Source organism: Bufo gargarizans, chromosome 6 (assembly GCF_014858855.1).
Source record: "Bufo gargarizans isolate SCDJY-AF-19 chromosome 6, ASM1485885v1, whole genome shotgun sequence".
Taxonomy (NCBI): domain Eukaryota; kingdom Metazoa; phylum Chordata; class Amphibia; order Anura; family Bufonidae; genus Bufo; species Bufo gargarizans.
Window position 1 is genome coordinate 167431149 of NC_058085.1, and position 72089 is coordinate 167503237.

The window sequence follows — 72089 nt, forward strand, 5'->3', positions numbered from 1 at the left end:
CATTTATTAAAGTTTTACACAATGATTTCATTTTTGAAACAAAAATAAAATAATGTTTTAGTGTCTCAATAGTCTGAGAGCCATTGTTTTTTTCAGTTTTTTGGGCGCTTGTCCTATGTAGGGGCTCATTTTTTGCGGGATGAGGTGACGGTTAGATTGGTACTATTTTTGGGGGCATATGCCTTTTTGATCGCTTGGTGTTGCACTTTTAGTGATGTAAGTTGACAAAAATGGCTTTTTTATACACAGTTTTTATTTTTTATGGTGTGGTTATCGGATGGTGTGGATCATGTGATATATTTATTTATAGAGCCGTTCGTTACGGACGTGGCGATACCTAATATGTGCGGTTTTTCTTTTTTTTCAATTTTCTATTAGAAAATCAGGGGAACGGGGCATGTTTTTTTTTTTGTTTACTTGAAACGTTATTTTTTTATTCAAAACACTTCTTTTTTACTTATTTTTTTTTTAACTTTATTTCTGTCCCACTATTTTAGGGGTCTGATCCCCTCTGCAATGCATTACAATACATCTGTATTGTAATGCATTGCCTGTTAGTGTATGACAGCGAGTCATAGACTAACAGGTTGCCTGAGGCTGGATCTCCTCGGCTCCCGTAGAAGGCAGTTCCTGATGCCGTGCAAGGCATTGGGCAGCCTCTGCACGGCATCTGGCTGCCTTGTCACGCATCTGGTCCCCGCCACAGCAGCGCGGGGACTCGATGCGTTCACTCACCTGCCGCAAACAACTTCTATGTTGCATAGAAGGGGTTAATCCGCCGGCATCGCTGTAAACAGCGATGCCGGCGGATACAGCAGGGGCCCGGCAACCAGGGACTGCCGGACCCCTGCAGTGATCGGGCGCACACCGCTCCAGTGCCCGCCCATCATTCCGCCGTGCATGGACGGCGGAATGCATTCTGGCAATGCATCCCCCGCCGTACATGTACGGCGTTCTGCGCTAAGGGGTTAATAGGGTTGATCATGCTGACAGACGCTCTTTAAGAATATACTATACACTGAGAATATATGTAATGCCTGTTGATGTTTTCTCCTGTGGTCCGTGAGAAGGTTCTCTGTGAAGACTGCGGAAATTGAAGATTGATTGTGTCTGAATTAAAAAGAAAACAAGACATAAATATTCCAGCAGTTGTTGGACTCTTTAATACATACTGTCTATCAGGATGGACCCCGTGTCTCAATCTAGTATCAAACAACGAGTGACCCCGATGTCCATAAAAAATGGACTCAGCCCAATGGAGATTCTTAAAGGGTTGCAAAAAGAAGTATAAAAAGTATTCCCAAATCGTGCACTGAGACCCTATTTAGCATAAAACAGCAATTTGGGTAATAAAAGAATCAAGCATACTTTTATTTTTTATTCACATAGCCGTATCAGGGCTCGTCTTTTGGAGAACAAGATGTACTTTCCAATGGCGCCATTTATAGTTGCATACAATGTGAATGGGAAGCGGAAACAAATTTAAAATGGGGTGGAATTATAAAAAAAATAAACAATTCTGCAACAGTTTTATATTCTTTTTTTTTTTTTTTAACACCGTTTCCTATGCATAAAAACCGACCTATTATTTTTATTCTTGGTCATCGCGTTTACATTAGTCCCAGGTGCCTGCAGTTTAAAACAGAAGGCACCTGGCAGATATCGCGCCCGCTCTGCTCATGCGGTTTTTGTTACAGAAGCGCACAGAAATCCGTACAGAAATTTGTGCTGACTTTCTGCACCTTACCCTACACCTGTGTACCGGCACCCTAAGGCTTGGAGGGGAGTATGCAAATTAACTCATACCAGACCAACCAACTATCTGAATAAAAATTGCCCTTTTTGGGAGGGTTTTTTCGATATTTATATGACTGTGCCTGTAGTAATAGAGCAAGATTTGCATTTAAGGGTTCAATCCAAAAAAGCTGGTTTCACAAGCTAAGGCCTCATGCACACGACCGTGCCGTTTTTTTGCGATCCGCAAACCTAAAGCCGCAATGCATATGAAGAACCTCACTGACAGGCAACTACATGAGATGAGTTTAATGACGCCAAGAATTTTCACATTTTAAGGCTTCATTCACACAGTCAGTGTTTGGTCAGTGATTTCCATCAGTGATTGTGAGCCAAAACCAGGAGTGGATCCTACACAGACATAAGGTAGAGGGGAAAGATCTGCACCTGTTCTGTGTTTTGGACCCGCACTTGGTTTTGGCTCAAAATCACTGATGAAAATCACTGACCAAACACTGACTGTGCGAATAAGGCCCTAATGCAATCATCTGCAGTGTCTGCCATTCTTTAAACTTCACCACAAGTGTTGTAGACCTGACCAAAAAGTCCTATTTTCCCTAGACACATAATAAACCGTTCAAATTTAGGGAAAACGCTAAACATCTTTTCCTGTTTTATTGTATTTATTGTAGCTTGCTAAAAACACACCAGTTTTATATGGAGATATCCCGCACCTGAATATAACAGTTAGATATATCTCAGTATCTTACCCCAGAAATCCCACCGTGAGCAGTGGACGTAAAAGCAGCTCCTCCGGGTGTCTCCGAAATTCATCACTAACCATAAAATCAGTTTCATCTGCCAAGGAGCCAACTGATGTTTGGCTTACCATCACTGATGGAAATCACAGAACAAACACTGATGTGTGAATGAGGCCTAACACTGCGCAGTATCACAGTGGTGAAGAGAAATGAGAGCTGGTGGCCGCCCCGTGATATATAAATGCCCCAATAACAATAAGATCTCTTTCACACGTCCGTGATGACATCTGTGACAAGCTGATCAGTCTTTCATCCGTGAAAATGTCTGTGAAGGATCCGTGTGTCCGTTTTTTGCCCTCCAGGTGTCATCCGTATTCCATATACTCTGCTAGGCTGAAAATGAAGTTTCAATCACAGCTCCTACCAATGGTCAGTGAATATCACTGAGAGAACGAAGTGGTTTTCACAGACCCGTAGACTCCAATGGGCTGGTTTGGTTTTGGGCGGTTTTAGGTAACAAGCTGCATCTGAGGAGCCTCCTATTTACTTCACCACAGTGGAGAGGTCATGTTAGAATACCACAGCACCTGCCACAGGAGCAAAGTAGTAGCTGTCGCTCCGAAATTATGGCTCAAATTCTTTGTCTTCCCTACCATCCCAGTATTTTGAAGCAATGTACCCACCTTTCAAAATCCTTGCCCTTTAAAAAACAGGGAGGATGGCGCATGCACGCCAGGCGGGCGTCCCCTTCCTCCTTCTACAGATGGTGAAGCTCCAGGTCTCCAGACACATCAAACATTGCTCTGCAAATGGCCGTTTGTCCTTCTGTTATGGAACCTTCATCTGTGGGTCCTTTATGTCATAGACTTATGCATCTATGACATCAGCAGCACAGTTGCCATAGTTACTACAGGGGCTTATTATTGATACCCACCTCATGCACTTTAACTGTGAAGTCAGCCACAGTGGTCCCAAGTATTAACCCTTTCTTGACTGACTGGAGACTACAATATACTTGTCACTAGAAAGGCCCCTAATCACTATGGCATTTAAAAGCTGCCCTAAGGCCTCATGCACGCGACCGTTGTGTGCATCCGTGGCCGTTGTGCCGTCTTCCGTTTTTTTTCCCGGACCCATTGACTTTCAATGGGTCCGTGGAAAAATCGGAAAATGCACCGTTTTGCAGCCGAGACCATGATCCGTGTATCCTGTCCGTCAAAAAAATATGACCTGTCTTATTTTTTTGACGGACAACGGTTCCCGGACCCATTCAAGTCAATGGGTCTGTGAAAGAACACGGATGCACACAAGATTGGCTTCCGTGTCCGTAGGCTACTTTCATACAGACGGATCCGAAGATCCGTCTGCATAAAAGCTTTTTCAGAGCTGAGTTTTCACTTCGTGAAAACTCAGATCCAACAGTATATTCTAACACACAGGCGTTCCCATTGTGATGGGGACGCTTCTAGTTAGAATATACAACGAACTGTGTACATGACTGCCCCCTGCTGCCTGGCAGCACCTTATCTCTTTTTTTTTTTTTTTTTTTTTTTTTATATTTTTATTGAAATTTTTCAATATAACAAAGGGTAACAGGGAGTACCAAGGTGAATGCTCGCAGGCAACATCAGAGTACAATCAATATTCAGAGTGACATCAGATCAGTTAGACAGTACAGTATATCAACTGGATGGGTATACATGACCACAGTGAGGATTAAGACTATCCAGTTACAAATGGTAAGAGGGTTGCAAAGAATGCGAAGTCAGACAATCAAAGAGACAATAACCTCAGTTACCAGAATATTTCGTTCATTCTTATGCCGAGGACTGATAGTCAGAACATGGAGTGCATTGAGAGGATGCTAAGAAGGGTTGCTCGTGCCCACCAAAGATTAGACACCAGCAGTGCTCTGAGATTTAGGGGCTCTATAATCAGACCATTTGTTCCATTTTTTGAGGAACTTTATGTGTGTACGGGTCTCCCAAGCAGAGAGTTCCTCAAATCTGTGAATCTGGTCGATCTTTTGGATCCACTGATCCACAGGGGGAGTTGTCGATTGTAGCCAGAATTTAGGAAGTTGGAGACGGGCTGCTAGTATCATTTGTGTAAATACAAATGGCTGTTTGGGGGTCTCCTTTCCCTGGGAAAAGGAAAGAAGTGCAATTTGAGGGGAAGGCTGAATTGAGGAACCACAGACCTTGTTGGCAATTGAGAACACCTCGCACCACCATTTATGTATGAGCGGGCACGTCCACCAGATGTGGAAGAAAGATCCCTTTCCCCCCTGACACCTCCAGCAGGCATCCGACATGGACGCAGTGTATTTTGCTGTCCTATCCGGTGTGTTGTACCACCTAGTTAGAATTTTGTACCCGTTTTCTTGGATCCTGACACATCGGGAAACTTTGTGTGGGGATTCTAACAATTTAGGCAGGGACGTATAGGGAATTGTGATGTTTAAGTCTGATTCCCATTGCCTGATAAAGGATGGCTTAGCTATCATGGGAGGTAGGCGGAGCTTACCGTATACCCGTGAGATAATCTTTCTGGGTAGTGCTTGTGAGGAAATCAAAGCCTCCAGCCAAGTTAGAGGGCGGAATAGGTCGCCCACTGCGATGTGCTGCTTAAGGTATGCTCTGAGATATGCTATCGAGAGAAAGTCTCTTGGATGAGGGTTTAGCAGGACGTTGGTATCCTCCAAGTCCATCCATAAACCATCAGGTAGGGCGAAGGATATTATTGGAGTTGAGGAAGAGGTCAATTCTTGGGAAGTTGAGCCTCTTAAGGAGGTGGGAGCTGTATTGATGATATCAGCTATGGACAGTAAAGGCGAAGGGAATGGGATCGCGCAATGTGTGGATGATAACCATTGCCATGCCTCCAAAGTGGCCCTAACAATCGGATAGTGTGACATGCGACCAGGGAAGACCGTTTTATGTCCCAAAATGAGTGCCCTAGGCGGACTATTTAATATGCCCAATTCCATCTGGACCACTGCGGAGACAGGGGAGGGGCCCAACCAAGCAATCGCGTGCGAGAGAAGTATAGCCTTCCCGTACAGCTCTGGGTTTGGAAGGCCTATACCCCCTGCATGTCTAGGTTTGGTAAGAAGGGCAAACGAGAGCCTCGCTTTTTTCCCACTCCAAATAAACGATCTGAATTTTTTCATAAGCTCTTCATAGTAGCATTTAGGGACAGGGATGGGAAGAACCTGCTGCAGGTAAGTCAGCCTAGGGAGGATTAAAGAGGAAAGAAGGTTTTTCCGGCCAAACCAAGAAAGCGTAGGGTTTGTACGGGCTAGATTATCGATTGATTCGATGAGCAGCTTTTTCAAGGGAGTATAGTTTAATGAAAAGAGGTCATTTATATCGGGGCTAATCCTAACCCCCAAAAAACGTGATGTTAGGAGAGGACCAATTAAATGGGAAGTCGGCCATCAACCGACGTTTAACTGTCTGTGAAATCCCAGAGCAAAGGGCTAGTGTTTTGCTAGAATTAATTTTGAAATCTGATATAGCACTGTATGCATTAAGGTGAGTTTGAATTCGCGGAAGGGATATTTTTGGGTTAGTCATCATCATAAGCACATCATCAGCAAAGGCAGCGACCTTTTGTTCCTTGCCCCCGACTCTTAAACCCACAACCTCTCCATCTAGTCTTATAGTTGCTAGCAGTGGCTCAAGAGCCAGTATAAATAAGAGGGGTGAAAGTGGGCAACCTTGGCGGGTCCCATTTCCAATAGTGAAGGGAGCGGACATGCTTCCGTTAACTAGGACTGAGGCAGTTGCACATTCGTACATCGAAAATGTTGCTTTGACGAAAGGATAAGGCAAACCAAAGCTTGACAAGACTTGCTTTAGATATGACCAGTTCACCCTATCGAATGCTTTCTCAGCATCCGTGCTGAGTAAAAGCAGAGGGGAAGATATCTGTTTAGCATGACAGAGAGTATTAATCACTCTGGCGGTATTATCTTTGCCTTCTCTGTTTCGCACAAAGCCCACCTGGTCCTCGTGAACAAGTTGAGGAAGCAGTAATGCCAATCTATTTGCTAGCATTTTGGCCAATAATTTGAGATCTACATTTAGGAGGGAAATGGGCCTATAGCTGGGGCATAATTTGGCGTCTTTCCCTTCTTTAGGGATTAGAGTGATTTGGGCTGCCGTCATATCTCTTGAGAGGGGGATACCCTTCAGGGACTGATTACAGACTTTGAGGAGATGGGGGAGCAGCAGCTCTTGAAAAGTTTTATAATATGCCAGTGGGAGTTCATCAGGGCCCGGACTTTTCCCAGTCGGCATTTGATGTATTGCTGTTTTGAGCTCGCTTAGTGAGAAGGGGGCTTCTAAGCTCAGTTTTTGGCTTACGGAGATGTTAGGTAGTTTGGCGGCTACTAGAAATGATGATGTGAGTGAGGCACGAACTTTGGGGTCTATTGTTGAGGGGAGGTTGTAAAGATCCCTATAAAAGGAGCGGAATTGGGCTGCAATTTGGTTGACCGAAAATATTGGGGTCCCATCGTCTGCGGAGAGCTGATGGACGTAATTAGCCGATCTTCGCCCCTTAACCCTGTTCATCACAAACTTGGTGGCCCTGTCGCCGTGTGCGAAGAATTTATGTTGGGCACTCATGTAGTATTTGGCCGCTCTAGACGCTAGCAAGGTTTTAAGTTTGGCCCTATATTCTGATAACTCTTGGAATTTGGTACTCGAAGGGGAATTTTTGTGCTGAGATTCAAGTCGCCGAATATTTCCTAGTGTGTCGTCAATCTCTCTTTCCCTCCTTTTTTTGTGATATGTGCCTATGTTAATGAAATGTCCCCTGATCACAGGTTTGTGGGCATCCCACACGGTATTAACTGATAGTTCAGAGCTTTCATTTAGGGAGAAATATTCAGCCAAATGTTTGGAGATTTGTTCAACTGAATCCTTGTAGCCCAATAGGGACTCGTTTAATCGCCAGTTAAAACACTTAGGCGTTTCGTTAGGGGCCACAACCTTAACATAAACTGGGGAATGATCTGACACATGTATTGAGCCAATACACGGCTCCCTGCACAGGTGGATGTGCTCTTTAGAAATGAACAGATAATCCAATCTGTGGTAGGTGCCATGCGTTGGGGAATAGAAAGTGAAATCTATGGCATCTGGGTTGTGAGATCGCCACACATCCACCAAGTGTAGATCCCAGAAGACATTGTGAATATGTTTGAGAGATTTCTCAGAGTGAACTGATTTGTGCGTGGAGATGTCCAGCCGCGGAAACAGTGCCACGTTTAGATCACCTCCGGCTATCACCACCCCCTCTTGAAAGGATTCTATTACAGGGAAGATGTCGGAGTACCAGCGGGAGTGGCCAGAATTTGGGGCGTAAATGTTGATAAAAGTATATATTTGTGGCCCTATAGTACCTTTAAGCAAAATAAACCTACCCTCTGGGTCTAATGTTTGGCTAATAAATTTAAAGGGGATTCTCCTTTGAAACCCAATGCTAACTCCACAAGAAGCAGAGGAGCTGCTTCCACAGTGATACCAATTGAAATAGTGGGAGAACCGCATGTCAGGATAGTGGTTGAAGCGGAAATGCGTCTCTTGTAGAAACAACACTCCAGCCCCCGCCTTCCTCAGAATGGCAAAGATTTGACTCCGTTTTGAGGGGGAGTGGAAACCTTTGACATTGTAGGAAGCAACCGATAAATCAGCCATTTGTTGTGGTGTGTGTTGATTTACCTTGCGGCTGATGCTGCTTTAACTGGGAGATAATGTCAGGTTTGTGATGATCAGTTGTTCTGTACATCAAAGAAGTTGAGTAAGGGAGGCATTCACTCCATAACGGTGAAGTAGGCGGACACCTTGGATTAAAAGAGGGAGAAGAGAAAGGAAAAGGGAAGGGAAAAAAGGGGAACATAACATAAACGTTTAAACAGACTGTAAGTAAAAGAACATACAGCATAGGATGCACTATCATCCTAATCAAGGGGGTTATTTGGTCAGTAGACCGTCAATGAGAATGTATAACGCCTAGAACAAGGTTATGCTATGGCGAAAATGGAAATACTCAATAGGCAATAAGGCAGGCTATATATGCAGGAACAAAATTAGCAAAGGAAGTCTCGGGATCTAGTATAACATTATAATGTGTCCTTCAGCTATTGTCGTAGCCTAAACCTATAAACAGACAGGCATGTAGGACCATCTATTGATCCTGAGAGAGACTTCTTGGGGTGAGTTGGAGACTTCTTTTCTTGGAGCGAGAGGACTTCGGAGTACGCGGCGCCTCAAAGGGAGTCACTTTGGGTATATCCGGCAATGTGCATAGATCTTGAAAAAGTTCCCAATTTTCTATCGGCAGAGGAGGTATTTTCATAAGATCATAGGCGACTGTGAGATCAGTAAAGGAGGCAATATTAACTCTTTTGCCCTCATAGGCAAAAGATAGGCCAAAAGGGTAGGACCACCTATACAGAACTTTTTTTGACCGAAGCCAATCTGTTAAAGGCTTGAGGGACCTGCGTTTCTTCAATGTTGAAGGGGCTAAGTCCTGATATATGTCAATCTTGGACTCCTCAAACAGGAGGTCAGGGTGATTGCGTGCAGCATCCAATATAGCCGTTTTAACTTGGAAGTTGAGGAACTTACAGATTATGTCCCTAGGTGGGTCAGCTGGTTTGGGCTTGGGCCTCAGGGCTCTATGAGCTCGTTCTATGATCACTTCTTGTGGAAAGTTAGGGCCCAGCAGTAACCTGCAAATTGCAAGTATGGAAGCTGCGATGTCAGTTGTGGGGACTGACTCGGGGACACCCCTGAATCTCAGGTTATTTCGGCGCCCCCGATTTTCTTGATCTTCTAATGAATTATGGAGGTCATTCAGGTATACTGCGCACCGACGGAGGGAGTCCGACACCGCAGTCTGGTGGTTTAAGATCTCTGCCTCATGCAGCTCCAGGCTTTCCACCCGGTCTCCTATCTGCCTCACCTCGTGTCTGCACGCCGACAGCTCTGCAAGGATTGGTTCCATTACTCTGTTCAGAGCAGTGTCCAGGTATTTCCTCGTGATCGGGAGTTCTGCTCTGGGTTGCGGGTCCTCTGCATCGCTGTCTTCATCCGCTTGTGCTGGCGCGCGCTTTGGAGGGAGAAGAGAAAGGAAAAGGGAAGGGAAAAAAGGGGAACATAACATAAACGTTTAAACAGACTGTAAGTAAAAGAACATACAGCATAGGATGCACTATCATCCTAATCAAGGGGGTTATTTGGTCAGTAGACCGTCAATGAGAACGTATAACGCCTAGAACAAGGTTATGCTATGGCGAAAATGGAAATACTCAATAGGCAATAAGGCAGGCTATATATGCAGGAACAAAATTAGCAAAGGAAGTCTCGGGATCTAGTATAACATTATAATGTGTCCTTCAGCTATTGTCGTAGCCTAAACCTATAAACAGACAGGCATGTAGGACCATCTATTGATCCTGAGAGAGACTTCTTGGGGTGAGTTGGAGACTTCTTTTCTTGGAGCGAGAGGACTTCGGAGTACGCGGCGCCTCAAAGGGAGTCACTTTGGGTATATCCGGCAATGTGCATAGATCTTGAAAAAGTTCCCAATTTTCTATCGGCAGAGGAGGTATTTTCATAAGATCATAGGCGACTGTGAGATCAGTAAAGGAGGCAATATTAACTCTTTTGCCCTCATAGGCAAAAGATAGGCCAAAAGGGTAGGACCACCTATACAGAACTTTTTTTGACCGAAGCCAATCTGTTAAAGGCTTGAGGGACCTGCGTTTCTTCAATGTTGAAGGGGCTAAGTCCTGATATATGTCAATCTTGGACTCCTCAAACAGGAGGTCAGGGTGATTGCGTGCAGCATCCAATATAGCCGTTTTAACTTGGAAGTTGAGGAACTTACAGATTATGTCCCTAGGTGGGTCAGCTGGTTTGGGCTTGGGCCTCAGGGCTCTATGAGCTCGTTCTATGATCACTTCTTGTGGAAAGTTAGGGCCCAGCAGTAACCTGCAAATTGCAAGTATGGAAGCTGCGATGTCAGTTGTGGGGACTGACTCGGGGACACCCCTGAATCTCAGGTTATTTCGGCGCCCCCGATTTTCTTGATCTTCTAATGAATTATGGAGGTCATTCAGGTATACTGCGCACCGACGGAGGGAGTCCGACACCGCAGTCTGGTGGTTTAAGATCTCTGCCTCATGCAGCTCCAGGCTTTCCACCCGGTCTCCTATCTGCCTCACCTCGTGTCTGCACGCCGACAGCTCTGCAAGGATTGGTTCCATTACTCTGTTCAGAGCAGTGTCCAGGTATTTCCTCGTGATCGGGAGTTCTGCTCTGGGTTGCGGGTCCTCTGCATCGCTGTCTTCATCCGCTTGTGCTGGCGCGCGCTTCGGAGCCTTTGCCTGTGGTGACGGCGCCATCTTAGGTTCTCTTGCAGCCACCGTTGAGGCGGCTTTTTTCAGAAACTTCTCCATGTCTCCGCTTGCAATTTGATTTTTGGAAGGAGCAGGAGTGTCTCCATGTCTGGCGTTACCGATTTTTACCATTTTCGCCGCTGTTAGCTTGTGTCGGCTGGCGTTAGGGACGATTCTCTTTACAGAGCCGAGAGCTATGCGTCCATTCTCATCCGGCGCAAGCTCCGCCCCCGCACCTTATCTCTTACAGGGGGCTGTGATCCGTACAATTAACCCCTCAGGTGCTGCACCTGAAGGGGTTAATTGTGCGTATCATAGCCCCCTGTAAGAGATCCGGGGCTGCCAGGCAGCAGGGGGCAGACCCCCCTCCCTCCCCAGTTTAAATTTCATTGGTGGCCAGTGCGGCCCCCCTCCCTCTATTGTAATAATAACATTGGTGGCACAGTGTGCGGCCCCCCGCCCCCCCTTTCTCCCTCTATTGTATTAATACATTGGTGGCAGTGTGTGGCCTCCCCGGGCCCCCCTTCCCTCCCTCTATTGCATCAATAACATTGGTGGCAGTGTGCCGCCTCCCCTTTCCCCCCCCCCCTGATCATTGGTGGCAGCGGAGTTCCAATCGGAATTCCAGTTTAATCGCTGGGGCTCCGATCGGTAACCATGGCAACCAGGACGCTACTGCCGTCCTGGTTTCTTATGGTTACTTAGCAATAGTAGAAGCATTATACTTACCTGCTGGCTGCTGCGATGTCTGTGTCCGGCCGGGAGCTCCTCCTACTGGTAAGTGACAGCAATGCGCCGCACAGACCTGTCACTTACCAGTAGGAGGAGCTCCCGGCCGGACACAGACATCGCAGCAGCCAGCAGGTAAGTATGATGCTTCTACTATTGCTAAGTAACCATGGCATCCAGGACTGCAGCAGCGTCCTGGTTGCCATGGTTACCGATCGGAGCCCCAGCGATTAAACTGGGATTCCGATCGGAACTCCGCTGTCACCAATGATCGGGGGGGGGAGGGGAGGCAGCACACTGCCACCAATGTTATTGATGCAATAGAGGGAGGGAGGGGGGGCCGGAGGAGGCCGCACACTGACACCAATGTTATTAATGCAATAGAGTGAGGGAGGGGGGCCGGGGGAGGCTGCACACTGCCACCAATGTTAATAATGCAATAGAGGGAGGGAGGGGGGTCGGGGGAGGCTGCACACTGCCACCAATGTTAATAATGCAATAGAGGGAGGGAGGGGGGCCGGGGAAGGCCGCACACTGCCACCAATGTTAATAATGCAATAGAGGGAGGGAGGGGGGCCGGGGGAGGCCGCACACTGCCACCAATGTTAATAATGCAATAGAGGGAGGGAGGGGGGCCGGGGGAGGCTGCACACTGCCACCAATGTTGATAATGCAATAGAGGGTGGGGGGGGGGGCCGCACTGGCCACCAATGATATTCAAATTGGGGAGGGGGGGGTCTGCCCCCTGCTGCCTGGCAGCCCCTGATCTCTTACAGGGGGCTATGATACGCACAATTAACCCCTTCAGGTGCGGCACCTGAGGGGTTAATTGTGCTGATCACGGCCCCCTGTAAGATATCGGGTGCTGCCAGGCAGCAGGGGCAGTCATGTACACAGTTTGTAGTATATTCTAACTAGAAGCGTCCCCATCACCATGGGAACGCCTCTGTGTTAGAATATACTGTCGGATATGAGTTTTCATGATGTAACTCATATCCGACAGTATATTCTAACATAGAGGCGTTCCCATGGTGATGGGGACGCTTCAAGTTCAAATATACCATCGGATTGGAGAAAACTCAGATCCGATGGTATTAAAGAGACTCCAGACTTTACATTGAAAGTCAATGGGGACGGATCCGTTTGCAATTGCACCATATTGTGTCACCGTCAAACGGATCCGTCCCCATTGACTTGCATTGTAATTCAGAACGGATCCGTTTGGCTCCGCATGGCCAGGCGGACACCAAAACGACTTTTTTTTCATGTCCGTGGATCCTCCAAAAATCAAGGATGACCCATGGACGATAAAAACGGTCACGAATCACGGACCTACGGACCCCGTTTTTGCGGACCGTAAAAAAAACGGTCGTGTGCATGAGACCTTATTGTAATATATGGTCCACGCTGCACTGAAGATTCTGACGTCATGCTTGCCTTCAGGTACTTTTTCAAGCGTGGTTCTCATGCTGTAAAAAAAAAACTTCCAGGCATCAACTGTGGCAAAAATTTTGGACTGTGCAAGTCGAAATTGTGAAAATTTTACTCATTTGACTTGATAGAAGCAAATGCACTTCTGAATTCCATACAATTTGCAGCAATTAAAAAGTCAAATTAATATAATTTTTTTAATGAATTTTTTTAAATGTAGACCTGTGAACATGTTCTGCTTGATAATATTACAGTTTGTCTTATATTTGCTATAGAAACCACTGATTCCTGTATAACCATTAATAATAATAATTATGTTCTTACTAATTATCAATTGAGAATTGTCTTTGTGTTGAAAGCACCTCTTCTTCCTGTCTTCTGTTTCGAGTATTACATTTTTTTTCTAGTACAATGTATGCTGTCATTTTAATGCCATAGATTTAGTTTGTGAAGTAATATGTGTAGAAATTGGCTGAGCTAAATGTCAAGTGCCTTTTCTCACCTTGTAGGTGGCTGATTAATAATAATGTAACATGATAATGGAAAAAAAATATTAGATTTACTACTATGCAGCAGTAATTTGCTATTATAATTGAATGATATAGAAAGCCCCATGTGATGAATACCACCCCTCGTGCCCGCTGACGTCAACCACGTCGAGCTCACGAGACCTGGTATGATCACAGGGTTTACCAAAAATGTGAAGTTACGCCCTCCAGAGGAACACGTAAGGTCAGGCTGGTATAGTTTACACACACACCTCCTGTCCACGCGGGCACAGAGAGGCAACAAGCTGGGAGAGCCTTTTCCCTGCCACAGTGAAAACAGCCCACACTCAGCCCGGGTAACTGCCACCAGTTTCTCGTTTGATATAAACCCGGTCCGCTAACGGGATTATATAGGGTCAGAAACCAACCCGCGCTAGCTTATAACTAGGCCAAAACACGGACGTGGGGATTCGTGATCGAGATACAAGATAGCACAAGATTAAATTATAGTTTTAATCGCTGTAAGAGCACACTAGATATGACACAATATACACAGACAATATATACAGTGGTTGAGATTACAGATACAGATTATATGGGTACAACTGGGTTAAGCAGTGTAAAAGTAAGTTACCAAGTATGATGAAAGTTCCTTGTGATATCCTGAGCTGGAGTCCACACGAGGGGCTGTGATCTCCTGCTATTTCCTGGGTCTCTCTAAACACATGTGTAGGATGTGACCCCTCTTCAGAGAAAGACCGCGCCTACTTGCTGGCACCAGGCTTTTAACCTGAAGCCGGCCCATCCCCTCCCTGCCTCAGGGAGGGGTCAACTCCCCCTCTTCTGGGCTGACGGTGAATGACCCACAAAACCCTTTAGGGTTCATAGCTCCAGACCAGAGGGTCACAGGGAGATGGTTCTGGGACTAATGGACCTGCCTGGGTTCCGGCTACAAGTAGAGCCCAAACCTGGTACCGGTAGGTGGTTTCTATGGGGAGATATGGGTATCTCCCTACCCCGACTGGGTACGAGTAAACCAAGACCATGGGACCGTACCTCGTGGCCACCGGGACACAAATATGTATCCGGTTTGCGCCTGCGATGGCCGGGCGCTTCATAATTCCTTATGAGAGGTAGGTGCCAATATGTCTGGGGAGTCTCATTGATCCGGGCAAGGGCAGATACCCCCTGCTGAGAGTTTTCCTGCCGGATTCAGGTGGCTTCAAACTGGTGCCTGGAGGTGTGAACTTCTCCTTGAAGCTTGGACCCCCTGAGGGGTGTCTTCCTGGCCAACTGACACTCAGTTGGCTGGGGGGAGGAGTGGAAACTTATTTTGCATGTACACTGAATCATGCCAAGAGGTGCATCAAATTACAATCAGGGCTGGGGGCTTTGAAGCAGGGAAATCCTGTCAGCAAATGGAGGGTGTGAGGACATTGTTGACAGTAAATATTAATCCATATTCCTCACACCTCCCCCTTTTAGAGGGCGCCAGGGGGCAGCACATTCCTGTGCTCCCCAATGCGCCCATCCGCCCCCTCTCCTTGTCGGGATAGCCCATCGGCGTTCCCGTGGTCACGGCCCCTTTTGTGGCGAATGGTCAAGTGATACTGCTGGAGAGCTAGGCTCCAGCGTAGCAGCCTCCCATTCGTCCCGGATACGGTGTTTAACCAACTGAGGGGGTTGTGGTCGGTCTCCACCGTGAAGTGGCGCCCGTATAAATACGGCTGCAACCGTTGCAGTGCCCAGACAATTGCCAGGCACTCCTTCTCCATTGTGGAGTACGCCACCTCCCTCGGCAGGAGCTTCCGACTCAGGTACAGAACAGGGTGTTCCTGGCCCGTAGTGTCAACCTGGCTGAGTACGGCACCGAGGCCGAAATCACTGGCGTCAGTCTGCACTATAAACGGCAGCGTGAAGTCGGCCGCCTGTAGTACAGGGAAGCTCGAGAGGGCGGCCTTCAGCGCTCGGAAGGCCGTCTCGCAGTCGTTCGTCCAATCGACTGCGGAGGGCAGTTTCTTCTTGGTGAGATCCGTCAAGGGCTTCGCTAGGCTACTATAGTGGGGAACGAACCTCCTATAGTACCCGGCGGTGCCCAGGAAGGACATCACCTGTTTCTTGGTCCTGGGGGTGAGCCAGGATGCGATAGCATCCACTTTCCCGGGCTCTGGCTTAAGAGTCCCCCCGCCTACCCGGTGCCCCAGGTAGTGGACCTCGCTCATGCCCAGCTGGCACTTTTCCGGCTTGATGGCAGCAGGGGCAGTCATGCCTGGTGGATCCGCCCCAGCACCTGCGTCAGGTGCTGTAGGTGATCCTCCCAGGTGGGACTGAAGACGGCAATGTCATCCAGGTACGCGGCCGCGTACTTTTCAAGTCCCTTAAGCAGCGTGTTGACCATCCGCTGAAAAGTGGCAGGGGCATTCTTCATGCCGAACGGCATCACCGTGGATTCGTACAATCCAAAGGGGGTGATGAAGGCAGAGCGTTCCCGCGCCTCCGGGTCAGGGGAATCTGCCAGTACCCCCGGCTCAGATCCATGATGGTCAGGTACCGGGCCCCGGCCAACTGATCGAGCAGGTCATCGGTGCGTGGCATAGGATAAGCATCGGCGACTGAGACAGCGTTGCGTCCCCTGTAGTCCACGCAGAACCGGGTGGTTGTAACGCACCAAGTTGATTAGTTAGGATCTCAACTGCAGAGTCAATGGACATCAACTATTTACCACACTGCCTAAGTGCTGGCTGTGTGTTTTGCGGCTGCTCAATTTGAACCCCAGGCGGCTCTCTGTCTTAGGCGGAGAGGTTGGGGTTACCAAAATCATGTACCGCAATACACATAAACAGATTAATTAATGGGGAGGAAGATCTCCTCTTAGTTGCGAAGGTCAGGAGGTATTTTTATAGCAATTCCTCAGGAATATATATAACTGCAATATCAACTCTTACCACCGGGTGGCAGCAAATCTACAGGTTAGTATGTAACTGCAATATCAACTCTAACCACTGTGTGGCAGCAATTCTTCAGATTAGTATGTAACTGCAATATCAACTCTCACCACCGTGTGGCAGCAATTCTTCAGATTAGTATGTAACTGCAATATCAACTCTCACCACCGTGTGGCAGCAATTCTTCAGATTAACTTCGACATAACCAGCGGAGCCTGTTAGCAGGCATGTACTTGCGGTTTAGGAGTCCTCCGAGAGGGAACCAGCAGTGGGGGAGCCGTAGCAGATGGTGGCGAATCCTCCAAGAGGAAGGCAGCAGTGTGGAAGTCCGTAGCAGATGGTGGTGAGTCCTCCCTGAGCTGCAGGGTTCCAGACCCGCATCAACGATTCCGTCCTCTTGTGCAAATGGAGCTGACAGGGTGCGCACTCCATTAGTGGAACACCCTGTACAGCCCCTGACTCCTATTTATTGGCCGGAGCGTGAGTGGGCGGCGCCATTAGACAGCCCAGCGGCAGGTGCGTTCCATCACAGTGGTCCGGTCCTTCTTTGGGACGAGGACCACAGGCGAGGCCCAAGCGATGTTGGATGCCTGGATGACCCCCAGCTTCAGCATCTCGTCAATCTCCTGGCGCATGTGCTGCTGCACCTCCAAGGAAACCCGATATGCTGAACGCAGGATTGGGGGGTGATCCCTAGTGTCCACGTGATGGACAGCCAACTCCGTCCTTCCGGGCTTGTTGCTGAACAACTCCCGGAAGGGGTGAAGGGTGGCCCACAGCTGGGACCGTTGGTCCGTCAAGAGCTGTTGGCCCACCTCCACATCCTCGATGGACCCACCTACCTTCACCTGGGTGAGCATGTCCAGGAGGGTTTCCTCCTCTCCCTCCTCGGGGAGGTTGCAGACAGGGAGGGCACATTCCCCTCTCTCATGATGGGCCTTCATCATGTTCACGTGGAAGGCCTTCCGCCTTCCTCGGGCGTGGTCCAGGGTGACCAGGTACGTCACGGCATTGAGGCGCTGATGCACGAGGTACGGGCCTTCCCAGGCCGCCTGAAGCTTGTCCTGAGGTACGGGGACCAGTACCCATACCTTCTGACCTACCTGGTAGGTCCTCTCACAAGCGTTCTGGTCATACCATCGCTTCTGGTCGGCCTGGGCCCGCTCCAGATTATCGTGCACCAGCTGCGACAAGGCCTGCATCTTGTTCCGGAAGCGCATGATATATTCGACGACCGATACTCCAGGGGTGACTACCTCTCCCTCCCAGGCCTCTTTCACCAGAGCCAGGGGCCCCCGCACACGTCGCCCGTACAGGAGCTCGAAGGGGGAGAACCCCGTGGAGGCCTGTGGGACCTCTCGGTAGGCAAACAGCAGATGTGGGAGGTACCGCTCCCAGTCACGCCCGTGGGAGTCGACCAACATCTTAAGCATCTGCTTTAAGGTGCCATTAAATCGTTCACACAGGCCGTTTGTCTGTGGGTGTTACGGGCTGGTCACCAGATGTTGCACCTGTGTTTGCCTACAGAGGGACTCCATCAATTGTGACATGAACTGGGTCCCCCGGTCGGTGAGCATTTCCTGGGGAAAGCCCACTCTGGAGAAAATCTCCAGCAAGGCAGTAGCCACCTTTTCGGCTCGAATGGATGACAAGGCTACCGCCTCCGGGTACCGGGTGGCATAGTCTACTACCGTCAATATGAAGCGTTTCCTGGAGCTGCTGGGAATGGACAGCGGTCCAATCAGATCCACAGCCACCCTCCTGAAAGGCTCTTCAATTATGGGCAGTGTTACCAGTGGGGCTTTGGGGCGCCACCCCGCCTTCCCCACCCGCTGGCAGGTGTCACATGAACGGCAGTAGGCAACCACATCAGCCCCCATCTTGGGCCAGTAGAAATGCTGGGCTAATCTGGCCCTTGTCTTAGCGATCCCTAGGTGTCCCGCCATCGGAATCTCATGCGCAACCTGCAACAACTCCGTCCTGAACTGATAGGGTACCACTAGCTGTCGGTCCCTAGGCCACGCCTCCTGTGAGCCCGGCTGGACCGTGACCCGGTACAGCCGTCCTTGGTCCCAGACCATCCGCTCGAGGTCTGAGTCCGAGGGGGGCTGTTCCGCTTGCTCCTTGAGAGCGTTCAGGCTGGCGTCAGCCGCTAACGCTGCCTGAAACTCCTGACTGGACGTGGCCAGAATAGACGAGATTGCCACGTCCCCTGTCAGGTCCCTGGGACCTGTCTCCTGGCCTCCCTCTGACTCGACAGCCACTTGGTCGGAAGGGGGAAAGCCATCAGACCCCTGAGGGGCCCCTAGGACCCCAGCACTCCCACTGCGCGTGACAGCAGCTATGGCCGCTGCCACTGCTGGTAGTGCCTGCTTTCCCTCGGCTCCTGACCAAGTCGCCAGTCCAGACGGACTAACCTGGCCTTCTGACATCCCAGTGGGGGAGGAACCCTGCACTGAGAGTTCACCTGGCAGTCCTACTTCTCCTGGGACAGCCCTGACCTCATTTGCATCCTCCCCCTCTGCAGCTGTCTGACCCCTGCTTGTCCCCCCAGTCACCACACTGGAGGACAACAGGGTCCAGCAGGCTTGCTGGCTACACCTTGGGGCTTCAGCCCAGCTGGCAGGAATGACCCCCTCTCCACTGAGGGGAGAGGCACACATCACATCCCCCACCTCCCCATCAACAGGCATAATGGGTACATTCACAGTATTATCAGGGGGGGACATTACATCACATTCTGGGGAATCCGACCTTGGGGTGTCAGCGGCCACGTACTTAGACACAAGCCGCCCCAGGTCCGTCCCCAGCAAAACACTGGCAGGGATATTTGCGGATACCCCCACCTCCCTTACTCCTCGACCGGCGCCCCAGTCCAGATAGACCTTGGCGACGGGCAGCGCCGGTTCCACTCCTCCAATCCCGGAGACAGTGAGGGATCTCCCGGGCAGTAAATCATGGGGTGTCACCAGTTCAGGCCGTACCAGTGTCATTTCAGCGCCAGTGTCTCTAAGTCCCATGGCCACGGCCTGGCCCACGGTGACCGGTTGAACATTGTCAAGGGACCTCCCACCACCCCCACCCACACACAACACAGTGGACGGTTTCCGGGTTGATGACTGGGACGGATCCCTCGGGCGCTGGGGACACATGGCTTTGAAGTGTCCTGGCTGCTTACACAGGTGACAAAGTCGGGGTTCCCCCACTGACGTGGAAAGTGCAGCAGGGGCCAGTGCCCACTTGGGCCTAGGGGCAGGGGTAGCAGGTGCAGCGTGCGTCTTACCCCCTCTCCAGCCGACAGGTTTCCGGGCCTCTGAAGTTCTGTTGTTGGTGTATTCATCGGCCAGGGCTGCTGTTGCGGAGGCCTCCTTTGGCTTCCGGTCATGGAGGTACTGCTGGAGATCCTCTGGGCAGTTCCACAAGAACTGTTCTGTGGCGATGAGCTCCTTCAGCTGCTGGACGGTGCTGAGCTCCAATCCTGTGGTCCATTGGTCGACCGCTCTCAGCAAGGCCCGCATGTGATCGGCCCAGCTCTGGGTAGAACCCCGATGCAAATTCCTGAGCCTTTTCCGGTACGACTCAGGGGTTAAGTTATACTGCCTGACCAGAGCCTGTTTGATGTCCTCATAGCACAGGATGGTCTCGCTGGGCAGGTACCCGAAGATTTCAAGGGCTTTTCCCCTGAGCCGTGGCGTGAGGAATCTGACCCACTGGTCCTCTGGCAGCTGGTATTGATGGCAGGCTGTCTCAAATGCCAACAAAAAGGTGTCCAGGTCCCCATCTTTGTCCAGTAGGGGAAAGTCCTCCGCCCGCAGTTTCGGAATCCGGACCTCTGGAGACTCACATTGGGCTGGGGATGGCTGCTGGAATTGGAGCTTTAGCTGGAGCATCTGTAGCTGGTGCTCACGCTCGGCCTGCTCGCGACGCTCTGCAGCCTCTGCTCACTCGCGACGCTCTGCAGCCTCTGCTCGCTCGTGACGCTCTGCAGCCTCTGCTTGCTCGCGACGCTCTGCAGCCGCCAGGAGGAGCTCCGAGGCTACCTGGTCTCCAGCCTGGAGACGGTCCATGGCAGCTTGTAGGAGAGCAGCTGAGCCAGCTTGGCTGGGGGGATGGGCAGGTGGACGCCGCGGACCTCACCTCTGGCGACTGGCTCCTTGGGGAGCTTTGGCTGTGCTCCCCCTCGCCTTCCACCTCCTCTCCGCCCCCATTTAAAGCATCGGCCATCTCCTTCGATTTGCTCCTTGTGATACTGGCCGTCATTGCAACGGATGGTCACTGACACCACTGCAACCTGATGCACACACACCTTATTGTATCTGCACTCAGACTGTCTAGTGTTGAGCTGATCTTAAGACTCCAGCAGCAAGAGCTACTGCTGGTCGTCTTTAGTGTCTGGAAGTATGGGTCTCACACTCACACACACTAGTATCTCGATCCCACTTTGCTGCCACCAATATGTGATGAATACCACCCCTCGTGCCCGCTGACGTCAACCACGTCGAGCTCACGAGACCTGGTATGATCACAGGGTTTACCAAAAACGTGAAGTTACGCCCTCCAGAGGAGCACGTAAGATCAGGCTGGTATAGTTTACACACACACCTCCTGTCCACGCGGGCACAGAGAGGCAACAAGCTGGGAGAGCCTTTTCACTGCCACAGTGAAAACAGCCCACACTCAGCCCGGGTAACTGCCACCAGTTTCTCGTTTGATATAAGCCCGGTCCGCTAACAGGATTATATAGGGTCAGAAACCAACCCGCGCTAGCTTATAACTAGGCCAAAACACGGACGTGGGGATTCGTGATCGAGATACAAGATAGCACAAGATTAAATTATAGATTTAATCGCTGTAAGAGCACACTAGATATGACACAATATACACAGACAATATATACAGTGGTCTGAGATTACAGATACAGATTATATGGGTACAACTGGGTTAAGCAGTGTAAAAGTAAGTTACCAAGTATGATGAAAGTTCCTTGTGATGTCCTGAGCTGGAGTCCACACGAGGGGCTGTGATCTCCTACTATTTCCTGGGTCCCTCTAAACACATGTGTAGGATGTGACCCCTCTTCAGAGAAAGACCGCGCCTACTTGCTGGCACCAGGCTTTTAACCTGTAGCCGGCCCATCCCCTCCCTGCCTCAGGGAGGGGTCAACTCCCCCTCTTCTGGGCTGACGGTGAATGACCCACAAAACCCTTTAGGGTTCATAGCTCCAGACCAGAGGGTCACAGGGAGATGGTTCTGGAACTAATGGACCTGCCTGGGTTCTGGCTACAAGTAGAGCCCAAACCTGGTACCGGTAGGTGGTTTCTATGGGGAGATATGGGTATCTCCCTACCCCGACTGGGTACGAGTAAACCAAGACCATGGGACCGTACCTCGTGGCCAACGGGACACAAATATGTATCCGATTTGCGCCTGCGATGGCCGGGCGCTTCATAATTCCTTATGAGAGGTAGTTGCCAATATGTCTGGGGAGTCTCATTGATCCAGGCAAGGGCAGATACCCCCTGCTGAGAGTTTTCCTGCCGGATTCAGGTGGCTCCAAACTGGTGCCTGGAGGTGTGAACTTCTCCTTGAAGCTTGGACCCCCTGAGGCGTGTCTTCCTGGCCAACTGACACTCAGTTGGCTGGGGGGGGAGTGGAAACTTATTTTGCATGTACACTGAATCATGCCAAGCGGTGCATCAAATTACAATCAGGGCTGGGGGCTTTGAAGCAGGGAAATCCTGTCAGCAAATGGGGGGTGTGAGGACATGGCTGACAGTAAATATTAATCCATATTCCTCACACCCCAAGTATTAGTCTTAAACACAACATGCTTGGAAATTTTATTACATTTTTAGTTCTCATGCACACGAACGTGTGCCGGCCGTTCCGTGCAATAGTGTCTGCAATACGGACTTACATGGTAAGTGCAGAGGGCTGAATTTTTTGTGGATAGGATGGGGACCCATTCATTTCAATGGGTCAGCAAAAAAATGCTGATAGTTCCTCTGTTTGTGTTCCGCGTCCGTTGTCCGTGTTTCCCTTTAGCAAAAACAATAGTGCATGTCCTACTTTTTTCACATTTGCGGACAAGGATAGGCATTTATTACAAGGGAACTGTGGAAAAAACGAATCCTCAAAAAAAAAAAAAAAAAAACGGATGCCGCATCCGTTTTCTTAGTGGATGCACAATTTATGGGCGCAAAAAACTACTGTTGTGTGCATGAGGCCTAACAGTTAGGTAATACCTTTGCAGAAAAAGTTGGCTTTTTTGATGGCCCTCCTTGTGAGGTCGGGGAAGGTGAGAAGTCACCATGGTGTAAGTGAGCAAACTAGCATAATTTTTATTTTTTATTTTTTTCTCCAAGAAGCTAGTACAGGGATTGAACATGCTCTGGGAATCCTGTAAACAGCATAGTTTTGTCAGATGACACAAGACCTTTTTCAAAGAGCCCATAAAGAGTTATGCATTAAGTGTGAGAGTATAGTTTCATGGAGGCCATATATCTTTTAAATTAAAGAGGACCTGCCTTCTCTCCTCACATGTCTGTTTTAATAAATACTTGTCATTCTCGAACTTTTTTTTATTTTTTATTTGAACTTGTCATTCCTCTGTTTTTCCACCTAGAACTTTATGATTCATTAGATAAATGGGTGTCCAAGCAGATAAACCAGTTTGACTGGGTAATGTTAACATCCAATTTATTCATAAATATTTGAGAGGATTAATGGTTACTGCAGCAACCCAGGGGGAGTGTGGAGAGGGTGGGCATTGCAGTGGACAGCATGTAGGTGGTGGCCAGTGCTTCTGGGGTCTTAACCTTTCTCCACCAATCTTTCCTCACTCCCAGGGCTGCTGCAGTAACGATTGGGTCTCGCTTTGGATGACTGGAGTAGTATGTCTCCCAGAGCTCACTCTGTGTAGAATCTCGTAGATGGTGGAGTGCCCTTGGAGGTAGTGCACAAATTTATAGGCAGAAGACAGAGATGTAAAATATAAGAAAAAAGAAGAGAGACAGAGATATAATTGAACAAGTAACTCAACATTTTGTTTACTTTGCATAACACATCCTAACAAGATGAAGTTCAGAGTCTTAGGCCTTTTCCACGTGTCCGTGATGATATCAGCGATAAGATGGTCAGTGGTGAAGAATTAGTGTTTGGTCCATGTGACCAATCTTTTCTCTGCATGTGGACTCCACATACACTGTTCAGCTGAAAATTCATTTCCAGAGCATCCCCTAGCAATGATCCATTAAAACCATGGACCAAGCTCAGATTGCATCCGTTTTGTGTTCATGCTCTTAATGGGCAATAAACTATAATGTGCTTGAGGGATCTGTAATCACAGACCTAAATAGGGAATTCCACTAATGTGTGAATACATACAGTCGTGGCCAAAAGTTTTGAGAATTACATAAATATTGGAAATTGGAAAAGTTGCTGCTTAAGTTTTTTATAATAGCAATTTGCATATACTCCAGAATGTTATGAAGAGTGATCAGATGAATTGCATAGTCCTTCTTTGCCATGAAAATTAACTTAATCCCCCCAAAAAATTTCCACTGCATTTCATTGTTGTCATTAAAGGACCTCCTGAGATCATTTCAGTAATCGTCTTGTTAACTCAGGTGAGAATGTTGACGAGCACAAGGCTGGAGATCATTATGTCCGGCTGATTGGGTTAAAATGGCAGACTTGACCTGTTAAAAGGAGAGTGATGCTTGAAATCATTGTTCTTCCATTGTTAACCATGGTGATCTGCAAAGAAACGCGTGCAACCATTATTGCGTTGCATAAAAATGGCTTCACAGGCAAGGATATTGTGGCTACTAAGATTGCACCTCAAGCAACAATTTATAGGATCATCAAGAACGTCAAGGAAAGAGGTTCAATTTTTGTTAAGAAGGCTTCAGGGCGTCCAAGAAAGTCCAGCAAGCGCCAGGATCGTCTCCTAAAGAAAATTCAGCTGTGGGATCGGAGTGCCACCAGTGCAGAGCTTGCTCAGGAATGGCAGCAGGCAGGTGTGAGCGCATCTGCACGCACAGTGAGGCAAAGACTTTTGGAAGATGGCCTGGTGTCAAGAAGGGCAGCAAAGAAGCCACTTCTCTCCAAAAAAACCCCATCAGGGACAGATTGATCTTCTGCAAAAAATATGGTGAATGGATTGCTGAGGACTGGAGCAAAGTCATATTCTCCGATGAAGCCTCTTTCCGATTGTATGGGGCATCAGGAAAAAGGCTTGTCCGGAGAAGAAAAAGTGAGCGCTACCATCAGTCCTGTGTCATGCCAACAGTAAAGCATCCTGAGACCATTCATGTGTGGGGTTGTTTCTCATCCAAGGGAGTGGGCTCACTCACAATTTTGCCCAAAAACACAGTCATGAATAAAGAATGGTACCAAAACACCCTCCAACAGCAACTTCTTCCAACAATCCAACAACAGTTTGGTGAAGAACAATGCATTTTCCAGCACGATGGAGCACTGTGCCATAAGGCAAAAGGGATAACTAAGTGGCTCGGGGACCAAAACGTTGACATTTTGGGTCCATGGCCTGGAAACTCCCCAGATCTTAATCCCATTGAGAACTTGTGGTCAATCCTCAAGAGGCGGGTGGACAAACAAAAACCCACTAATTCTGACAAACTCCAAGAAGTGATTATGAAAGAATGGGTTGCTATCAGTCAGGAATTGGCCCAGAAGTTGATTGAGAGCATGCCCAGTCGAATTGCAGAGGTCCTGAAAAAGAAGGGCCAACACTGCAAATACTGACTCTTTGCATAAATGTCATGTAATTGTCGATAAAAGCCTTTGAAATGTATGAAGTGCGTGTAATTATATTTTACTACATCACAGAAACAACTGAAACAAAGATCTAAAAGCAGTTTAGCAGCAAACTTTGTGAAAACTAATATTTGTGTCATTCTCAAAACTTTTGGCCACGACTGTACATTAGGGTCAATCGGTATGTGTGCTGACCTTGGACAGCACATGTTCTTGATCCACTGATGTATGAATCAGGCTTTTCATAGCAGTTTTCCAAGCGCTAGTGTGGCTGGGCTCAGGCAAGGTTTCCTAATTATCTGTGTCTTCTTAGATGCAGTAGTCTTTTTATGTAATTTCACAAATGCTGCAGCAGTTTCTCTGCTATGCAGTTCCCAGCTGAGGGTGCACAAATCAATTACATTTTTTGCAGTTCCTAGTGGTGAGGTGCATATCTTCAAGTCACAAGCAGCATGACGACTGCAAAAGATACTAGGCCAGAAGCCTAAGGCCTACTCTGTGCTGTGAGGCCTGTAACCTGCATTTTCTCCTCACAGGCTTACCTCACTGCCACAGAGCTCAGTGAAAAACAGCTGAAATCTAGCTAGCTTGTATTAAATGTAATTATTTACAAAAACTGATATGTTGGCCTTTATTTATCCAAGTAGTTATGCTGCAAGATTCTTTTATTATTTTTTAACCCTCTGCAATATTTTATTGTACTTTTGTATGTCATCACTACCAGTATGTGTGGATATACTAAATTTAGCCATTCATTTGAGCACAAATTGTGGCTTGATCTGGTTCATAGACTCCCTTTACACTGTAGTTTGAACTGAATAATAAGGTTTAAAGCGGTTATCCAATCCTATACAATGTACTTACCTGGGTCCCCCGCTCCCTGCGCTGCTCCTGGTTCCTGCACCGCCACTGCTGCTTCTTTCCGTGCCCGGGGAGGGGGGGGGGGGGGGTGAGCCTCATTAGCATCGCGGGTGATGCTAGGGATGGTCTTCTTCTTCCCCCAACAATGTTTTCATCTGGGCGCGAGGAGAAGCAGTGGCGGTGCAGGGACCTGGGTAAGTATATTCTTCAGCGTGGGGGGTCCGGCATATGAGGGGGGTGGTGGGGGGGGGGTTATAGGACTGGGTAACCCCTTTAATCTTCCAGTTTTCTGTGAATGAAAGGATAGATTGCATAACTGGCAAGAGATTTTTCTAACATGTATAAGGCACTCTTCTAAGGCATAAGAACAATGTGGACAATAGTATTGGAACACCTACACATTAAATTTACAGGAGTTATTATGGCATCCCATTCTAAATCCATAGGCATTAATATGGAATAAGTACCCCCTTTTGCAGCAAAAAATTAAAATTAAAATAGTATCTACGAAAGGTTTCAGCAAGATTTTGGGAGAGCATAGAGAAGAGAATTTACAAGGTCAGACAGTCTCCATTCTAGTTCATCCCAAAGGTACTTGATAGGTTTGAGGTCAGGGCTCCATGCGGACCAGTAAAGTTCTTCCACACAAAACTCACCCATCCATGTCTGGACCTTGTGGTGTATACTGGGACACAGCCATGCTAGTCTGTGGGCCTTCCCGAAATGATTCTCAGAAAGTTGGGAGCCTACAATTTTTTTTAAAATGTCTTAGTATGCTGAAACGTTTCAATTTCTCCTCACTGGAACTATGGGGCTTAGGACAACCCTTTCGAAAAACAAACCCATAGAATTATTCCTCCTTCACAAAAATTGGTACAATGCAGGCAGGTAACATTCTCCTAGAATTTGCCAAACCAAGACTCGAGCATGATTCGTCACACAATGGTAGCATGCGTTACACCACTCCATCCAATGCTTGGCATTGTACTTGGTGATGCAAAGATTGCATGCTGTTGCTCGACTATGGGAACCCATGCCGAGAAGCATCCAGCACACTCTTTTTTTTTGCTGATGTTTTTACCAGTGGAGATATGGAACTCTGGAACTGAGTCAGCAGAGCATTGGAGGCATTTATGCACCATGCGCCTCAGCATTCTGCGACCCTGGTCTATAAACCTCTCTCTAACTTTACTTGGCCTGCAATTTTTTTACTACAACAATACCACTTACAGAGCTGATCGTGAAATAACTAGAAGGGAAGAAACTTCATGAACTGATTTGTTGTAACAGTGCTATCCTATTACACTACCATGTTTAAATTCCTTCACAGATGTTTGTAAAGGTAGGCCGCATGGCTAGGCGCTTGATTTTATACACCTGGTGCAATGGGACTGAATGAAACAACAAAACTCAGTGACTGAGAGGGCTGTCCCAATACTTTGTTCCATATAGTGTATATCAGCCTTAGGACATATGAGGAGGGTGCACAAACTGCAGGACAACAAGTCGTATGTAACAACCAAAAAGTATAAATTATCTAGAACCAAACAAATAGTCCTTACACAAAAGATCTTTGAAACCTCTTGTTGCAGTACCACCATCATCTCCTTTTTTCTTCTCTTCTACTCTGGACAGTCACAAAGGGTCCGGAGTGGCTTAGTCAGCGGAAGGAAGGAACCACGGTGCACCAAAGCAAAAGGGGTCTTCTGAACAACTACAGTCCTCAACATTGATATTGAAATGCCAGGAAGGACAAGCCATAATGTGATGCAAATCGAAGAAGTAGCAGGTGTCCCTAAGATCTGGAAATGATTACATTTTCAAATACTTAGCTCCAATCTGGGGCATGCGGGAGGGGCATAAAAGCCAAATTGAAAGAAAAGTTTTTTTTAGCCACATGAAACTCAAAGCCCTGGGAGACGACTGTTTGATGTCTCCTGTTTGTCGACATATCAATTATTGCAGATTCAAATGGACAAAATTCTTGAACCTAGAGATCTTAGTTCATCACTCAAGCAGATTATTAAATGTCTAGACCAAGATGTCAGCACTGTTCAACATTGTGTCCTGGTGATTGGGAGAACAACTACAAACTGGAATGACAGCAAGAGGCACACAAAGATAAACCTCTGCATGGGACAGATGATCTGATTGCGTGTAGTGATCTATTCTGTACTGCAAGTGAACCTAGACATCACATCCCAAGGTTAAGTTAGCAAACAGTGTTTACACAAACCATTAGAAGGTGTTTGACCCCACACCTCTCAAAGGCTATTGTGGTGCACAACAAGATGACAATGGAAGCTGGAATGGAGGTAATTTATCTTCAGCAATAAGTCCCACTTTCTCTTCGATGCAATGATAGCCAGAGATTGGTCTGGAGACCATTTGGGCAACACTATGAGGCCCTCAAAAGAGAACTTCACACTGGTCCTACTACCAGCATTATGATGTGGCGTGGCATAGTGTACGGTAGCAGGGCCCCTCTAGTCTTTGTTTCACGTGGACTAACAGCTCAACGTTACATTGATTTGTTTGTGAAATCAGTGATACAGCCATTTCTCCAAAGTGTCCTAGGAGCTGTTTTTCAACAGGACAATGCCAGGCCTCATGTTGCTTGTGTTAGGCTACTTTCACACTAGCGTTCAGAGCGGATCCATCTGAGACGGATCCGCTCATATAATGCAGACGGTGGCTCCGTTCAGAACGGATCCGTCTGCATTATATTCTAAAAAGATTTCTAAGTGTGAAAGTAGCCTGAACGGATCCGTCCAGACTTTTACATTGAAAGTCAATGGGGGACGGATCCATTTGAAGATTGAACCATAGTGTGTCATCTTCAAACGGATCCGTCCCCATTGACTTACATTGTAAGTCTGGACGGATCCGCACGCCTCCGCACGGCCAGGCGGACACCCGAACGCTGCAAGCAGAGTTCAGGTGTCCGCCTGCTGAGCGGAGCCCAAACGCTGCCAGACTGATGCATTCTGAGCGGCTCCGCATCCACTCAGAATGCATTAGTGCTGGACGGATGCGTTCAGGGCCGCTTGTGAGCCCCTTCAAACGGAGCTCACAAGCGGACACCCGAACGCTAGTGTGAAAGTAGCCTTACTGTGAGCAGCCTGCATGGCCTAAACATGCTACCATGGCCTGCAAAGTCTATGGCCTTGTCTCCCATCAAACACATCTGGGATGTCATTGGTCAGCAGATACAAAGGGAGCTGCCAGCATTATATCTTGAAGATTTGTGTGCAAAAGTGCATTCAGCGCGGCAGAACATTTGACAACCATTAATAACCTCATTGATGGCATGGCAAGGTGTGTAAGTATGTGTATTTCTGCATGTGGTGCTCATACTGGATACTAAATAAATCTGAATATTTTATTTCCATTTTTTTTAGCATTTGCATATCATTACCATGTCTATCAATTTTGTGATTTTCATATTTCCATGACTTTTTCTCCTTGATGTTGCTATTTAAATGTTGAGGAGTGAATGTTGTGCATGGGTTCAAACTACATTTTCTGCTAGTTGAAGCAATTGAATACCAGTTTGATTTATATGATATGCTATGCTAGCACCACCTGATATTAGCTTAGCTTGAAAAGCAAAAACAAGGTGGCAGACTCCCTTTAAAACCAATACAAATTATTAAGTGAAAATCATACTTCATATAGTTTAACTTCATCCAATGAGAAAAATGTATAGCAAATCTTCATCTCCTTTTTCTTACTATGTAGGGAGTATCCGTGATATGCCATTGAAAAGATTGGAAATACAATTGGAAAAAGGTCTTTAAAACACTGAAAATTTAAATTTAAGAAACATTAGTAATTCACTAATGCTCAATCATTGACACAGAGCAAAAAATTATACATTTATTAAAATTGTTTTACACATTACAATAGTACATAAAATGCAGTCACTATAAAATGCCTAGTAATACTGTTATACATAGAGAAACACTAGTAAACATTTGTTTTCTTCTAGGACATGAGATGATGGAAACTAAAGGGGTCATTTACTATCAGATATGGCATAGAAAATGGTCTAAATGTAAGACAGCAAGGAAGCTGGCTTACATTTAGTCCGGCAGTGGATCCGCCAAAGCTATGTAGAGGCCGGCGCCTCTACATAACTTTGGCGGATCCACCGCAAGGGGTTAATAAAACTAGCGTCTAAAACGCCTGTCTTAATAACCGCTTGCGGTGACCCCCTACGTTTCTATACATAAAGAAGAGTTTGTCAGTTTGATAGCATACAGAATTAAGCCTTATTCACACAGTAAGTGTTCAGACAGTGATTTCCATCAGTGATTGTGAGCTAGAACCAGGTGTGGGTCTAAGCACAAAGCTGGTGCAGATCTTTCCCTTAGGCCGAATGCACACGGCCGTTTTTCACAGCCGTGAGCGGTCCGTGGAACCGCGGCCTGGATTCCTGCTTTGGGATGAACTAGAATGGAGACTGTCTGACCTGCTGAGAGCAGGAGCGCACGGCGTCATTGGTTGCTATGACGCCGTGCGCTCCCTGCTGCCGCCGCAATACAGTAATACACTGGTATAGATCATACCTTATCTCTGTGAAGTCTCCAATCCTGGTTTTGGCTCACAATCAATTATGAAAATCACTGATGTGTGAATAAGGTTTTACTTAGTGCTTTTATCATTAGAGTTGCAATGTTTCAATTGTTAGCAGTACATCTTAAGAAATGCTACTTTTTTATGCTTGAAAAAGACACAAGTAATAAATGGATATTTCCATATTCACATCAGGAACACGTCAAGTCCTTGAGTTTTTCCTCGTTTAGACATCTAGTTGCATGGCAGTGCTGCCACCTCTTGTTAAGACAGAGTGGCTGCAACTTGCTCAATAAAACTGGCCAGGTTAATATCCCTCTCGGAAAGACCTCCACATTCATGAGTGCTCAGGGTGATATGAACCTTAAAAACACAGACCTACAATTAGATTACAAGTCATTTCTTCTTGGTGGCGATTTTCAAGCTGTATTTGTTTAAAGAGGTTCTGGGAGAACAATATTAATAACCTGTCCTCAAGGTAGGCTATCAAGAGGAGCTTGGAAAGAGTCCAACTCCCACACGGACAGCAGCTCTGATGAGAGCTGCAGCCTCTCCTTTGGCTATTGATGCCACCTTCATCAGTCACATTCCATAAATACAGCTCAGTCCCACTCAGGTGTATGGCCTGGGCTCCAATACCAAACAAACGCTATACAATGTTTGGTGCTGTGCTTGATAGGCTGTAAGGAGGCTGCGTTTCTTTGAACAACTGATTGGTGGAGGTGTCGGGTTGTCATATATTTATGTCCTATCCTTAGGACAGCTCATCAATTTTGTACTCCCAGAAAACCCCTTCAATAATGGGTCTATCCCACAACTTTGTTTTATTATGAAAATTGTAGTAACTTTTGAACACTGGATATAACTAAAATTAGTTAGTCCTTTGCTTTAAAGGGGTTGGCCACTTTCTCACTACTATTGACAAATGTGTATGTAAGATGACTATATGGCACTTACTAATATAGCATTTGTTGAAATTCTATCCCTTTTTCTATATTTCGTATAGCATGCTCCTTTGTTTGCCAAGTCTTTATTGTCCACACAGAGGTCCCATCCATAAAATGTTTGCTGATTGAGGGTCATTTGACCAGACACATCGCTCAGCCTCCTCCAATCAAACACACTGCACCTATACTAAACTTCCAATAGAACAAGTGCAGATGACATCACATGGAGGGGATTTGCTTGGTCACATGATCATCCTTCAGCAGCCAATTTATGGACTGAACCTCCCTGTGCACAGCACAAAAGAGGGCATACCTTATGAGATGTAGCACAATATCAACAAAGGCTGTATTAGTAAGTGCCATATAGTCAGTGGCGTACCAAGGGGGGGGCGGGGGCAGGCCGCCCCGGGTGCCACTCACAAGGGGGGTGCCTGACGGAGTCACCCGTCCCCGGCTCCATCCACTGCTGCGACGCGAAGGATTATTGCGGCGGCGGGCGGCGCGCAACATAACGTCACGACGTCACGATGCTGACGCCGCGCCGCCGCCTTCACAGATCAGAAGAAGGATCTCCAATACCAGCGGTCGGACTGCCAGACGGCGGGCATCATCAAAATAAATGTGAGAGAGACGACGAGTAAAGTAAATAATTGTGTAATTAAGGGGGGGTGTACCGTGTAATTAAGGTGGGGAGGGAGGGGGTGTAATTAAGGGGGGGTGTTATTAAGGGGAGAAGAGAGGGTGTAATTAAGGGGGGGTGCAGGATTTGTTCATTTTATTGATGGGGATTTGGATTTTTTTTCTTTTTGGTGCAGATGGAAAGTGATTTTTTTTAAGGGGGTGCAGCCTGCACCCCCTTAAAAAAAATCACTTTCCATCTGCACCAAAAAGAAAAAAAATCCAAATCCCCATCAATAAAATGAACAAATCCTGCACCCCCCCTTAATTACACCCTCTCTTCTCCCCTTAATAACACCCCCCCTTAATAACACCCCCCCTTAATTACACCGTGTAATTAAGGGGGGGTGTTATTAAGGGAGGTGGTGTAATTAAGGGGGGGGGGTGCAGGATTTGTTCATTTTATTGATGGGGATTTGGATTTTTTTTCTTTTTGGTGCAGATGGAAAGTGATTTTTTTTTAAGGGGGTGCAGGTTTTTATTTTATTAACCACCTCCGGACCGCCTAACGCAGATGTGCGGTCCGGAGGTGGCAGCGCTGCGCACAGCGACGCATATACGCGTCATCTCGCGAGACGCGAGATTTCCTGTGAACGCGCGCACACAGGCGCGCGCGCTCACAGGAACGGAAGGTAAGCGTTAGCGAGTGGATCTCCAGCCTGCCAGCGGCGATCGCTCGCTGGCAGGCTGGAGATGTGATTTTTTTAACCCCTAACAGGTATATTAGACGCTGTTTTGATAACAGCTTCTAATATACCTGCTACCTGGTCCTCTGGTGTCCCTTTTGTTTGGATCGACCACCAGAGGACACAGGTAGCTGTGTAAAGTACCACAAAACACCACTACACTACACTACACCCCCCCGTCACTTATTAACCCCTTTTGAACCACTGATCACCCCTGATCACCCCATATAGACTCCCTGATCACCCCCCTGTCATTGATCACCCCCTTGTAAGACTCCATTCAGAGGTCCATATGATTTTTACGGATCCACTGATACATGGATCGGATCCGCAAAACACATGCGGATGTCTGAATGGAGCCTTACACAGGGGGGTGATCAATGACAGAGGGGTGATCACCCATATAGACTCCCTGATCACCTCCGTCATTGATCACCCCCCTGTAAGGCTCCATTCAGACGTCCGTATGATTTTTACGGATCCACTGATACATGGATCGGATCCGCAAAACACATGCGGACGTCTGAATGGAGCCTTACAGGGGGGTGATCCATGACGGAGGTGATCAGGGAGTCTATATGGGTGATCACCCCTCTGTCATTGATCACCCCCCTGTAAGGCTCCATTCAGACGTCCGCATGTGTTTTGCGGATCCGAATATTTGTAATAAATATTATTGAAAACATTGAAACAAAGGGTTCGCCCCGGGTGCCAAATGCTCTAGGTACGCCCCTGCATATAGTCATCTTACAAACACATTAGTTAACTATAATCAGAAAGTGGACAATCCCTTTGATAATAATTTGCTTAATAAAAGTGATTTGTAGTGCAGTGTAGGAAAAGTGCCAACATAAATACCAGTGCTTTTCCTATAGTGTGTAAGCACAGCCACTGCTGCTGTCTGGTCGTAAACCCCTTAATACAAGCAGTGTATGATGTGATGAAAAAATGAATCAAGCCAGCAAAGGAGGCAATATGGACAATCACATTATATTAGTAACTGCCTTGTATTAAGTTTATCTACATGGTAAATGCCATTTGCTTAAGTGAGACAACCCCTTTAACCTGTTACAGACACAGGACGTACAGGTACGCCCTGATGTCCTGGTACTAAGGACACAGGGTGTACCTGTACGACCTGTGTATTTCCGATCATCGCCACGCGGCGGGCAGTGATCAGAACTGGGTGCCTGCTGAAATTAATCAGCATGCACCCTGGGTCAATGCCGAGGGGGGTATCGGTGATCGCTGCGACATAGAAGGGGTTTGTCTTTGAGGGAGCCCATCGAGTCCCCACGCTGCTGTGGCAGGGACTCAATGTCTCAGAAGGCAGCCCAATGCCGTGCAGACGCTGCCCAATGCTTTGCATGGCATCGGGAACTGCCTTCTACGGGAGCCGAGGAGATCCAGCCTCAGGCTGGGTCTCCTAGGCAACCTGTTTGTGTACAAATGTATTGTAATGCATTGCAGAGGGGATCAGACCCCCAAAAGTGAACATCAGAAATAAAGTAAAGGAAACAAAAGTGTTTTTAATAAAATAATAAAGTAATAAAATTAATTTAAAAAAAGCCCCTTTCCCCTTATTTAATAATAAAAAACTGAAGAAAAAAAAAAAAACACACATATTGGGCATAGTCACGTCCGTAAGGACCAGCTTTATAAATATATCACATGATCCACCCTGTCCGATAAACACCATAAAAAAATAAAAATAAAAACGGTGTAAAAAAGAAAGCCATTTTTGTCACCTTACATCACAAAAAGTGCAACACCAAGTGATCAAAAAGGCGTATGCCCCCCCCAAAAAAAAAAAAATATGGCTCAGAATATGGAGACACTAAAACATCTTTTTTTTTGTTTAAAAAATGCTAGTATTGTGTAAAAATTAAAGGGACACTGGCAGGCCCTATAAACATATTTTGTTATTCCTATGCAGTCATAGGTCTATTAAAGTGTATTCCAATGATATAAGAGTACCCCCGTCCACATTTTAAACCATGTAAAAACAACGTTATATTCATCTGTCAATCACCTTCCTTTGTGCCCAAGAGGCGGTTTTTCTCCTACCTTTGTGCCCAGCCACGCCCCAACTGTGGTTTCCTACTGCCGCCCAGCTCATTATTATTCACTGTGCTGGGCGGCTTTTACTCCTCACTGAGTTTCTTTTCCGGCGCAGGCGCTTTAACAAACAGTATTTCTGCTGACATCAGCGCTCTGAAGCGCTGGATAGGAGTGACTGGGAGGAGATCCAATTATTATAACAAACGAGAGGATCCCACAGGAGGTTGCAACGCTATTAGATTATAGGAAAATAGAATTAGGTGGTCACTTGGACCTAAGTGTGACTTTGCAGCCTCTCTGACTAGTATTAAAACTCAATCTTTATTGTCACTATATTAAAAAACATATAAACTTCTTGGGAACATTTTAAAACTCTCAGGAAATTGTTGGATCAGGGACATGGAACACTTATGCTTGTGTATATATTCACATGTCAGACTTCGCTGACCCTGAGGGGTTAACCACCCTCTAAAGCTCCAGATTCTCACAATAAAGGTCCCTGCCTTCCATTCCTGACCTAAAAATTAGAATCCTGTATCCCTACATGTTTCGCCGAGCGAATCGGCGTCTTCAGGGGATACTATACAGCCTACTCAAGACAGTCTCCCAAAAAAATAAATACAACTATGGCTTTCAGAATGTGGAGACACTAAAGAATCATATTTTTTTTTCTTTTATGCTTTGTTATGTAAAACTGAAACAAATAACAAAAAAAGTTGCCATATTTGGTATTGTTGCGTCCGTGACAACCTGCTCTATAAAAATACCATATGATCTAACCTGTCAGATGAATGTTGTAAATAACAAAAAATAAAAACAGTGCCAACAGCTATTTCTTGTTACCTTGCCTCACAAAAAGTGTAGTATAGAGCAACCAAAAATCATATGTACCCTAAAAAAGTACCAACAAAACTGCCACCCTATCCCGTAGTTTCTAAAATGGGGTAACTTTTTGGGAGTTTCTACTCTAGGGGTGCATCAGGGAGGCTTCAAACGGGACATGGTGTAAAAAAAAACAGTCCAGCAAAATCTGCCTTCCAAAAACCATATGGCATGCCTTTCCTTCTGCGCCCTGCCGTGTGACCATACAGTAGTTTACGACCCCATATGGGGTGTTTCTGTAAACTACAAAATGGAAAAATTTTAAATTTAGAAATTTTATTTATATATTCCATTAATTCTTGTGGAACACCTAAAGGGTTAACAAAGTTTGTAAAATCTGTTTTGAATACCTTGAGGGGTGTAGTTTGTAAAATGGGGTCATTTTGGGTGGTTTCTATTATGTAAGCCTCACAAAGTGACTTCAGACCTGAACTGGTCCTGAAAAAGTGGGTTTTAGAAATTTTCTGATAAATGTCAAGATTTGCTTCTAAACTTCTAAGCCTTGTAACGTCCGCAAAAAATAAAATGGCATTCCCAAAATGACCCAAACATGAAGTAGACATATGGGGATTGTAAAATAATAACTATTTTTGGAGGTATTACTATCTATTATAAAAGTAGAGAAATTGAAATTTGAAAATTTGAAAATTTTTGGTAAATTTTAAGTGACACTGGTCAGATTTGCAAAAAATGGCCTGGTCCTTAAGGTGAAATATGGCCGTGTCCTTAAGGGGTTAAGATATCAGCATTGGGACAATCTCACCTGTGCAAGATTTCGGGGCCAGGCATCAGAGCAGAAGGGCCAGGTGCCCTGTTTGTCTCACTGGGAGAGGGAGCAACAGGGAAAGGCAGAGTTAAGGTGGTGCTTTGACAGGCTAGGCCAGCCCTTTGGTGCACTGTACACCTCATTTGCATATAACACAAATTAAGAATTTCCCTGCAACAGTAATACAGATTGCAGAGAGATAGGGCTTGTTTTGTTCATCATGTTAACCCTTACCAGGTGGTATGCATTGTTTAATAGGGTTGACCCATGGTGATATATGCTCTTTAAACACAGCCTTACAGTGTCACAATCCTTTGTCTGAAAAATGGTGTTCATACAAAACCATACCCCAAAACATTTTATAGATTTTATTATCATTTTCATTACCTTATTGTAGACATTAAACCATTCAGGGTGGTGATCTAACTTTTCAGCTTGTAATGCAACTCTGGTCATGAATCCAAAAGCCTACAAATAGATGTATAGCAAAGATATATCATTATGTTTAAAAAGAAAATAGTACAGATTAGTCTTTGTCATGCTTGTTTTTAGAATTATGTATTTCAGCATCCTGATGGCCTAGGCCGGCTGCTGAATCTCCTTAAAGGGACCTGTCCTGTTTGGAGTCTTACTGGAAGTACTCCATGGTATGGAGCATTATTGTCAACACTCCATGGAAAATGTGTATGCAAAGGTACAGTATCTCCCAGATAGAACCATTGTCACCGCCAGTTCTGTGAGAAGGTCTGGCAGATGTCCTTCTCTACCTCTTGCATGATGTTCTTTGTTTTGGTTTCACTTTGTCATCTCCTTTCCTTCTCCCAGGTGTCACCTATTTAGACTAATCGTCTCCCTTTAGATTCCTTCTCATACTGCCTCACTTTGCGGTTTATACTACTTCCTGGATGAAGTGTTCACTGCTGGAGGCTGCTGCTGCTGTTTACTCAAATAAGTCTTTTCATGTATTGTGTTTCCTTGCTGGCTTGATTCTAGGTGACCCTGATTCCATCCATATTAAGTGCTGGGAGCCGGTGGTAGTGTCCCCTCACTATTATAGGGTTTTCAGGTGTCATACAGTCTTAGGTACGTGGGCATGCAATCGTCTACCATTGAGACTCTTGCATGGGCATAGCAGTCAGGGAGAGCTCTTACTATATGCTCCTTAGTTTGGGATCAAGCCAGTCGGACGTTTATTCATAAGTTCCAGCTATCTGCAACATCATTCGTGACAACCATCTAGCCAGTGCCACTATTTGGAAGTGGCTCCCTATGAGTTAAAATCTAACTTACTAGCAAGCCTTGATGTTCCTTTGTTAAATACCAAGACTTCCTGGAAAGTCGGATTTTGAGCCACTTCCAAGAGGTGGTGCTGGCAAGGTAGTGCTCTTCCTTGGGCAATACCTCTTTGCATACTCCTGATGGGACAGGCAGGACTTTTGAATCTGTGCATCTATTACCATTATTAGCCCCTATTGAAACAAATACAGCCACATATGCAGCTGATCTCAGGTAGCTCTCCTCGCTCTGAGATCTGCACTGTTCTAGCTAAGATAACTTCAGTCTTTTCCCAGAAGAAAAGGAGTATAGATTTGCTGATCTAGGGATTTCATGACCAGGCTATGAGGGTAAAGTGAGGCAGTAATCCGAGGGGCTAGATCAACCCCTCTTTGGTCTGATCACATAATCTACGTTAGTGATGATCTGGCAGTGTAATACTGCTGCTGATTACCCAATGAATGCTCGCTCTTCGGGAGCAGATCTGCCGGCAGCAGATCTGCTGTCGTAAAACTGTGATTTTGTATGGGGACTAGCAATGGCATGAGTGATTGCTCCTCCCCATACTGTGGAGGAGATCGCTGTCAAGCAGGCGATTATCGGGAAGGAACGCTTCCCTCCTGACAATTGCCTGCTTCATCTGTGCGTCTAATTTAATTCTAATTTACCATGATCAACCGTACCAGGCAGTATGTCTGGTTTAATTAGGCTGATCATTGAAAGATGCTCTTTAAATCACTTTTATGTTTTTTAGTTATGTGTATGTATATACAGTATATGTATGTGTCCAGTAATAGATATGTGCAGATGTTACCTTACCCTGTTGAAGTCCTTGAAATGGAATTCTTTGCAAATTGCATCTCTGCCATCCAATTCATTCCACCCAACTGCCCTCAGGTTAGGCAGGAGCTGATCTCGCTCCTCTCCACTGAGTCTGTGAGCCTTTCCTGCCTTTGAATACAAAAATAAAACAAAAATGAATATTACATATATTATACATGAACATTAAAAACTGTGTGTTACAGTAATTTAGATTTTCGGAGTGAGTTTATTATTATTCTATCTGAATTTGCTTAGTTGATACCAGCGCACAAATGTAACTGTATTACTGCATCCACATCTGCATAGCCGGATACTACCATGCACCACTGGATTCCCTTTCACTGTAATGGGATCCGGCTGGGATCTACCTGCTTTCTGTCATATATGTCGGCTTTCGGCTAGATAACAAATTATGCATGTCTGGCTGAAAGTCGTCATACATGCCTAAACTTCTGGAACAGACTGCTGGAGTTCACAACACAGATGTGAACTAGGCCTTAAAGCACCACTGTCATAAGAACATATTGCTTTGAAAATGATGTCTATAGATAAAATCAGTTATAGATAAAAACAGTTGGAGGGTAACATTAGTTGCTTTCACAGTCCCTGTAAAAAAAAAAAAATGTATATATATACAGTACAGACCAAAAGTTTGGACACACCTTCTCATTCAAAGAGTTTTCTTTATTTTCATGACTATGAAAATTGTAGATTCACACTGAAGGCATCAAAACTATGAATTAACACATGTGGAATTATATACTTATCAAAAAAGTATGAAACAACTGAAAATATGTCATATTCTAGGTTCTTCAAAGTAGCCACCTTTTGCTGTGATTACTGCTTTGCACACTCTTGGCATTCTCTTGATGAGCTTCAAGAGGTAGTCACCTGAAATGGTTTTCACTTCACAGGTGTGCCCTGTCAGGTTTAATAAGTGGGATTTCTTGCCTTATAAATGGGGTTGGAACCATCAGTTGCGTTGTGGAGAAGTCAGGTAGCTACACAGCTGATAGTCCTACTGAATAGACCATTAGAATTTGTATTATGGCAAGAAAAAAGCAGCTAAGTAAAGAAAAACTAGTGGCCATCATTACTTTAAGAAATGAAGGTCAGTCAGTCCGAAAAATTGGTAAAACTTTGAAAGTGTCCCCAAGTGCAGTCACAAAAACCATCAAGCGCTACAAAGAAACTGGCTTACATGCGGACCGCCCCAGGAAAGGAAGACCAAGAGTCACCTCTGCTGTGGAGGATAAGTTCATCTGAGTCGCCAGCCTCAGAAATTGCAGGTTAACAGCAGCTCAGATTAGAGACCAGGTCAATGCCACACAGAGTTCTAGCAGCAGACACATCTCTAGAACAACTGTTAAGAGGAGACTGTGTGAATCAGGCCTTTATGGTAGAATATCTGCTAGGAAACCACTGCTAAGGACAGGCAACAATCAGAAGAGACTTGTTGGGGCTAAAGAACACAAGGAATGGACATTAGACCAGTGGAAATCTGTGCTTTGGTCTGATGAGTCCAAATTTGAGATCTTTGGTTCCAACCACCGTGTCTTTGTGCGACACAGAAAAGGTGAACGAATGGACTCTACATGCCTGGCTCCCACCGTGAAGCATGGAGGAGGAGGTGTGATGGTGTGGGGGTGCTTTTCTGGTGACACTGTTGGGGATTTATTCAAAATTGAAGGCATACTGAACCAGCATGGCTACCACAGCATCTTGCAGCGTCATGCTATTCCATCCGGTTTGCGTTTAGTTGGACCATCATTTATTTTTCAACAGGACAATGACCCCAAACACACCTCCAGGCTGTGTAAGGGGTATTTGACCATAAAGGAGAGTGATGGGTTGCTGCGCCAGATGACCTGGCCTCCACAGTCACCGGACCTGAACCCAATCGAGATGGTTTGGGGTGAGCTGGACTGCGGAGTGAAGGCAAAAGGGCCAACAAGTGCTAAGCATCTCTGGGAACTCCTTCAAGACTGTTGCAAGACCATTTCAGGTGACTACCTCTTGAAGCTCATCAAGAGAATGCCAAGAGTGTGCAAAGCAGCAATCAAAGCAAAAGTGGCTACTTTGAAGAACCTAGAATATGACATATTTTCAGTTGTTTCACACTTTTTTGTTATGTATATAATTCCACATGTGTTAATTCATAGTTTTGATGCCTTCAGTCACCTGTCACATAGTAGTAGACTTACAGACTTTCGCATGGCAGGATTTATAAGCCAAAACCAAATTCCACACCTAGTTTTGGCTTACAAACACTGATGGAAATTTAGTGCCATGTGAAAGTGGCCTATAACTGTGTGACAGATGGTGCTGAAGGAAGGGAGCGTCAGTCGCAGCCAGCCAGCCCGTTAAGAGCTGCACATCTGAAGAGGGAAATGGGGACTACGTATAATAAATGCGAATGGTAGGGATTGTTGGGGAAAGGGGTTAGATTAATGACTGACCATTCTAAACTTTTTTAAATTTTGAGTGCCCCGTCTTGGCACCAAGAAAGCTTGTCCGGCATGTCCGGTGCTACCATGCACCTAAGCTCCTCTTAGTTGTGACATCAAGTTATTCTTTGAGGTAATGGCAAAGCATGGGATTAAAGAGAACCTGTGACTAGAAAACGCAGTGCAGCAGGCAGCATGTAATAGAGCAGGAGGAGCTAAGCAGATTGATGTACAGTTTTATGGGACATGATTTAGTATAACTTGTAGTTTATACATTTTATATCTCTGCTCTTTCTGAGCTCAGTTGTACATGGGGGAAGTGTTATCAGTGACTGATAAGCATTCCCTGTATACACAAACACACACAGAATGCTATCAATTAGGGATAAGCGAATCAACTTCTGATGAAACATCCAAAGTTGATTTGCATAAAACTTAGTTCCAATACTGTACGAAGCAGGAGCTCTGTACAGTATTAGAATGTATTGGCTCCGATGAGCCGAAGTTACCACTTTGAACCGAACCCAAGATCGGGAAATGTTTTTTTATAGTACAAATTAATTTATGAAGTTAATACATACATTCTAATATTATGCGGAGCTCCTGCTCTGTACAGTATTGGATCAAAGTTTAATGCAAATCGACTTTGGATGTTTCAAACGAAGTCGATTCGATCATCACTACTATTAATCACTGATATGATGGCCCCGTGTACAAGTAAAGTCAGAAAAGCAGATATACATGTATTAATCACAAGTTTTACTGAACCTTTTCCCACAAAACATTTTTTTCAAATTTTTTTCAGTTGTGGTAACAGCACACACTTCTTAGGTCCTGAGATACTAGTTCTAAAAGAATGAAACCCTTCATGTGGAAACCCTTCAGCTGCGTGGATAGCATGAAATCACATGTATTTATCATATTTGTCCAAGCTTTGCCCAGAAAATGCAACAGGAAAAGGTTACACACAAGTACATTGTTCATTTTACCGTGAAGCTAAGTGAAAGAGACGTTTCTGTATCTTAGCAACCAGATGAAAAAATAGATACTGTTCCATTACTGCAGCAATGGCTAAATACAATGACGGAAACCTATGATTAATGGGGTATTCCATTATAAGAGCCCCTGTCTATACACAGTGTTAAAGGAACGTGTGATCAAAAATGTTATCTGCCAGTTAAAACCAAATAGCAACAAGTCTCCTTCTTTTCCAATCTGTTTTTATTTTCTGATTGTAGATTTTTTTATTCTATTCTCTGAACATGATTATAGGGGTGGCCATCTTGCCTGAGCTGTTCTTAAAAGCAGTTAGAAAGCATTAACCCCTTAATAACCGTGACATTTTCTATTTTTTCATTTAGTTTTTTTACTCCCAGCCTTCCCAAAGCCATAACTTTTTTTTTTCATCGGAGGGCTTGTTTTTTGCAGGACAAGTTGTACTTTCTAATGGTACCATTCACGGTTGCATGCAACGTAGTTATATAGTAAATTCTAAATGGGGTGAAATGATAAAAAAACACAATTCCGCCACAGTTTTAGAGGTTTTGTTTCAACAGTGTTTTACTATGCGGTAAAACTGACCTGTTACTTTCATTCTCTGGGTTAGTATGTTTACAACAATAGCACACATATATAGTTTTTCTTGTGTTTTAATACTGAAAAAACACTTTGAAAAAATAAATAAATTAACAGTTATAGGCCACTTTCACATGGCACATTGTGTACAGAGCTGTGTGAGGGCTAATTTTTTGTTGGAAAATCAGTAGTTTTTATCAATACTATCTTGGAGTGTGTATGACTTTTTAATCACTTTTTATTCAATTTATTTGTGGAGGTGAAGTGACAAAAAAAAAAAAATGGTGAATCAGCGACTTTTTTTCCCATTATGCCATTGGATAAATATTTTTATATTTTGATAGCACGGGCGTTTTATCGTGCAGTGATGGGAGCCCTATCACAGGCAGGATCTTCATAGGAACCTATCTGACACAGCCTTGGATCATTCAGGAGGACAGAGGCTGCCGCACACACCTTCCAGCTCCCTTGATCCCCGCTACCGTGCAGTACCCATTTTACCCTGAGCATCGTCTACCAAATACCATCATGCGGTGCACATAATACCCCCTAGCAGCTTCATAAACCACAGTGCAGCAGAAGACACCTTCTAAGTGCAATACACCATTTTTTCAGGGTGAGCGAACGTGAGGTCACAGGGGACAGTTAACAGATCGAGGGTTGCTAGTGGTACTCACGATTTTTAATATACCCTGGGCAGGCGTACAGCAGTGATGGAGAGGCTGGCACATAGACCCTCTGGGGCAATCTCTGGGTATAGGGACCAGGCCTGGTGGTAGGTAAGGTGCCCTGGGTGTTGTAGGTTTAGTGTGCCGGTGGCAAGATCCCTTACAGTTCGTGACGCCAGTGCCGGTAACGGTGGCACAACGATTTATTGTAGGAATAATTGAGGTACACACAGTTGTAGCGAACCAGAATTTATTTTTACTGAACAGTTCAACTATATACAGGTTTCAGTTAGTTCCATATGCAGGGTCTTGGTAACAGGCAGGCTTCACATAAATGGCAGGCAAAATCCTTGCAAGATACTCAGAGGGAATAACACTGACAGATCAGGCTGTACTTTCTTCAGATCCTGTCTGGCTTTCTCCAAGGCCCGTATGCCCTATAGCTGGCTTTATCCTTAGGTAGGGAAACCTTCCTCTGGTATAAATCCTCTTGCTGTAAATATCCTTCTGCCCTTCAGCTTTCTACTTGGCTGTATAAAATTGTCTCTGCTCTGTACTTTACAAGGTGCTAGATATCTTCAGGAGGCAACTTCTTCTCCTGGACTAACTTCTGAGCTTCACTTGCTCAGCACTTCAGGCAGGCTAGACTGCACTACTTAGCCTCCTGGACTAGACCTGACTATATATACTAGGGGGTTCCCTAGCTCCCTCTACTGCCTAGGAGGAGGAACTACACCCCTAACAGGCCTGGTACACAGGAGATAACATGACAACATACATCAAAATGCAATTCAAAATACTATAACCATGTTCCACAAAAGGTGGGGAACAACGTGACCCAATTGACCCTTGAGTAGTGCCCACATTTATGTAGTGGGACACTACATAAGCATCAGCAAATGCCACAGCACACAACAGAACACTCTACAGTAGCACCAAATATATATCACAATTAAATGTAACATACCCCCTGGGAGCACCAATACCACATTGCAGCACAAAATACCTTACGAACCGTAACACTCCACAATGGAGCACAAAGTACAGCCCAACAGTCATCAACACTTCCCATGTCTAGTACAGACCAGGGACTAACATCTCTCCAAGCAATGAGCCCAGCCTCACAGTTGGAGGCTATGTTCACAGTTCCGGTTGCACATCCTGCAGGCTTTTCCCATAGCCTGTTCCAACATAAATGGAATAACTGTCCGGAACACTGTTGGATCCCTCTATAGCTATTGGGGATCCGGAAGTGAACGGTGAAATCTGGCAGGCTGTTCACTGCCTGAACAGCCTGCCAGCATCTTTGACTGGAGACGTGAACAAGAAGCCTGAGAAGTGCTAGTCTAGATTAGAACTTGAACAGTGCTATAAACAATTGATCTAGAGCTTAGAGCAGATAAATATTAAGTCAACACAGACCCCAGAACAATTTAACTTTGCAACAAACTTTTTGTACTTGAACAGGTGGAGGGTCACTAGTGCTTTACTGCCCCTTACCTGAGAGACCTTGCTCAACTGACCTCTCTTACAGCTCCTATTCTGTCCCCCACATCACAGGCCTCAGGGCAGCCAATCTCAGGCTATGCCCTGGTCACCAATCCTTCTCACACATCCTCATACACCCCCAGGGTTGAGTCTAGTACCACCCAACCCACGTTTGCTCCACTTCAGGGTTCATGCACACAAATGTATTTTTTTCTGTTTCCGTGCCATTTTTTTATTTTTGTTTGCAGCGTGTATGTGGATCCATTGAAATCAATGGGTCTGCATAAAAAATGAAATTTACTCTGTGTGCGTTCCATTTTCTTATGTTCGTATGGCTGTTCGGCAAAAAAATAGAACATGTCCTATTATTGTCCATATTATGGACAAGGATAGGACTGTTTTATTAGGGGCCAGCTGTTCCGTTCCGCAAAATGCGGAATGCACATGGCCGGGATCTGAGTTTTGTGGACTGCAAAACAGACTATGGTCACGTGCAGAGCCCTCAGATGGACATATCTCACAGCCCCAGAAAACTCCCAAGAATTGACCCCTCCCAAGCAAAAAAGCAAGCTCAGTCTTTGTTGCTTCAGCAACAGCCTGCACAGAGCCCTGCTAGCTGCCCCTTCCCATGGATAGACTTTCTGAGCTGACCTTTCTAAAATGTCTGTTCTCCCCTGGTTCAGCTCACCATCTGCATCCTGGTTACCTTCTCCAGGCATTGCTAGCTGTTACACCTCTAGTATTAGGGGCCCTTTGTCACTCACTCCAGCCTCCAGCCCACTGCATTGAACCCTTCACTGGTCAACAACCTTCCCTGGCCTCCAGGTCATAGACATCTTGCACATCTTACAGCTACCACATATGGCACCAGAAATGCATGTTCCACACTCTGCCCCTTGGTGCTAAACACTCCCTTTTATCAAATTACTCGACCTCTTCCTGGGCCTATGTTGATGACTGTCCCCGGCAGGGTATATGCACACGGCAGTGTAGTTTTGCAGATTTTCTTGTGAATTTTTGCAAAAAAATCAACGTGTGTTACTTGTGGATTTTGATGCAAAGTCACCCTAGATCTCATCTTTTTACATTGCATATACCCTGCACTGAAAATAACAAAAATAAAAAATAAAAATTAGTATGGATTATAAAATCCATACCGCCGTTCAATTTCCAGGTGAAAAAATTTCTGCACAGTGTACATGAGATTTTGAAAATCTGGTACTGCATTATGCTTCTGGTTTTCTGCACAAAAATCCTTGCATAATACGTACCATGTGCATATGACCTTAGCTGACAGCTAAAGAAGCATTCTCGCTGACAAATAAGATTGCAATGCAGCAAGGTGCACAGTCAGTACAAGGAACATCAATACAATTTAGCATACATGCATTATATGTACATGACATGTACAAAGCACTAACAATAAAACAATAAAGTGCTGTACAAAGCACTAACAATAAAACAATAAAGTGCTGTGAAACAAATGAGAAGTTATTCAAAGTGAACAGCCTTTAATGTTTAACCTTCTTATACCTTTCTCCTGTCCTGTTGGCCCCCCATACTGTACTTTATATATGTTTAAGGCCTCATGCACACAACAGTTTTTTGCGGTCCGCAAACCGCGAATCCGCAGAAAACTGAAGCGCCGGCCCATTGTAGAAATGCCTATTCTTGTCCGCAAGATGCGGGGCCATGGAACGGAGTAGCAGATGCAGACAGCACACAGTTCTGTCCGCATCTTTTGCGGCCCCATTGAAGTGAATGGGTCCGCACCCGAGCTTCAAAAACTGCGGCTTGTATGTGGACCCCGAACAACGGTCATGTGCATGAGGCCTAAAAATGGGACAATTAAGGCCTAATTCACATGTCAGTGATTTGTCACTTATTGTGAGAGTCAAAAACACTGAATATTTGCAAACCTTTCCATTACACTCCACTCCTAGTTTTCAATCACAGTCACTGATGGAAATCACTGATTAAGGCCTCTTGCACACAACCGTATATATTTTGACATCCGTGTGCATTCCGTATTTTGCGGAGCGGAACAGCTGACCCCTAATAGAACAGCCCTATCCTTGTCCGTAATGCGAACAATAATAGGACAAGTTCTTTTTTTTGCGGAACGGAAATACAAACATACGGGGACGGAATGCACACTGAGTACCTTCTGTTTTTTTTTTGCGGACCCATTGAAATGAATGGTTCCGTATACGGCAAAAAAAACAAAACGGAGCGGACACGGAATGAAAATATGTTCGTGTGCAAAAGACCTAAGGCCTCATGCACAAGAATGTTTTTGCGGATCGGCTGCGGACCCATTCTCTTCAATGAGACTGTAAAATATGTGAACAGCACTGTGTGCTGTCCGCATTCGTACCTCCGTTCTGCGGCCTGCAAAAAAAATTAATAGAAAGTCCAATTCTCCGCTGTGTCACGGACAAGGATAGGACTGGTCTACTGAAGGCTAGACCATCCAGTCTGCAAAATGCGGAGCGCACACAGCTGGTATTCCTGTTTTGTGGATCCGCGATTTGTGGACCGCAAAACGCGGTATTGCTGTTTGCATGAGGGCTAAATCATTGAAGTGTGAACTAGACCTAAAATGAGAAGAAGTGCGGGATAAGAACAGTGGCATAATTTCTGCTATTTAGCAGTTATTTCCTCTGTCTGCAGCGATTTCATTTACATTGTCGCTCCATTCTCCTCCTTTTCATTCCCAGCATTAAGGCACTAGGATATTGGTTTTCATGGCACCTTATCTCTCCTTTCATCAGAATGACTCTTGCTCATAAAAGGAAATGATTTAGGGGTTGACTCCCAAACAGCATTTATCACTTATTGACAGAATGAGAAAAAATTTACAATCTTCAAAAGTTTGACTGCTAGGACCCCCACCGATCCTTAGGCCTCTTTTACACGAGTGTGACAGATTAAGTCCGGATGCATTCAGGATGCGTTCAGTGAAACTCGCACCATTTTGCAAGCAAGTTCAGTCCGTTTTGTCTGGAATTGCAGACAAGAATAGGACATGTTCTATTTTTTTCAGGATCGGACCTGCGGACCCAGAAGTGCAGTTTTGGATTGGGGCCGCACGAGAAATGAATGGGTCCGCGATTCCGTTCCGCAAAATGCGGAATGGAATTGCGGATGTGTGAATGGAGCCTAAAAGGGGCATTTTTTTCTCCTGGCACACATTAAAAGGGGTTATTTTTGTACTGGCACATTATAAGAAGAAGTACTGGGTGGCTATGGGGAACATGGTTACTAATATGGGCACAATGGGGGCATTATCACTATTGGGGGAGCTGTTAACACTATGCACTATGGGAGATAATTATTTCTGTTGTTGGGACATTATGTTTACACCATACTAGTATCAGGGGCTCTATTTGCTGGGTACAGTTTTCTTTTAGGTCACCATGTAGCAGTAATTATTGAAAGGGGCGCTATCTGCATGGTAATAGAATGTTTAGGGGGACTGTTTCTGCAGTATAGTATTGGGGAGCATAGTAGGCACAGTATTGGGGGTGTCAGGATAGGGTGTTGAGAAGCTGGGAGGATGATGGAAAAGTAGAAAACTAAGATGTCTGTCAAAGGGCTCATTCACACAGCTGTTGTCCCTCTGTTGCCTTATTGTGGCCCGCATACGGCGGGTCTGCAATACATGGGGTACCAGCCGTGTCCATTCACTTGAATGGGTCCGCAAATCCAGAGATGCGGTGCGGAACAGAAGCACGGAACTAAACCCTACGGAAACACTACGGAGTGCTTCCGTGGGTTCCGTTCCGTGCCTCTGCACCACAAAATGATAGAGCAAGTTCTATCTTTTTGCGAAATGGATGGATCATGGACCCCATTCAAGTGAATGGAGTCTCAATCCGCATGCGGCTGGCCCACGGTCGGTTCCTGTGCATTGCGGATCGCAATTTATGGCCCACAGAACGGGCACAGAGGGGCAAGGATGAAAAAGCCACTTGATTGTGCAGCCGTTATTATCTTCTTTCTTTTTCTTGCAGGACCTGCAAAAGGACCTGCGCTGACGTCATCGCGCTCACCACGTGGTGAGCGCTGTGATGTCAGGTCCTGCTGAATGAAGATAGAAGGTTGCAATGCGATTTTCACACAGCCCCTTTCACTTCTATGGGGCCTGCGTTGCATGAAAAACGCAGAATGTAGAACATGCTGTGATTTTCACGCAACGCACAAGTGATGCGTGAAAAACATTGCTCATGTACACAGCCCCATTGAAATGAAGAGCTTATGCACACACCAGTGAGTGCTGTCCATGGAGAACATTTGTTTTCAAAGGGGTATTCTGGTAGGTAAAGGTTTTATCACTAAAAAACAAAATTGACCTACATTCTAGGGCTTCTGAATTGAAGCAGCGGTAGGACCCCCACCGATCTGATCCTGTGGATAGGGGATAACCTTTACCTACCAGAATACCCCTTTAAAAACAAATGTTCTCCATGGACAGCACTCACTGGTGTGTGCATAAGCTCTTAAAGGGCTGTCTCAGGAAATGCATTGCTAGCATATGCCAGTGTCTGATCGGGGAAGGTCTAGGCAATCATTAGAACAGTGGCCGCAGCATTAGAGAGGCGCCATACCAATTTGTCGCCTCTGTTCATTTTTGTTTTCCACAGGACACGTGGTCCGTCCATTATCGTCAAGAGAAGAAGCAGGACATACGGGATAAATATGTTTATGGAACAAGGAAACTCTTTTACAGCATTTTTTCTCTTCTGCCTCGACTGGTTTCTGCTTTCCTATAGAATATAATGTGCACATTTAAATGTGGCCACTACAAAGTCAAAGAACATGTGATTTTCATCTTCTTCATTTCCATCATGGCCTCTTCAATAACTTCCAGACTTTTCCCCGTGTGTTTCCCATTATATGTGCATTTAGTATTGAGCAATGAGCAGACTGGTTCTCATCTCATCTTCTGCCCTGAAGCACTGGGCATTAACCACCTCATGCCCTTGCCTTTTTTGCTGGATTTGAATGGATTGTAAATTCTCATAGGCCCATGCAGTTACCAATACCTTTACATGCGCCAAAATTCTGGGTTTCATGTCATTTTTTTCTCATTTTATGAAACTAAATTGTGTATCATCTTTGTAACCACATGGCGCTCACCATATCATACAGATTGAGCCCGTTTTTTTTAGTGCAGAAACGCTGTTTATTTGCTGCAGGTATTCGCTTCGTATATTGACATGCTGCTTTTTTATAATCCACATGTCAAATTATGTGCAAATTACAGTGCAGACAGTCTCTATAATGTGTGGAGGAGATTTCTGCTACCTCAAACGCTGCAGATTCTCCGCACACAATTCCGCTGCAGAAAATCCATAGAGATTATGGTGTGTCGCCATACCCTTAGGGCTCTTCAACACGAGCGAGTCCATTGCGAGAATCATACTCCGTGTGCGAGCGTGATCCTCTGTTCTAGAATTGATGGAGAGCACGGCATTAGGCTACATGCACACAACCATATGTGTTTTGCGGTCTGCAAATTGCAGATCTTCAAAAAAAAGGATGATGTTCCATATGGCATCTGTGTTTTTTGCGTATCCGTTTTTTGGCGGATCCATTGTAATAATGCCTATCCTTGTCCGCAAAAAAATAGGACATGCACTATTTTTTTTGCGAAGCAACGGAACAGACATACTGGAGCGGACAGCACACGGTGTGCTGTCCGCGTTTTTTGTGGACCCATTGAAATGAATGGGTCTGCATCCTATCCACAAAAAAAACGGAACGGACACGGAAACAAAATGCGGTCGTGTGCATGAGGCCTTAAACTGATTTATAATGCTGTGTGCCTCTGCTTGTCTTTCTTTCTACAAGATCATAGTGACAGCTTTATGTCACTATGAGCCCCTCCGATTTTCACTGATGTGTGCTGTCCGCATTTTCTGCGGACAGCACACATATCCATCGATTTAAATGTGTCTGTTCACATTTCAGTATTTATTTTAGTGACCGTGGGTCAGTAATAAAATCACGGAGACATGCACTACTTTGATCCCTGATGTGGACCAAGCACGCCTATTGAAGTCTATGGGTCCATGAAAATCACGGACACAACACAGGTTGCCTCCCTTTTTCACTGAAGACTGATAGGAGATTCTTTGGAAATGTATTTTCAGCTGAGCAACATCGGTGAATTACAGGATGTAAAAACGGACACACTGACCATCCACGGATACTTCACAGACATCTTCACAGATAAAACACGTGCACTTTCTTTTTCACAGATGTGACACTGACACGGAAATGGGGACGAGTGCGGGTGAACACACATTAGATCCACAAGAATTTCCATTCAGACTTATGTGCGTTTCTGCACCCAATCCGCATTAAAAATCCGCAATGTCTAACAGTGGTTTTTCGTGCAGGTTTGATGCAGTTTTGCCGCAGATCTCACCCTTCGACAGAAATGGGTGAAATCGTGTATTACGGACTGTTTGTGACATTCATCGGAGGGTAAGCGATATTTACCCCTAATAGATTTCATATTAAGGCCGTGATTCCAACAGGCCAAAGGACTGCTGAAGTAAGTGATATCCCCCAGCAGCATTAATATCTATAGCCACTGCAATCTGTGTTTGTCTTTTTGGATCCGGAACAAGTGAATATATAGACTGTGGATATTGAATAGAAGATTAATGGGCTGGGCACCTTATGCCATTTAAGAGACATTATCCTCAACAGGAACAGTTAGGAGATACATTGTCATTCATTAGTATTCATCCAACCTAGGAGGTCCCATTTTTTGACAATTGCGTTTTTGTATTTATACATCTATACAACCAGGACATATATATTTTTTATTACTTTTAGAGGGTATTTTATTATATATTTTTTAGTGTATGTTGTTGTAAATTGCATGTGTTGCTGCTATCACTCCATTGCTGAGGGGGCAGTCAATAAACAATACGTTTGATGTGTACCACATAGTGAGTGCCAGTCGTCCTTTTATCTATTTTTTATATACTGTACTAGCAGAAGATCCCTGCTTAGCACAGGTACATTTAATTTATTTAATTTAATGTTTGCGTGTGTTGTTAAAAGATATCGACAGTATACACTATAACAGTGACATCTACAGTACTCCACCCCTTTAACAGTGACCTCCACAGCGGCCTTCCCCCTTAACAGTAACATCCACAGCGCCCTCCCCTTTAACAGTGACCTCCACAGCGGCTGACCCTTTATTAGTGACCTCCACAGTACCCCGTCTCATTAAGGGCTCTTTCACATCTGCGTTATAGTCTTCTGGCATAGAGTTCCGTCGTCGGGGCTCTATGCCGGAAGAATACTGATCAGGATTTTCCTAATGCATTCTGAATGGACAATCCGTCCTTCAGGATGCATCAGGATGTCTTCCGTTCCGGAACGGAACGTTTTTTGGCCGCAGCAAATAGCGCAGCATGCTGCGCTTTTTGCTCCGGCCAAAAATCCGGAACACTTGCCGCAAGGCCGGATCCGGAATGAATGCCCATTGAAAGGCATTGATCCGGATCCGGCCTTAAGCTAAACGACGTTTAGCTTTTTCTCAATGGTTACCATAGCTGCCGGGAAGCTAAAGTCCTGGCAGCCATGGTATAGTGTAGTGGGGAGCGGGGAGCAGCATACTTACCATCCGTGCGGCTCCCGGGCGCTCCAGAGTGACGTCAGGGCGCTCCAAGCGCATGGATCACGTGATCGCATGGACACGTCATCCATGCGCATGGGGCGCTCTGACGTCATTCTGGAGCGCCCCCGGCAGCCGCACGGACTCTAAGTATGCTGCTCCCCAGCTCCCCACTACTACTATGGCAACCAGGACTTTAATAGCGTCCTGGGTGCCATAGTAACACTGAAAGCATTTTGAAGACGGATCCGTCTTCAAATGCTTTCAGTACACTTGCGTTTTTCCGGATCCGGCGTGTAATTCCGGCAAGTGGAGTACACGCCGGATCCGGACAACGCAAGTGTGAAAGAGGCCTAACAGTGTTTTCCACAATAATCCGCCCCCTTAACAGTGACCTCTACAGCACCCCGCCCCTTAACACTGACCTCCATAGCAGACCGTCCCCTTAACACTGACCTCCATAGCGGACCGTCCCCTTAGCTGTGACCTCCATAGTTCCCTGTTCCCTTAAGGGTCTATTCACACATCCGTTTTTTCTTTCCTGATCTGTTCCGTTTTTTTGCTGAACAGATCTGGACCAGATCTGGACCCATTCATTTTCAATGGGTTCTGAAAAAAAATCAGACATTGTGCTGATCAGGAAACAAACAACGGACGTGTGAATGGACCCTAACAGTGACCTGCACAGCATCCCGCCCCTTTAACAGTGACCTCGACAGCATCCCACCCCTTAACAGTGACCTCCACAGCAGCCCTCCTGTTTAACAGTGACCTGCACAGCAGCTGCCCCTTTATTAGTGAACTCCACAGTACCCCATCGCTTTAACAGTGATTTCAACAATACCCCTTCCCATAAACAGTGGCCTCTACAGCAATCTGCCCCTAAGGTGGCCAGAGGTCTGGTTTTAAGCGGGGCAGTCCGGGTTTCAGATTCCATGTCCTCCATCTGGTGCAGCGTCTGGACGGACGCAGGGATGTTATTTTGACCAGCTCACTCTCAGACAGCAGCACTGTGCTGTCTGAGCATGAGCTGGAGAGAGAAAGTCACCCTCCCTCACATCCCTGCAGCTGACAGAAAATTATTTTTACCTTCATTTTTTTAATCCCTGTCGGCTGCAGAGTGTGAGGAGGCTTGTCTTAGCAGGACTTGGGAGCGTTTTTTTTTTAAGTCTGTCTTTTGATGGTGGCCTGAATGGCCACCTTACCTGCCCCTTAACTGTGACCTCCACAGCACTACACTACCTTAACAGTGTCATCCATGGCGCCCTTCCCCTTTAAAGCTGACCTACAGCAGTGAAGAAAAATAGCTGGGTTGTTATGGAAACCTGGTGTAAAACTGTGTGTATGTGGAGACTAAGGACCTGCGAGTTTCTATTGGCTGATAAGAGACATGTGACCGTGTGTATGGCAGTTGGGATATGAAGAGAAAGACCTGCAGGCTTCTATTGGCTAATGCAGGTCATGTGATGTGCCATATTTGCATTTTTTTTTTTTACTATTTTAGGAACGTTACATGCTAGAGAGCTGAGACCCGGTCTAAAACCTTCCCAGATTCCTGATGTACCTGTGTGCAAAATTTCGTGATTGTAAATGCGATGGTACAAATTCCTTTAGCGGACATACATATGCACACACATACTTACACTCAGCTTTATATATTAGATGTGTTGCGGATTTCCCCCATAGGAATACATGGTCAAAATATAAATTTTGCCCGATCCTTGTCTCCCACGCCATAATCTGTCAGGTTCAAGTTGGGAGCTCCCCATACACATTAGTGTGTCATCCAAACCCACCGTTCTCAGCAGGTTCAGCCGTCAAAATACTGACGAGTATGGCCAGCCTTGGACTTGTCATGACACTGAAGGTCTGTGTATGGCCCCGACTTTTAGAGACATGAAATATGTCCACTCCTACACACCTATTGGGGTACGTTTATCAAAACTGGTGTAAAGGAAAATTTGGTTTGGCTACTTTCACATCTGTGTTTTCCTTTCCGGTTTTGAGATCCGTCAGAGGATCTCAAAACCGGAGGAAAACGCTTCAGTTTTGTTCCCATGTCAGTGGGGACAAAACTGGACAAACTGGAATGGAATGCACTAGAACGCATTCTATTTAGTTTTGTTACGTTCCCATGCCAGATACAAAAACGCCTGAAGCAGCTATTTTGTGTGTGTGTTATGGGATACTGATCTAGACAAGATGGATCCGGCACTAAAACCATTGTAAGTCAATGGGCATTTCTTTTTTTGTGTCGGATCCGGCACTTTAACTTACAATGTGTTTCATGCCGGATCCGTATTTGCGGACACAAAATAAAACTACGTCCATTGACTTACAATGGCTTTAGTGCTGGATACATCTTGTTCATTTCGGAGACAATACAACCGGATCTGTTCTGAACAGATATAATATTATTGACCGGATGCGTTTTTGCTGATCCCCTGATGGATCCAGCAAAAGTGCAGATGAGAAAGTAGCATTAGTTGCCCATAGCAACCAATCAGATTTCACCTTCAAGTTTTCAGAGCTCCTTTGGGAAATGAAAGGTGGAATCTGATTGGCTGTTATGGGCAAAATAGGCAGTTTTGATAGATCTCCTCCATTATATACCGGCTTGTTGACTGCCATAGGGTATTGCACGTTGATAACATGTGATACCTTATACCGGTCTACATAATGAAATCAGTATTATCATTCCTCCGTGCGCACAATCTCTATTATAACTAGGCTTATTGTATTTTAATACTAGACAATGGCACAGGGAGTGATCTGCGCATCTTCTAGATGTTATACCAGTAATACAATCACAGAAAAAAGAACTGTCCCCTGTTCCCTATGGCGAAACAATATAAGAACAGTAAAATGACATTTCCTGCCATAGAAAGTCAGGTGAGGTTTATACCCAGGCTTATCATGCAGCAGTGATCTCTGGGCTGTTCATTAACTAATGCACTTTGACTTGTGTCCCTTCCATTCCCTCCATGTGTCTACAACAACTGCCCAAACAATTACATCTTCCCTCTAATATTAATAAGTACAAAATAGCAATAAAAAGCGAATAGAATCCAAAGCATTGCCTTACCATATCTACACGGATAAGCAACTGGTGGCTTAGCCGGCGTGTCTGTCACTTGCTGGAGCTCAGCTTCTGCTTCTCAGACTGGGTGTTTAGGAGGAGGGGGGTGGACTAGAAATCCGCCCATGGCAAACAACCAGGGCTGAGCTTCTCTCAATGCACTAGGAGCATAGGGTGAATCAGCACCACAGCTTTCCAGTGGATGGAGGTGGTGGCCGTGTTATTTGTGAGTGCCCAGGGCTTGCTCATCAGTAACTGGGTTAATGATTGCTGAACTATATAAACCAGAACATACTGAGCCCCACATCAGAGGTGAAAATGAAATCATGTCCTTTATAGAGCATTCCTAGTAAATGTCCAATAAATAAAATGCGACAGAAATCCCAGTGTAGCGAATACCGTACTCACAATCATGAAAAAAAAACACAATAAAATCTAAACTGGATTTTTTGTGATTCTGGAGTCAACTGCTACATAATTATTCACACGAAGAGTGTCGTGGCCACATTTGCAGTGTATTCCGAGCTTTATGATAAGGCAAAATGCTGCCATCAAGGTTCAATTAAGTAATACATTTACAGGAGGAGTAATGGAGGAACTAAACAATGTAGAGAAAATGTTCTATGGGAAAAGCCATACCAGGAAAGCTTTTTTTTTTTTTTTTTTTTTTTTAATGCAATGGCTTTACGAACTGGTAAATGGAAAAGAAAAGACACAAACAATATATTGGATCCTCCTCAGTAATGACTATTTTTAATGGTGAACGTAAATCAATATTGCTCACTTTTCCTCCCGACCGTCTCATACACATGCATTCTGACTGACATTCCTATAATGTGTACGGGCACCTTATAGGGTAGGTATTTGTGCAACTTTATTTAAAATATTGTAAATGCCCTTAGATCATTTTTTGTATTATACTTTATTTATCGATTTTACTATATTATTGCAAATATAGGCAACAGAAGGGCAGGTGCATATAGTGCTTTGGAATCTGTACGACTGTAGACCTCTGACATGTATGCGGTGTGCAGATTACATAATTCTGCAGGAACAGGTGCCAAAGTGAGCTCAGTACTGGCAGGAGCAGACATCACTGCCCCTGCCTGTGCCCACTCTGCCCTGCTGAATCCTGGCATAGCATATTAGTGCAGAGTTTCCTGTACTAATGTAAAATGCAGAGCTTTAGCTGAGCAGAGCGGGCACAGGCAGAAGTCTTGTTGTCACGAGGGTGTCAAGAGCCACGCCTGACTCCGTTGTACCCGGGGTCAGGAGGTCGCAGCGGTTGGCTGCACGCTCTATGTAAGATAGGGATGTTTCCTTATTGTAGCTTTCTGGGTTTGCTTTGCAAACCGTTTTGGCTCACTCAGGGATCCGTAGCTCCTTCTCTCAGCTGTTCCTTGTCCAGCACTCCCAATCCTCCTTATATTCCCCTCTCACACTTCTCTGGTTGCCAGATATAGAGCTTCCTGCCTGGACATCTATTCTGACCCACTGGAGCTGTGTTGCTGCGTTCTCTGATTGTTGCATCAGAACGCTACCCTCCAGATCCCTGTTGGACCTTTGTGGACTGCTGTGGTCGCCCACCTGGGTGTTTGTGTTTGTCTGTGTTTGTCTGTCCTCTCCCTGATGTTTCCCTCTTAGTGCAGTGGTGAGGACTAGCGATCCCACCGGCCCGTTCACTATCCAGGGCTCATTTTAGGGAAAGCCAGGGTTTAGGCACGTGATCGCCGCACGGGTGAGGAACCTGTCTAGGGACGTCAGGGCAGCCAGGTACCAGCCGCAAGGTGAGTTAGGGGTCACCACCTTTCCCTCTCCCTTGGGCAGGGCTTTCCCTGTTTTCCTCCCTGTGCATGTTGCCGGTCATTACACTTGTATACCACATTACTGTCCCTGCTGAATCCTGGCATAACAAATTAGTGCAGGGTTTCCTGTACTAATGTAAAATGCAGAGCTTTAGATGAGTAGAGCGGGCACAGGCAGGAGCTCTGTATAACACATCACTGCTCCTGCCTGTGCCCACTCCACTCTGATAAATCCTGGCATAGCACATTGGTGCGGGGTTTCCTGTATTAATGTACAATGCAAAGCTTTAGCTGAGCAGAGTAGGCACAGGCAGGAGCTCTGTATAACACATCACTGCCCCTGCCTGTGCCCACTCCGCCCTGCTTAATCCTGGCATAGCATATTAGTGCAGGGTTTCCTGTACTAATGTAAAATGCAGAGCTTTAGATGAGCAGAGTGGGCACAGGCAGGAGCTCTGTATAACACATCACTGTCCCTGCCTGTGCCCACTCCGCCCTGCTTAATCCTGGCATAGCATATTAGTGCAGGGTTTCCTGTACTAATGTAAAATGCAGAGCTTTAGATGAGTAGAGCGGGCACAGGCAGGAGCTCTGTATAACACATCACTGCTCCTGCCTGTGCCCACTCCACTCTGATAAATCCTGGCATAGCACATTGGTGCAGGGTTTCCTGTATTAATGTACAATGCAAAGCTTTAGCTGAGCAGAGTGGGCACAGGCAGGAGCTCTGTATAACACATCACTGCCCCTGCCTGTGCCCACTCCGCCTTGCTTAATCCTGGCATAGCATATTAGTGCAGGGTTTCCTGTACTAATGTAAAATGCACAGCATTAGATGAGCAGAGTGGGCACAGGCAGGAGCTCTTTATAACACATCACTGCTCCTGCCTGTGCCCGCTCCTCTCTGCTAAATCCTGGCATAGCATATTAGTGCAGGGTTTCCTGTACTAATGTAAAATGCACAGCGTTAGATGAGCAGAGCGGGCACAGGCAGAAGCTCTGTATAAGACATCACTGTTCTAGCCTGTGCCCACTCCACTCTGATAAATCCTGGCATAGCATATTGGTGTAGGGTTTCCTGTAGCCATGTGCTATGCAGAGCTGAGCAGAGTGGGCATAGGCAGGAGCTTTGCATAGCACATGGGTACTTGAACCCTGCACCAATGTGCTGTGCCAGGATTTAGCTGAGTGGATCTGGCAAAGGTAGAAGCCTCAATGTGTTATTCAGAGCTCCTGCCTGTGCTCGCTCCATTCAGTGAAAATCTGTTCATAGCACATCACTACAGGAAAACTTGCACCAATGTCCTATGCCAGGATTTAGCTAAGCGGGAACAGGCAGGACCAGCGATGTGTGTTGCCACTACTGAGCTTGCTGTCCTTTTCCTGCAGTACAGTGGAATCTGTACAACGCATACATTTCATTTCATTACATACTGATTCCATAGCACAATAGGCACCAACTTCGGTTGCCCATATTTCTAGTAAAACCGGTAAAATGTAATACAAAAAAAGTACTTTTTGAATATTTTTAAAGTTGTATGACAGGTTAGTTAACCTTTTAGTCACAGTACAAAATGCAAGTTTGGCTCAACCAGTCAGGTATATTGATCTCATTACTGTGAGGGCCTGGGGAGAACAAAGGATCTGTTAAAAAGGAGCCATAATTGATTGGCCTTAAAACTTTTATCCACCCACACAAACTTTCCACACAATAGGAGAACATGTCTTTCAAGCAGCTTGCATTGTCGTGTCAGGAAGAGTTATAGGTACAGCTTGTCTTGAGCCGTAGGACATCCCTGGCCATGTGAACTTTTTACAGTGCAAAGGTTCTGGTGCTTTAGTTAGAATTTTTCTCTTTCTATTTGCTGACTAAGAAATACCTTGCTCTTCAAATATTGTCTTTCCTTATCTTATGAGTTGCCTGCAGCACTTTTGCTTAAATTAAAGAGACACATTCACAAAATGTACCAAAGTCACAGTATGCAGCTATAGCGACTCATTGTATTTAAATGATTAATAAACAATAAAATCACAAAAGATTAATACCGAATATCTGAATTAGCTGGATGGCTTTAGAAGCTTTCAAAATCTCCTCCAATAATGTACAATATGGCTCAATTTCAAACGGATCTGTCCCCCATTGACTTTCAATGTAAAGTCTGGATGGATCCGTCTGAGTAACTTTCACACTTATACAGTTTATTCTATCATTTTACAACTTTTCACATTTTGTCATGTTGTGGCCTTGGGCTAAACCTTCATTCTGCACACAATACCCTATAATGATAAAGTGACAACAGAATGTTGCAAATCTTTGTTTATTTAACATCAGAGCTCTGTTGAGTGCCACGGCTTTCTCCGTGCTCACCAACCATAGCACTCTACATAGTATAGCAGCTGTGCTTGGTATTGCAGCTCACCCCCTTGAATGGGGCTGAGCTGCAGCAAGACCATATGACTGATGTATGGTGATGTCACATAGCCTAGGAATAGGTGCCCGGCCAAGTGTTGGACCCCGGCTGATCTTGACCTATGCTGAGGATAGGTCCTCAATATTAATTCCCGACCATTGGCACCACGGTCACGCTTCTCCTTCTGCCCACATATATTAAATATGGCCACGTTCACCTCCTCCGGCAGCTTAACAAAAAAACTGGAGCCGAGCCCACAGCATATAATACTTCTCTGGCTGAGGAAACAGAAAAGGACAGAGGCAGGTTGAGGACAGATGAGGGCACAGGGCCTGCTCCCGGGCCATGCCAACTAAGGGTCGTGTCTGACGAACCCACCGACTGTTGGCTGGGGATGTCTGATGTCACTTGGAATGAAGTGGATGACCGAGTTAACCATTCAAGAACCCCTGGGTTGCTGGTCAAGACACGTCCGCTAGATTAAACAGGGAGCTCATGCCCCTCGCTGCGACTCCTGCTGCCACGCCCTCTTACTCTGCTGCAACCTCCAGAGACATTTATGCCTCTTCCACTCCTCTGTGCATGACCTGGCACTTCTCTGTCTGACATACTTTTACCTGAACTAAATATTTTAAAAGAAAATTAAAACACCCCTAAAGGTGACAAAAATATTTTTCTACTTGTACTGAAATAGGCCACTAAATGCTTTCACCACAAATAAATGCACCAGTAAAGTGCGTATATATTGTTCTTTCTGTACTGAAATAGGCCACTAAACGCTTTCAACACATATAACTGCAGAAGTGAACTGAGAATATATTTTTCATTTTGTACTGAAATAGGCCACTAAAAGCTTTTAACAGAAATAAATGCACCAGCAAAGTGCGTATACATTTTTCTTTCTGTTTTTGCCACAAAGAAAGCGCACCAGTGAAGTGAGTATATTTTTTCTTTCCATACTGAAATATACCACTAAATGCTTTTAAACACCCTTAATAAATGAGTACAATGAATCCCATATCGTCTTAAAATTTATATAGTCTTTATTAGAAAATCAGAATGAACATGATTACATAACTTATAACAATGTGTTGTAAAAGTTGTACCAAGCCATAAAAGTGAAAGTAACTAATAACTACAGAGCCAGTTTATATAATGTGACTATTCTCATAGAAAGGGATCATCTGGGTCTAAAACACTGCGCGATGGTGGACTCTATTGGGAGTTGTATCTGGGGTGCACTAGAAACTATATGCTAGTAGCAAACACCCATCTAACTATGTAAAAGAGACTAACACCTGGGCGGTGGGCAAAATGCTAATTGGTGGAGCTGAAATCTGAAGCTACTAACCGTAAGATGAAATGTAGAACCAGTCAAGAGGGGTCAAAGAATAGGGCTCTGGATCTCCCCGACGTACGTTTCGCCGTTCTGCGTCCTCAGGAGGAGTGAATTAATGGGGCTAGATGACCAGTTTATATTGATATATGTTGTCCAATGAAATGGGGCGTTTGGGATCACATGTGTCGACTAAGACGAGATGGGCAACGCTGGCGCATGGCGCGTCACTTCCGGCCGCTGCTGTGACTACTTCCGCCCGTCTCCCGAGTCCAGGCGGCGGCAAGGGCAGCCACGCGTCGCGTACGGCACGGGCTGACGTCACCGGCGTCCGATCTCCTTGGAGACAGAGGGAAGTCCGCTGGCCGCAGGACCGTCATGCGCACTGTGCCGATCTCGTCTAATGCTATGCATGCCTAGGTTAGTAACTAATACGGTTATATGGGGCATGCTGGAGGAGCAAAATGTTTTTAAAGGGCTTGTTATAATTGCGTAATCAATATTAAAGACTCTACAATATATAAAACCTGGAGATAAATACGATGGAAGGTGATAAAAAAGAAAATTAATAATGAATAATGTTCAACAACCACCATAACAGATTTCTATATTATTAATATTTGATTGAAACTATTAATTAATATCGAGTTTAAAAGTGAATTCATATATGGCGGGACTATTTATAGCACTAAAAAAGGTGGTATTCTATTTTATGAATATAAAGTGCAAGAAAAATATGTATACATTCAGTGATTATTAGGTATTAACATAGTGAAAGGGGAAAAGGTAGTGCAATTATATACATGATTAAACATCAGAAGTAATCAATTATACATAAATAGATAACAGTATAGAAATGGATAAAGTGCTGTTAGTGCAAATTTAAATTAAATACAATTGCGGGCATTAGGCCAGCTATAATTAGGTGACTGAACACATAGTGAATATACATTGTGGACAAATATAATATAAAAAAGTATATATAAAATGTGTTTACTATGTTATTTTATCCTATAGTCCACCTCCAACCGCTAATGAAGGTTTAATTGTGCATATAAATTCATTTCTAAAAAGGACCAAAGACGGTGTATCTCCTCCGGATGGATTGATTCCACAGGATGCTGCATAATACTTCTCCAAGGAAATCGCACATGTGTGTGAGAAGATGGAACCCAAACTGTTTTTGGACAAAACAAATTAAAGTAAGTATATATAGTCATAATTAAATAGAACTGTTAAAAAAATATAATATGAAGATATTATATCCTAGAATAGTTAGGAGCCATTAAAATAACATTTATTTTCCCCATAAAATGGATTAAAAAACACTGCATTTCAGAGGAAAGAGCTAAATCCAAAATTTTCATTAAGTCCTACCGGTGTAAGGGAATTTAGTCGAAAGATCCATTTGCTTTCTAGTTGTGCTAGTTTTTTGCCCTTATTTCCTCCTCTGGTCCCTAGATGGATTAGGTCAATACCCCTAAACTTAAGTCCACTTGGATTAGCTTTATGGAAGATTTTAAAATGTTTGGGTATGGTTTTTAAATTTGCTAGGTCTTCCTCGTCATTCGCCTTTTCTATGTCCCTGACATGTTCTCTGATCCTTTTGCGCAATTCTCGTGTGGTCAGACCTACATATATTTTATCACACGGGCAGGTGGCATAATATACTACTCCCGTAGAGGAGCAGGATATGTACTCCCGGATATCATAAGTTCTCTGTTTATCTCCGTCCGTGAAAACATTTGTCCTTTCCATGTTTTTACAGGCTTTGCATCTGCCGCAAGCATAGGAGCCGCCTTTCATTTCATCCTTCTTTCCCACTACCTCAGGTATATAGTGGCTGTGAACCAGGATATCTTTTAAATTTTTTGACCTTCTTGCAGTGATTAAAGGTCTATTGATAACAATTTGTTTTAATTTAATATCAGTTAGCAGCACCTCCCAATGTTTATTTAGGACTTTGTTAATTTGCCCCCACTGTCTGTTGTAATTGGTTATGAATCTTGGTTCCTGGCTCTGATCATTGATAATTTTATCATTGGGGTACAGCAATTTTTCTCTTGTTCTTTGTTTTGCCACATTCATGCTTTTTTTAATTTGCCGATTACTGTAACCCCTATCTAGGAATCTGTCTTTCATTATTTTTGATTGTTTATGATATTGGGTTTTTTCCGAACAGATTCTTTTTAGCCTAAGAAACTGACCTGTGGGGATTCCATTAATAGTTGTCCTGGGATGTGCTGACTCTGCATGTAGGATGGAATTAACCGCTGTCTTTTTCCTGTAGATATCTGTTTTAAGCATCCCATCCTCACCCACCAGAATGTGAAGATCCAGGAAGTCCAGCTCTCTTGCAGCCTGAAAGGTAAGTTTGATATTTAGCTCATTCGTATTGAGCACATGCATGAAATCATTTAGATCCTCCAATGGTCCTTCCCAAATGAATAGGATATCGTCAATGTAGCGTATCCAATTATGGACCTTGTCTACATTGACGATTTGCCCATCCTGGAAAATGGACCGTTCCCATGCTCCAAGGAATAGGTTGGCATACGAAGGGGCACAAGTGGCCCCCATCGCAACCCCCTGCAGTTGTAAATAATATTTGTCCTTGAAGACGAAAAAGTTATGTTCCAATATGAATTGTAGGAGGTCCAAAATGAAGCCATTAAAGCGCTGGTCACAATTATTACCTTTCAGGAAATCCGCTGTTGCCTTCAGGCCATTGCCATGTCTGATACTTGTATATAGTGATTCAACGTCTGCCGTCACCATAAATGCTTTTGCCAGAAATAAATGCACCAGTGAAGTGCGTATAGTTTTTTCTTTCTGTACTGAAATAGGCCACTAAACGCTTTTGTCACAAATAAGTGCACCAGTGAACTGAGAATATATTTTTATTTTTGTACTGAAATAGCCCACTAAACGCTTTTAGCAGAAATAATTGCACCAGTGAAGTGCGTATATATTTTTCTTTCTGTACTGAAATAGGCCACTAAATGCTTTTGCCACAAATAAGTGCACCAGTGAAGTGCATATATTTTTTTTCTTTCTGTACTGAAATAGGCCACTAAATGCTTTTGCCAGAAATAAATGCACCAGTGATGAGCGTATGTATTTTTCTTTCTGTACTGAAATAGGCCACTAAATGCTTTTAATTGGGTGTAAGTTCACTTAGAAAACATATATATCACACTGCCTGAAGAACGTATTTAAAAGAAAATAATAAAGTATTTATTAATAACTGGTTAAAAGGGGAAAACAATTCTGTGTATCACTTTCGTGACTTTCAGGCTCCAGATTGAGCTAATGTAGTCAGGGATGACAGTGGCATACCAAGGGGGGTGCGCGGGGGGGGGGGGGGGGGGCGGGCCGCCCCGGGTGCCACTCACAGGGGGGGTGCCAGCCAGGCCGCCTGTCTAAAAAAAAATAATTATATTTTTTATTCTTCAGGGCCGCACCGCCGATCGCCACAGGCGGCGCGGCCCTGGATGTAATTGCGGCCGCTGTGTGCTGTGGGGCAGGGGAGGGAGAGGCGTGTCCCTCCCCTGTTCTTCTGATAGGCCGCAGGCACTAATGCCTGCAGCCTATCAGAGGCCGGCTCAGGCAGCGCGATGATGTCATTATCATCGTGACGCCTGAGACCGGCAGCACACAGCAGGGACACAGGCCGGAAAAGGCTTGCATCGCTGCTGAGCTGATGGAGGTAAGTATTCGTTTTTTGTTTTTTTTTCCTCTTTGCGGGTGGGGGGGTGGGCGCCTGGCACTATGGGGGAAACTAGCACTATGGAGGGGCACTATGGGGGGTCACTATAGGGGGGAGATCTGGAACGATAGGGGGGAGATCTGGCACGATAGGGGGGAGATCTGGCACTATAGGGGGGAGATCTGGCACTATATGGGGGAGATCTGGCACTATAGGGGGGAGATCTGGCACTATAGGGGGGAGATCTGGCACTATAGGGGGGAGATCTGGCACTATAGGGGGGAGATCTGGCACTATAGGGGGGAGATCTGGCACTATAGGGGGGGGCTGGCACTATGGGGGGGGAGCTGGCACTATGGGGGGGGAGCTGGCACTATAGGGGGGGAGCTGGCACTATGGGGACATTTCTTACTGGCACATTATGGGGGGGCACCATGGGGGTATCTGTGGGCTTTTTTTTAATTATTGGCACATTCTGGGGGGCACTATAGGGGAGAGCAGCACTATGGGGCATCTGGTGTTACTATAGGGGCATTATTTGGGGGCACTATGGGGAAGTGGGGGCTCTAAAGTGGTCTTTTGTATTGGAACATTATGGGGGCACTGGCATTTGGTGGCACTAAGGGGGCATTTTTTTACTGGCACATTATGGGAGGCACTATAGGGGAGAGCGGCACTATGGGGGAGTGGAGCACTATTGGGGCATATGGTGGCACTAAGAAGGGGCATTTTTTTACTGACACATTGTGGGGGAGGAGCACTATAGGGGCATCTGCTGGGGGCACTAAGGGGCATTTTTTTACTGGCATATTATGGGGGACACTATGGGGAAGGGGGAGAGGAGCAGTATGAGGGCATTTACTGGGGCACTATATAGGGGTATTTTATACTGGCATACATTATGGGGACATTAGCTCAACTGCGGGCACTAAGCGGGGGTATTTCATGTACTGTCATATTATAGGGAAAATTAGTACTACTAGGGGGTATCATGGGGAGCTATACTACTACTGGGGGCTATGAGGAACATGATTACTAGGGCACTATAGTAGTATTTCCAGGGGGACTGTTTCTGCAGTATAGTATTGGGGGTGGCAGGAAACTAATGTCTGTTTCTCAATCTCTGCAGAGACGGGAGATGGCAGAAAAATCATCATGGCGGTCTGGTTTGAATGGAGAAGATGAGGAAAGAGAACGTCTACATCAAAGGTGACATCACTGGATGTAAGAGGTATGTGGCGCTATGTAGGAGAGGAGATGCCCCTTATGAACCACTGATCACCCCTGATCACCCCATATAGACTCCCTGATCACCCCCCTGTCATTGATCACCCCCCTGTAAGGCTCCATTCAGAGGTCCATATGATTTTTACGGATCCACTGATACATGGATCGGATCCGCAAAACACATGCGGATGTCTGAATGGAGCCTTACAGGGGGGTGATCAAAGACAGAGGGGTGATCACCCATATAGACTCCCTGATCACCTCCGTCATTGATCACCCCCCTGTAAGGCTCCATTCAGACGTCCGTATGATTTTTACGGATCCACTGATACATGGATCGGATCCGCAAAACACATGCAGATGTCTGAATGTTTTGTAATAAATATTATTGAAAACATTGAAAAAAGTTTGTGCATGTTTTCTTAACTTTCTTGGGGGGGGGGGGGGGCAAACAAAGGGTTCGCCCCGGGTGCCAAATGCTCTAGGTACGCCCCTGAGGGATGATTATTGACCTGCTACACCTAAAACAGTCTGGACTAGATCCTAATACTATTAGCACATTGATGCTAATTAAATGCAGGATAAGGAATAAGGACACAGTCCATGCATTTGAAGTAGGCTAAGGTGCACTAGTTGCAATCCTACAAATACCTAACAATCATATTCTGGCTTAACATCTGTATGTGCATAGAGTGAATAATATATAGAAGTGGCTAGTGGGGCACTGACCCCCAATTACCTGCTCAGATATAATATTAAATAAAGCAATCATATCAGATGGCCTAATTCAAGCCCTTCGGATGGACAGTTTGCAGCTTGAAAATCTACATTGCTTCCTTGCGGAGTAAGAGTATATCAATATCTCCACCACGAATAGATCTATTAATCAATACAATCCCTTGAACCCGCAAAACATCAGGGTTCCCATCATGCACGTCACGCACATGAGGTGCCACAGTTGTGTCCCGCAAATTGCGAATATCGGACAAATGTTCCCCTATTCTCCTCCTCAGCTCACTTTTGGTCTTGCCTACATATTGCAGGCCGCACCTACAGGTGATAAGGTATACTACGCCCACTGAGGTACACCTAATAAAGGAATGGATACTGAATCTATCACCAGTAGAGTAACTGGTGAAGAATTATCCTTTCATGATGCTGCCACCTATTATACAGGAGCCACAAGGGAAAGTTCCTTTTAATGAATTTTTTAACCCTGTACCAGACATGGGACGTGTATACAAGCTGTGCCTTAAACAGTCACGTAGATTGGAGCTGTGCCGATACGTAATGGAGGGACTGTCCGGTATAGATGACCCAATATCTGGATCAGACTGAAAGATTGACCAATGACTCTACAGCATGGATGTCAAACTCATGGCCCTCCAGATGTTGCAAAACTACAACTCCCATCATTCCCTGATAGCTGTAGTATGCCCAGGCATGATGGGAGTTGTAGTTTTGCAACAGCTGGAGGGCCACGAGTTTGACATCCCTGCTCTACAGGATCTCAAGGACCTGTTGATTAGCTTTATCAAATGTGGCTATAATCCGAGGGGTGGAGTCAGCTTTGGTCCTGATATTTGGGACCAACAATTGACTGTGGTTAGCTCTCATTGCATGTTGATATGCCTTTTTCACAAATCTTGATCTTAAGTCAGATGCAGCTGCTTTAAACTCACCTAACTCAGAACAATTCCTCCTGGCCCTGCCATTTAGGGATACCACTTTTCAGGGCCAAGGTGTGTCCACTATTCCAATGCAGGAGGCTATTAGTGGATGTAGAAAATAGGCCTAGTTGATTGATGTTCAAGGATGCCACAAATTGAATAAATCTCTCTGTCGTGCCCTTCCACAGTATCAGCACGTCATCTATATATCTAATCCACAGTTGGATACAAGATGCATACTGCTCCATCATGTCAGCAAACACGACCTCCCTCTACCACCAGCCCAGGTAGAGGTTAGAGAAAGTGGGGGCACAGGGGCTACCCATCGCAACCCCCCTGAGCTGGTGGTAGATGCGTTGCTTAAAGAGAAAGATGTTTCGTGTCAGGACAAATCTTAAAAGTTGCATTAGGAAGGTGTTATGGAGGCGACAATGTTCTTCTCTCTGTTGGAGGAAGGCTTCAACAGCCTCACACCCCAAATCATGGGGTATGGAGGTGTACAGGGCCTCCACATCCAAACTTGCCAACCATACACCCTCCTCACATTGGATGCCATCTAGCCGCTGCAGCACATCCATAGTGTCCCGGGCATAAGATGGCAGGCTCACTACAAATGGATGCAAGATCGTATCCACATACGTACTAATATTTGCAGTGAGGCTGCCAATGCCCGAGACAATGGGTCTGCCCTTCAATTGAGTTCTCTGTTTATGTAGCTTGGGCAGACTATAAAACGTGGCAAGATCTGTGAACTTAGGTGACAGATATTCCAGTTCTGCCTTGCTGATAAGTTTGTCCTCATATGCACTATTGAGTATAGCCCTATACATAGGTGTAGGATCAGGGGCAAGACATGTATAGGTGTACCTAACTTCCAGCAGTCTGAGGCATATCGTGCAATATTTATCATGGTCCATGACCACGATATTGCCGCCGTTATCTGAGGGCTTAATGACAATACTGGTGTCCCGTTCCAACTCCTCCAATGACAGCTTCTCCTCATGGCTCACATTATCATACCCCAGGGATTTCACTTCAAGTTTATGAAGATCCTGGGTTACCACACTAAGGAAGGTGTCAATTGGAGTGTTTTCATTTATTGGTGGAAACATTTTAGATGTATTTTTTAGGTCTGTAAAAGGACCATCACCTATATTCCTGTCCCCTTCTTCCGATAGACCAACCAGAAGGTTTGCATTTCGAGTGCGGGAAATAGCGGGAGGAGTGAGGACTTAGCCTAGTTAATTAAATAACCAGACAGTTGACTAAATTCCTCTATCACCTGCATAACGTAGGGGACAGCCTTCCAGCCCTGATCCAAAAAGAGAATGACATCGTCTGCATAGAGCCTGATTTTATCACTCTCTCCCGCTACCCTGAACCCCCGAATCTGACCATCTAGACGAATCCTGCAAGCCAGCGGCTCCATCAATAGCTCGGTGTCCACCTCTGAAGTGACCTGATGTTTGGGGCCAAAGTCAAGTACCCTGCCTTTCTTAAAGACACTGATATCTCTTAAATTGGAAATGTTTCCTTTCTTTGATCTGAGATGTGAAACGCTCAATATTTTGTTGTAATAAAGCCTCCTTTTTCACAAAGTCAGTGTGCTCACTGAATTTTTTTGCCTGGGTAATGCTCTCTTTTAACTCAATTTCGCTCACTGCTAATAGCCTCCACTCCTCATCAAGTAACAACCGCATTGAGCGGAGAGAACCTTCAATAGACTCTTGTTCACATTTTTTGAGGAAATCGCTAGAACGTACACGTGCTGCTGGGAGGATCAGACTCCTCAGTCCTCTCGGGACTATATTGTTTTTTATATAGATCAAGTCTGGACCTCCCATCAGCATCAGACGTGATCTTTATATACATGATTCAGGTGCTAAAAAGACGCAGTAATGCTCAAATTGAGCTACCTGTGTAGGCAGTTCTTTTTCTGAAAAAAACCTCCTTAGGGTTTCCTAACCAACATTCGGAACTCAGGTCATTAGACAAAAAGCCTGCCAATCCCCAACTTGTAGAAAAAAGCTCACAAAAGTGATACACATATTTTGTTCCCCTTTTAACCAGTTATTAATAAATACTTTATTATTTTCTTTTAAATACATTCTTCAGGCAGTGTGATATACACTAAATGCTTTTGCCACAAATAAGTGCACCAGTGAAGTGCATATATATTTTTATTTCTGTACTGAAATAGGCCACTATAGTGCATAAATGTCATGTAATTGTCAATAAAAGTCTTTGAAACGTATGAAGTGTGTGTAATTATATTTCACTACATCACAGAAACAACTGAAACAAAGATCTAAAAGCAGTTTAGCAGCAACCTTTGTGAAAACTAATATTTGTGTCATTCTCAAAACTTTTGGCCATGACTGTAAACTGCTGAATGGGCACATTGCAGAGCTCAGAAAGGATGGAGCACTATTTGGCTTTTGGAGGGCATATTTCACTGAAATGATTTTCAGGAGCCATGTCACATTTACTCTGAGGTACCAGTACAGTATAGAACCCCAAATTTGGGAACTAAACCCTTTAAGGCAGCTTCCTAGGGGTATAATTATGGGTTTCACTCCACAAGTGTTTCATATATATATATTTTTTAGGATTGGGACATGAAATTCAAAATTACATTTAAAGCAAGAAAGAATAGCAGCACAGTCAGTCTGTGATGTTGGGGTGCAATTCCTCTGAGAGAGCAGGCAAGTAATCCCCTATGAGATCCACAAATCAAAAGATGAGGCAGCACTCCAGGTTAAGTGAATGGGTGATGGACCCATTTTTTCCCCAAATGGCAAAGTTTCATCCCAGCACAATGAGGCCTTTGTCAAGCATAAAGTGGTCCAAAACCCATTCACTTAACCTGGAGTGCTACATTGTATTTCAGTTATATGTAGTTTTAGCCTCAGATGTTTCATTTGCACAAGTGGTAACAAGGGAAAAAGCACCACAAATTTAAATACATATTTTATCTTGAGTACAACACTATAACCTATGTGTTCGTAAACTGCTGTTTGGGCACAGTGCAGCGTTCAGAAGAGAAAAGGCCCCATGTGCATTTGGGACCTTAGGCCTCATGCACACAAACGTGCTTTGTTTCCTCATGCACACGAACTTTGTTTCCGTGTGCGTTCCGTTTTGTTTGCGGATAGGATGAGGACCCATTCATTTCAATGGGTCCACAAAAAATGCGGACAGCAAACCATGTGCTATCAGCATCCGTTTGTCAGTTCCGTAGCCTCGCAAAAAGTTTATAACATGTCCTATTCTTTTCCGTTTTGTGGACAAGGATAGGCATTGTTACAATGGATCCGCAAAAAAAACGGATGCCATACGGACGTCATAGTTTTTTGTAGTTTCCTTTGCGGATCTGCAATTTGCGGACTGCCAAACACATATGATCGTGTGCATATAGCCTTAATCTGTGATTTATACAGCACTGACTGACAACTGCAAAAACTTTGAGGTGAAATAAAAAAGAAATCCTCAAGAAATGACCCAATTTTGGAAACCACACCCCTCACAGACTTTAACAAGGGGTACTGCAAGCTTTTAGTCCCTACGGGTGTAGTGAAAGTTGCAGTTTTTATACTTACATGCCATTTCAGTGCTCAAAATTTTGTGTCCAGCATATGCTTGTGTGAAAAACAAGCAATCTTATTATTAAGCTGTGCTTCCTGGTTTTATTCTTTTTGCCTGGACAAGTATAAGAGCACCATGCACATTTTGAGGCATAATGTGGTGATTTACATTGCTTGTGCCAACAACTGTAGAAGCTCTGGGGCCAAATAATAATGGGAAGCCAACATTTTGAGGAATACATCTAACAAGGTATCAATGAATGGAGTGAGCATATTGAGACTGCAGTATTTAGCTGAAATATTTACGCAGAGGTCCATAGAAAATTAAAAAATTTTTTTTTTCAAGATATATGGTATTTTAGTGCCCACTATGTTGTGCCCAGCTCATGCTATCTGAGACTCTCACCACACTACTTGAATTCATAGACGGGTTCTACTGGGTACGGAAATGCAATAAATGTGGACTTAAGCTGTTGTATTGGCACATGGTAGGGCTCAGAAGGGAAGGAGCACCATTTGTTTTTTGCCAGAACGGTTTTTAGGTGCTACATCACATTTGCAGAGACCCTGAGGTACCCATACAGTGAACCCCCCAATATGTGAC

General features: G+C 45.2%; 1 protein-coding gene across 4 annotated transcripts; it reads right to left on the bottom strand.

The window, feature by feature from the left end:
* Positions 1-961: 961 nt before the first annotated feature.
* On the bottom strand, positions 962-55903 carry PCBD1 (pterin-4 alpha-carbinolamine dehydratase 1). 4 transcript variants are annotated; one of them, XM_044299947.1, is made up of 5 exons: positions 55750-55903; positions 38839-38970; positions 37132-37212; positions 29816-29950; positions 997-1110 (listed from the first exon to the last, which is right to left on the bottom strand). In XM_044299947.1, the coding sequence occupies exons 1-5, from the start codon at positions 55750-55752 to the stop codon at positions 1012-1014; spliced, it is 450 nt and encodes a 149-aa protein (XP_044155882.1). In that variant the 5' UTR covers positions 55753-55903; the 3' UTR covers positions 997-1011. The 4 variants fall into 4 exon arrangements, with proteins under 4 accessions (XP_044155884.1, XP_044155882.1, XP_044155883.1 ...); XM_044299949.1 differs by lacking the exon at positions 55750-55903 and having other exon boundaries at positions 962-1110; positions 38834-38969; XM_044299948.1 differs by lacking the exons at positions 997-1110; positions 29816-29950 and adding an exon at positions 30668-31087.
* Positions 55904-72089: the final 16186 nt, after the last annotated feature.

Coding starts and splice junctions, on each gene's coding strand:
- PCBD1 (XM_044299947.1), bottom strand. Junction 37,213..38,838: donor ATTTCAAGGACTTCAACAGG/GTAAGGTAACAT, acceptor ATCTATTTGTAG/GCTTTTGGATTCATGACCAG. Junction 29,951..37,131: donor GGTTTAATGTCTACAATAAG/GTAATGAAAATG, acceptor TTAAATTTTCAG/TGTTTTAAAGACCTTTTTCC.